Source organism: Xiphophorus hellerii, chromosome 4 (assembly GCF_003331165.1).
Source record: "Xiphophorus hellerii strain 12219 chromosome 4, Xiphophorus_hellerii-4.1, whole genome shotgun sequence".
NCBI classification, from domain to species: Eukaryota; Metazoa; Chordata; class Actinopteri; order Cyprinodontiformes; family Poeciliidae; genus Xiphophorus; species Xiphophorus hellerii.
Window position 1 is genome coordinate 14,785,531 of NC_045675.1, and position 70,399 is coordinate 14,855,929.

General features: G+C 38.1%; 6 protein-coding genes across 14 annotated transcripts; 4 read left to right on the forward strand and 2 right to left on the reverse strand.

Annotated features, from left to right (window-relative positions):
• Positions 1–4,295: 4,295 nt before the first annotated feature.
• Positions 4,296–39,194, forward strand: LOC116718935 (chromodomain Y-like protein 2). 2 transcript variants are annotated; one of them, XM_032561239.1, is made up of 7 exons: positions 4,296–4,544; positions 22,531–23,137; positions 28,834–29,051; positions 35,764–35,936; positions 36,016–36,226; positions 36,341–36,484; positions 36,578–39,194. In XM_032561239.1, exons 1-7 carry the CDS (start codon positions 4,521–4,523, stop codon positions 36,734–36,736), a joined length of 1,536 nt encoding a protein of 511 aa, XP_032417130.1. In that variant the 5' UTR covers positions 4,296–4,520; the 3' UTR covers positions 36,737–39,194. The 2 variants fall into 2 exon arrangements, with proteins under 2 accessions (XP_032417130.1, XP_032417131.1); XM_032561240.1 differs by lacking the exon at positions 4,296–4,544 and adding an exon at positions 4,652–4,897.
• Positions 39,195–42,891: 3,697 nt separating this feature from the next.
• Positions 42,892–45,437, reverse strand: cmc2 (C-x(9)-C motif containing 2). Of its 6 annotated transcripts, XM_032561781.1 has the most exons (6): positions 45,319–45,437; positions 45,162–45,237; positions 44,061–44,128; positions 43,791–43,861; positions 43,643–43,714; positions 42,892–43,548 (listed from the first exon to the last, which is right to left on the reverse strand). In XM_032561781.1, the coding sequence occupies exons 3-6, from the start codon at positions 44,095–44,097 to the stop codon at positions 43,468–43,470; spliced, it is 261 nt and encodes an 86-aa protein (XP_032417672.1). In that variant the 5' UTR covers positions 44,098–44,128; positions 45,162–45,237; positions 45,319–45,437; the 3' UTR covers positions 42,892–43,467. The 6 variants fall into 6 exon arrangements, with proteins under 6 accessions (XP_032417672.1, XP_032417673.1, XP_032417675.1 ...); XM_032561782.1 differs by lacking the exon at positions 45,162–45,237; XM_032561784.1 differs by lacking the exon at positions 44,061–44,128 and having other exon boundaries at positions 43,791–43,899.
• Positions 45,438–46,134: 697 nt separating this feature from the next.
• Positions 46,135–49,471, forward strand: cenpn (centromere protein N). Its single transcript, XM_032559871.1, has 10 exons — positions 46,135–46,427; positions 46,589–46,634; positions 47,291–47,350; positions 47,749–47,822; positions 47,908–48,081; positions 48,157–48,258; positions 48,425–48,479; positions 48,591–48,700; positions 48,796–48,919; positions 49,213–49,471. The coding sequence occupies exons 1-10, from the start codon at positions 46,257–46,259 to the stop codon at positions 49,305–49,307; spliced, it is 1,011 nt and encodes a 336-aa protein (XP_032415762.1). The 5' UTR covers positions 46,135–46,256; the 3' UTR covers positions 49,308–49,471.
• A 1,058-nt stretch (positions 49,472–50,529) lies between these two features.
• atmin (ATM interactor) lies at positions 50,530–59,662 on the forward strand. Of its 2 annotated transcripts, XM_032560250.1 has the most exons (4): positions 50,531–50,895; positions 54,144–54,269; positions 55,196–55,395; positions 55,488–59,662. In XM_032560250.1, the coding sequence occupies exons 1-4, from the start codon at positions 50,593–50,595 to the stop codon at positions 57,253–57,255; spliced, it is 2,397 nt and encodes a 798-aa protein (XP_032416141.1). In that variant the 5' UTR covers positions 50,531–50,592; the 3' UTR covers positions 57,256–59,662. The 2 variants fall into 2 exon arrangements, with proteins under 2 accessions (XP_032416142.1, XP_032416141.1); XM_032560251.1 differs by lacking the exon at positions 54,144–54,269 and having other exon boundaries at positions 50,530–50,895.
• On the reverse strand, positions 59,371–63,627 carry LOC116718376 (uncharacterized protein C16orf46 homolog). Of its 2 annotated transcripts, none has more exons than XM_032560253.1 (3): positions 63,512–63,627; positions 63,154–63,362; positions 59,371–61,714 (listed from the first exon to the last, which is right to left on the reverse strand). In XM_032560253.1, the coding sequence occupies exons 2-3, from the start codon at positions 63,259–63,261 to the stop codon at positions 60,947–60,949; spliced, it is 876 nt and encodes a 291-aa protein (XP_032416144.1). In that variant the 5' UTR covers positions 63,262–63,362; positions 63,512–63,627; the 3' UTR covers positions 59,371–60,946. The 2 variants fall into 2 exon arrangements, with proteins under 2 accessions (XP_032416144.1, XP_032416143.1); XM_032560252.1 differs by having other exon boundaries at positions 63,458–63,560.
• Positions 63,628–64,278: 651 nt separating this feature from the next.
• On the forward strand, positions 64,279–68,976 carry LOC116718377 (protein phosphatase 1 regulatory subunit 3E). The gene has a single exon (XM_032560254.1). It carries the CDS (start codon positions 64,398–64,400, stop codon positions 65,280–65,282), a length of 885 nt encoding a protein of 294 aa, XP_032416145.1. The 5' UTR covers positions 64,279–64,397; the 3' UTR covers positions 65,283–68,976.
• Positions 68,977–70,399: the final 1,423 nt, after the last annotated feature.

Genomic DNA, 70,399 nt, shown 5'->3' on the forward strand with positions numbered 1-70,399 from the left:
AAGTTGGTTTTAAAGCACCGAAATCATGTACAGTCTTGTTATTTGATACTTTGTATACATTTTAAGCAATATTACCTGAAACGACGGGAAGCAGCATGCTGTGGTTTGACGTTGCCTCGCTAGTGAGCGGAAGCTGCAACACTGTTCACAAGAAGGTTCCCTCCGTCTAGCAGACCCTATTGCCTTTACGCTATACTGCCCCCCTGTGTCGCACTCCACAACCGCATTCACCTAGTCTCAATCTGATAGTAATAAATACTTGCTAGAATTATTTTTACCTTGAAACTGAAATGCTCCTAATAAATTGTAAATAAACCATTCTCAATATAACATAAACAAATGTTGCTGCACAATTTGTGTGTGTCAAATTTTGAAAGAGGCACGGTATTATATGTTGTTCAGACACATAGTGCCGTTTTGTAGCACAGTCAAGTAACTGTTACTGTCAGTTGTTTTAATAATGCTGTACATATGAAACATAACTCCAGCATCACAACAATGCTTCTCCATAATGTCAATTCTTTTGAAACTTTGGGGCTTACAAAGAATATCTTAGCTTCCTGTCTGTCTTTTCACCGTCTTCCCTGCTTAGGCCACTGTTAGGCTCACTAAAAGTCATATTCATTACTCCTAACATTTTGTCACTTTAAGGGCTCACTTGAGGCTTAATGTGCTTAGTAATAAGTTCAATTTAACCAACACAATTTTCCCTTTACTTTTTCTTCCAGTCTTTCCATGGCTGCTCTTAGCTGACACAATTTAATAGTAAATTTCCACATTCAAAAACATTTGTAAGCATTTTGAGCCAGTATGTTTACACATCAGTACTTCAACATCACTATCACGCTACTTTGCACTGTACAGTGTCATTGGCGTTTTATGTAAATGCATGTACCGAGGCAGCTGAATGAATGTTTTACTACTGAATACAACTACTGACAATAAAACTCAGCGATTGTGAAAGGAATGACAATGTGCCAGCCTTTTGGGGGAAAGATGATAAAGTATGAGTCAGATTACACAGAAGATGTGCTGCTTAGAAAACTGAAAGGCTCCTTTTAAACTAGGCTGAACAATAAAACTCAAAACTCCTTGAAGTTCAAGAGATGTATAAATAAAACGCAGCCATATATTAGTAGTTGTTGCTCAAGATGCTCAAGATTTATGTAAACTATTTCAAGGAAGACTTATAGCAGGATGCATTTAGCATTAGTTTAATGAGGTATTGCATGGTACATTATGTCAAGGCTTTGCAACACAATGTTCAGTTGACAACAATGGATGATAGTTCTAGATCAGTGGTTCTTAACCTGGGTTCTATCAAACCCTAGGGGTTCGATGAGTCGGTCTCAGGGGTTCGGCAGAGCCTCTGCCGCGGAGGTGAAGACACACTTGTTTAAAGTCGTGATGACACGCCCCGCTTGGCCATCACTTGCTGCAGGGGATCATGTTACATTGCTTGGCCAATCGGTGCTGCGAGGAATTTAGTGCATGCAGCAGTCAACGGCTGTTGTAGTTGTATGTCGTGTGGTTTCTTTCTTAATATTTGAATCCATACTAAATATGTCGAGCAAAAAGAAAACAAGGAACAGACTTTGCTGTGAAGATGACATGAGAGTAGCACTTGCCAAGGTGAAGCCACGCATATCTGAACGGGTCTCCCAAAAACAACAGCAGAAGTCACACTGATTTGCAGGTATGTACTTTGGGCAATAATTTATTCTGGCCCCAAGAAAGTATTTTGTGGATTCAAAACGACAAAAAACAAATAAAAAAAAAATAATAATAAGTTATTAAAAAATATTAAATTCTTCAAATAAAATCCAATTTTATTTTTAATTAGTAAAATAGTAAAAAACTATTTTTGGGGGCTGAAATTCTTTTATGGGGCCAAAATATTTTGGGGGGGCCAGAATAAAGTAATACCATAGTTTGTTGTGAGTTCATGCACTGTGTTGGTTTTGTTCTTTGAGCAAGGTGATGTTCATGCACGGCTTATTTTGTGCACCAGTAAAAAAAACATATACCTATGTGTTGAATTTGGGGAAAAAAAATCATATTTTATTTATCACTAAAGAAGGGTTACGTGAATGCGCATATGAAACTGGTGGGTTCGGTACCTCAAAAAAGGTTAAAAACCACTGTTATAAATAAAATAGCTGAGCTGAGGTTTTTGGTTTACTATCTTATAAGAATTTCTCTGCTATGAAAGTCCAGAACCGCTGTCAACAGTTGGGATCTTTAAACATTTTTAAATGAAAAGAGCTTCAAATTTTTCATTTCAAATTGTCAGATGATATAATGAAATCCAAAATTAACGGTAAGTTTCTCTGCGATTAGCTTACCCAGTAGCATTGATTGACAGCGCTAAGACCTTCTGCCTGGCTCTGTTCTCTCAGGCCTTTTTTACGCCACCAAAAGGTGCCAAATGTTTTACTCCACACTTGCACTTAAACTGGTAGTCTTCATCGGAGAAGCTTCTCAATTTTTCTTCAGAATGTTTTACCAACTACTTTGGAGGTTGCTATTTTGACTTTGGTCTCATATGGAGAAATAGGTACATGTGTTTTGCTAATCTGGAGGCTTGTAAAGTAGGAGTATAATATTTTCTGTGAGCTTATTTGCACAAGTTTCTGTACCAGCATAGTGAAACAAGTTTGTTTGGTATTCATGCTCCTAGACACAGAACATTTTCTGAAACTTGCTGCTGCATTTTTTGTTAGATTTTTAACTATGTCAAACAAAATAGGTTCATGTTAGGATAGGGGTTGTGATTTAGTTTCTTTTCATAGTTTATTTATTGGTTAAGGCAGAGTGGAGAAGAAAGTGTGGAATATATAACAGCTCTAAAAGACAAGTCAAATTGAAAGGAATAATTAATTGCTTTGTGAAATGGCATATTTGATGCCTGCCTAAAAGTTATTATTTTCAAAAGGTACTTTTAATCAGACAAACAAACTTCATTGGAAGACACATTCTAACTCACTGAACATGACTGATAGGTACATTTGCTGGGTGATCCAGCACAGTGATTCCAAAAGTCAATAAACATGGTATTGGCACTTTCGGCAAGAAGCACAGGTGCAAAGTCCTTCTTAAAGATTAAATCATCATCTCCTCACCTCCACAAAGCTTGCCAGCAGAGGAAAACATGACATGCTCAAAAATCCCCTGGGAAGGTGTCTGCACTGACTTTAAACTTGATAAAACAAACTGAGCCAACATCATCAGATGACAACCCACATGTAGAGAATATCCCACAAACTCCTTAATGGGCTTGCTTAGCAACTCTCTGTAGCAATGTGATTGTACCCATTCATTGTACAGCTTTTGGAGCTACATGTTTTCCTTCCACTCAATTTTCCATTCCTGGAAGGAGCACACTGTGAACCCCCAGCTTCTTTTGCAGTTATTTATTACAGTTTACCCACCTGGTGGGTGTCACTAGCTGCCCGCTGGACTATCTTCAAGTCACCAGTCTAGCCCATATAGTTGGGTAGAACATAACATGGCCATAACATTCTTTGTGTTAAACATGCTTTTTATTGTCATATGTAATCTAATTTTAAGATTAATTAAGGCTGGGGTTTTATTGGGTGCAAAAGAGTTTCACAGATTGAAATCCACCTCCCTGTGATTTTCACTTGTTGAATTGAATTGCTGAAACAAAATAACTTTTTATTATAGATTCACCTGTATGAGCTGCTGAATTTTGTACAGATATGTTTTAAAATATGCATAAGCAAATAAAATAAAAATAATCTTTAGATATTTTATTTTATGTACGTTTTTCTCTTAATGTATTTCCTGTACAATCGGAACACATAAAAAGTAATCATAGTCCAGTTTTCTTATTTTAGAAGGTCAAACAATACTATCACTTATTTCAGTGATCTCACTCATATCACTGAAATAAAATTACCAACATATTTACATACATTTAAATAAAAAACTGAGATGAGAACAAATTTTTAATTAATGATGCGCATGTCACTGAGCCAACACGGGTGTTCTGGTTCCCATTTGGCCATCAATCACTGTACCCAGCATAGTTACTTTAAAAAAAAAAAAAAAAATTAATAATATCAGGTCAGAAAAGTAGGCAGGTAGAGTGAATAATAGGAAATTACCTTCCAGTTGCCGTGAGTAAATACAGAACATCTAACATATCCCCCGCTGAGTAGTTGGACTGCAACAGAGCTCGGATGAGCTTGGTGCATGCAGACCATCAGTGCTGTGCATTCTTTAGCGGGGGACTAATTTCCAGACCTCCACTTGGGTCTGGGTAAACAGCACCGCCCCGATGGTTGTTTGTTTTAAGTGTGGAACGATCCGTCGCACAGCGCCGGGCTCGATTGACACTGTCTGCTGATCTGCTACTGCGGATTGCTCAGAATAACAAGGCTGCTCGCTAATTCCCGTCTATCGGGGCTTTCGCCGAAACACCGAGAGAGTAGGGTCCAAAAAAAAATCCAACAGGGCAGGCAAGAACGCCGCGCCACCGTTGTCCGCACCCCAGAATGGCTTCAGGAGATCTTTACGAGGTAGGATAAAAGCACGTCCACGCAATATGCTCTGTAATATTGACGAATTATGGAATTAGGAAGTAAAGGGAAGGGCGTCACGTATGTAAAAAGCGGTGTCCTAAGCCCTTTAAGAGGCGAAACTAACCCTCTTCACGCTTTACCAACACGGGGTTGGCTTTATTAATGCTTCTACTTAAAGTCGCTCCTGATATACTTTAGCATGATTCCTATCGGCTGTGGTAAATAGGATGTAATAGAGGGGCTGAACTCCTCAGTGTGTCGCCGAGTTGAAAGTCGTGGTAAAGTGACAGCAGCAGCGCTGAGCGGACGGGCATGGTGAGCTGCCACAGACTGAGTGATGGGCTCTCAAGGTGCGCATTTAACATGCCAAAATATATTTCGCCATGGCAGTGTTTATTGGTCGGGCGAGTGTGTGGTGAGATCGAACAAAACAAGGCGGCAGTTTATATTTAGCGAGCGCTGAAAAGTGGTTGGAGTGTGCTGGCTGATGTCTGCATTTGTGAAATAGTGACTCGCAGCGTGGGGTGGAAAAGTTGCCCCCAAATTGGAAGGTCACGCTGACCCTTTGTGCGCAGCAGCATCACTCTGGAAACAATGCCAGAAAATACCCAAAGTCCTGGCACTTTAGCCTCGTTATCTTGTTATGGTGTCAGATGTTGCAACTCACAGAGATGAAGGTTTGATTACAGATGACGTCGTTTTAAGACAAACAAGCATGCCTTTTCCATCGTTTATTAGCCTGCATGTGATGTGGAGCACATTGCTTAGAGTTGCCTCAAAAAGTCCAGCAGACAGCTGGGGTTCTCCCGATTTTCATGTAGATAATCTCTTAACTCCATAGAAAATACTGCAGGATGAGTTAAGGACAATAAATGAAATCAAAAACACTAGGTTATAGTTTTCACCCTGCTATTTTTTAAACTGTGCATTTCAATGTGTGTTTCATGTATGAAACTGTAGAAAAATACCACTTTGATTGTTCTCAGTTCTGTATACTTTGTTATCCACTTTTAATGTAACGAAGATCAATTCAATTGTAGTTTATTTTGTGAATAAATCTTTGCCTCAGTGTTATGAGCAGTACTTTTAATAGAACTTTTATAGTTCTATCTACCAAAATTAGACAGCTTCCTGTGCAACAAACACTGGTTTTGATGGTTTTTGATAAGCAATGGGTACTATTTTCATTAGCTATGTGAAGTATGCTTTTTGTTTCTCTGTTTTTAAATGTATGATTTAACCAAATGCATGATTTAATCAATGGACTCAAAACTAACCAAGGAAAGGTTGGTGTGAGTTGTTTCTGTTCCAATATGGTAACAAATCAGATGTTGTTAAGAATGACAATATTCTGGAAGTGTACAGGTAGAAGACATATGCTTCGCTCAATAAACTAAAAGTATCTGGGTCACCAATAACATGTAATTTTTCTAAATTTTACTTTTAGAGCTTATTTAAAATGTATAATGTCTATTTACCATTACATCTAAAATAATTTGGAATATGATAAAAATCCATATTTTTCTCATTCATTTCAGAAAGCAAAATTGAATTTATATAAATTAAGGACACAGAGTGAAATATGGTATACCAAACCTTCATTTCTTGTAACATTTATAATTATGGCTTGCAGTTGATGAAAACTCAAAATTCAGTGGCTTAGACAATTTAAATATAATTGAAATGAATGCAAATATTGAAATGAGTGACACATATAACTTTCTCACAGTATTACATTTTTTTAAGTGTCCCTGTATATTTAACTATGTACAAATAATCTACATAAGTTTATTCCCTACCTGTCTGTCTGTTTATTAGGATTGTGTAATTTTATCGATTCTATAATATTTATTGATATTTTTTCCCTCAGAAAGTATCAATTTTTCATCCTCAAGTATCGATACATTAAATCGTACTTTGAGTTTTATATCAAATGCACATGATTTAAATGACAGCTATCACACATGACATTTTTTACCCAGTTGCACATGTACATTAACCTTTTACAATTAATTAAATAATGAAATGAAATTGAAAAATTACACTATCTAATATACGTATGTGAATAAGGCAAAAAAGGTTATTTTTCTGTATAGCCAAATACACAAAGCCACACAATTAACATTTAAACAAAGCAACTGTATAACAAAAACAACATTTATTACACCAGCATTACACCATCAGTTCAATTAATTCAATCCAAGTCTGTGGAACAGTCACAAGATGTCACCAAAATCACTCTGTCCGTCTAAAATCTTTCAGAAAATCTTAAAAATGTATTGTATCGTGCCGTATTGAATCGTATCCTTTGTGGAATATCGTGATATACTGTATATCATACAGTGTGCAAAATATCGCACATTGCATTGTATTGTGAAAGTAGTGTATCGCTGCAGCCCTACTATCTATCTAGTTTTATTCTGTCTCAGTTTACTGCTGACAACATAGAGGTATTTGAGGCCAGGTTTAAATGCTGTGCTCACAAACATTAGTTGCTTACTTTTCCTTTAAGCACTTCTAGGAGAAGCAGTTTTGGAAATTCCTTGAGGGTAACTTCCACTTGTGTATTAGGCTAAAGATATTTTGTTTCTTTGCACACAAGAATGTGCCTAAAAGCCTGCGGTGCTTGATATCTGGTAAAAAAAAATTTTGTTTAAGTTTTTTATGGCTAGTAAAAGACAATGTCCATCCAAAATGTTGGGATTTATTTTTTTTATTTGTCTGGGAGTTTGTAATAATAATTATAATAATAATCAAATAAATCAAAAACAGCTGCTGATTATTCCAGAGTTGGACGAGTTCTTTGATTCGGGACCATACTTCTGCAAGTTTTACATCTTTCCTTCATTGAAGGCACCCATCCATCCGTCATTGTTAGGCTCGTGTAGATCTGAAGAGATCTACACGTTAAGAGGCTGAAGATATAATTCTTTCTCAGGTTCATTGGAGCACAGACATATAAAATGTGTACTTACATTAACCTTTTTGCAGTACTCACACACACTTCTTTTTAAATGCCAGTTTTAGTACTTAGCCAACTAATCCCACACTTATATCTGGGTCAACAGCTGCACACCACCTCACACTTACTTCCTCTAATGCTGAATGTGTAAACTACTAGGTCAACTAGTTTCCCCTTGATGTTCTGAGATCAAATTAAAAAGTAGAGGTGACTGAGCATCCGGTGTGGCTGCCCCAAGATTGTTGACATAGCTCAAACTGCTCAAACCATAGAATTATTCAAATATTTTCTAGATTATTTGGGAGATTTTTTTTTTTTTACCTTTTCTTGAAAGTTGCATGAGATACTAAATAGTTTTTAGTAATCCTGTTTCTTTTACTGCATGTTGCATTCAGCATGTGTTTTATTGTTTGCTTGGGAACTAGTTTTGTGATATGTGATAATACATTTGACCTCAAACACCCACTTTTTTCAGACTGTAAACACAAAATGTATTATAATGTATTCCTTTTCCCCAGTATAGTAAAATTGTATGTTTTATTTCTCTGAAAAGCAATGGAATAAAATTGGAATTAGCAGATGAGACTTGGGGGGGAATTACAAATTTGGCATTAACCAATAAAAGCTTAATTATTGCATTTTTTCCATTTATATAAATAGAGGAGTAGGGCTGGGGGATATGGTCTAAAATCAATTTGATAAAATTAGCAGTTCATCTTGACAACGATAAATGGACTTTAACTCATTTTATCAACCTCCCCATCTCTTTCACTTCTTGCTACAAACTGGACAGATCACATGACTCCAACCTACAGACTGTACATGTAGTGCAGCGTCTTAAAAGGACATGAGCATAGCCTATGTTAGCTATGGTTCGCTTTGTACAACCCCTGAACCCCTGGCTATTGAGAAACGATTGCTTGCTGGAAGCATTGACGTGGTTGAAGTCCTATATTTTTAAAAATCGCTAACATTTGTCTGTGGCTTATGTCTGTGAAGCTTAGTGGAAATTGCCCGAGAGAAGTGATTATCCCACAGGTGTCAAACTCCAGTCCTCAAGGGCCGGTGTCCTGCAGTATTTAGATGTGCCACAGGTACAAAACACTGGAATAAAATGGCTTAATTACCTCCTCCTTGTGTAGATCAGTTCTCCAGAGCCTTGCTAATGACCTAATTATTCTATTCAGGTGTGGGGCAGCAGAGGCACATCTAAAAGCTGCAGGACAGCGGCCCTTGAGGACTGGAGTTTGACACCCTTAGCTTAATCAAACGAAATGGCTGTTAATGTTAATTCAATATTGTAAGTGTTGCCAACACTTACAATACAACACTTACAACTCTTTGAAAACTACAGGCAGACTATAATCCTACAACAGCACAGGAAATTAACACTATTTCTCACAACTTCTCTTTCTGTTTGCTGATTGGATACTGGAGGAATCCAATTCAATGGGAGGAAGCCCAGATAGAGCACTGAAGAGAGATTAGAATTGAGCGGAGATTGACAATGACCAGGCTAAGCCTACCTAAGCACCTTTACATAGCCAAAATGACAAATAAGACTTTTCTTTTTGTTCGTTACACCAAAAATACCGACATGGGCAAAATGATGGGAGTCATTGTCAGAATTTTGAGTTTATCACCAAGGCTTATAGCGGATAGTGTTCTTTGAACTAAGCCTTCTTTGTTGCACATTATGAAACGCTTTTCGGTCTTTTTTAATTTGAAAGGTCCTCATGTATAGCTATGACTCAGCAGCAGAAGCATGAATGACACTGCTGTCTTGTTGTATCTTTTTTCTGCTAATGAACAACTAATGAAAACGGCTTTAAAGTGTGAACAACAGACTTTATAATTTCACTGTTGATACTTTATTACTCAGGTATAAGTTTTGTAAATGGTTATGGTGAATTTATACTGTGACTTCAACGTGATATTTTTCATATTTTCGCTGTACAAAATGAATTCTGTCTTGCTACCTTTAAAGTGAGATTTTATTTCTGGTTTCATTTTTACCATCACAAGGATCATGTGATGATCACATTTCATACAGTGACAACTTTGTTGTCACTGTATGAAATTTGGAAAGAGTTCAATATTTGACTTGAGATGGTATATCCAAATTCCATACTGAGTCTCTCATGCTGAATTTTGTTTTCTATGTGGAGTACTCTACAAATGTCACTTGTGATTTTTTTAGCCCATTGTGAAGTGGCTAAAGAAAACAAAACTTCTTTCACAAAACATACGGAGAAAATATGAGATTTATTTTGCATTGTCCTTAAATAAAGCTATTGGACTACCAGTATGTCACGCCTTTTTGTAGATCAGAGTGCCATGGTGAGCATGCCGTTCTGCTTGCTGCAAACATGTTAAAATAATTTTTAGATCAGCACCATAAATCAAATTCCAGCAGTCATAGCAGTATTAAAGTATGTAGTACTTCAGCTGTAAATGACTGTTTGGGTGTATGGGTTCTCTGGTAGGATATTTCTATGACCACCACCATTATGCCTTGCATGCACATTTTTATATCCTCATGTCAATATTGACCAACAGATGTTATCCTAATATAAAGCCTTGTTAATATTTTATCTAGCACTCTGTACGGATACTATATTACATGTGATGAGTTGTGCACTGCAGTCCTAATAATCTTCCCAAGACCTGGTTGAGGTGGTGTACTTTATGGCTAGTTTCAGTGCAGTCTAAATCTGGCATGAAGGGGATTCTTTTAAATGAGATTTAACTTGAAAAGCTACAAAATTGACTTTTTGTTGCTTTATATCATGATGTAATGCCTCCACCAAAAACATAGAAGGAGTGTTGCTTTCACTCATTCATACATGTTTGAGAAATCCTTGAATCTCCTGTGGCAGCCATTCAGAGGTGCTTATAAACCCCTACTTATACAATGTACTGCCTATTTACCTGAGTCTCCACCTTGGAGCTCAGTCCTCAGATAAGTTTCCACCCCACAGAGCAGCCCTCCCCTGCAAGAACAGAAAAAAAAAATGTTCTCTCTCCCACAGTTGCATGAACAAATTGACAATCTCTTATTGCACCCAGCTCTAGGAGTTCTTGTAGCTTTTTTCACATATCTTTTGAACAGAACCTTTTTCTTGCATGGTGTCTGAAAACTAATGTATACAAATGTTGTAGTTGGGGGAACCTTTAAAACTTCAGTACTTGTGAGGTATGAAATGCCGTGGCAGAAAATAACTTTGCTCTCGTTCTTGCCGTCTCAAGCAACGGTACTAGTTTCTGCTTTTGAGGAGCATGTTGGGGATAAGACAGGTGGAGCAGCTACATAAGGTCTATAAGCACACTGCAGATTCATTTCCATACTTAGATATGTTCTTGTATTCAGAATAGAAATCAAAATTACAGAGAGATCAAGTAGGCATAACTTTCTGCCTCCTTGGTCTGAAGAAAATACACCATTAATCACAGCATTAGTCATCTCATTTGTTGAGTCCTGTGGCGCACAAAGCCAAAATCTTAAGCTAATAAACAAAAGAGCTTTGTGTCATCTCTTCTAATTCCCTTCTTTGGTGGGCTGCTCGCGTTCTCACCAAAACCAGGAAGACAGAGCACATAACACCAGTTTTAAAGTCTCTACACTGGCTCCCTATAGCTCAAAGAATAGACTTTAAAATACTGTTGTTAGTTTATAAATCACTGAACGGCTTAGCACCACAATACATTAAAGATCTGCTGTTATTGTACCAACCTTCCAGACCTCTCAGGTCTTCTGGTTCTGGTCTGCTCTGCATCCCCAGAACCAGAACCAAACGAGGAGAAACGGCATTCAGCATCTATGCACCACAAATTTGGAACAAACTTCCAGAAAACTGTAAAACAGCTGAAACACTGACTTCCTTTAAATCTAGACCAAAAACTCACCTGTTTAGGATTGTATTTGAAACGTAATCAATTACAAATTTATTGATGAAACTTGACTTAATGTCGTGTTTTGATTGTTGATTCTATGTTGCATTGTGTTTCTGTGTTTGATATGATGTAAAGCACTTTGAAATGCCTTGCTGCTGAAATGTGCTATACAAATACAATTTGATTGATTGAGTGGGTGGTAAATCAGTTTTTAACAAGAAAAAATAAAACTATATTTTGAATAATGGACCACAGCAAAGTATGTAGTAAGCACATAAAGTTTATTTATTAAGCTATTTTCACTGACAAAAGTCACAAAGTACTGTTCAACATAAATCACAATTAAATTCCACAAAGTTTAAAAACAAGCATAAGAAGCATATTAAAATCCTAACAAAGCTTTCCTTAATTCCATGTAATAACTTCTTAACTGATTCAAGCTATTGTATTTTGGTAAACAATATCAGGAATTTATGTAATAATTATAAACATATTTTATTTTAACGGCGATCCTGCTGAAGCACATATGTTACTGGTGTTGTTAATCCAAACCAGAGTGATGACTTCCAACTTACCCAGGTAGATATGACCAACATCCTGACATGCACTGGCTGGAAATTAAAGGCAGAAACCAAATCAAAATAAACCAGGGGAAGCTTTTAAAATTTGTCCTTTGTTCTCATTGTGTTTTGCATTTGGAGCTCTACCCGCTGTGCTTTGTGGAAGAAGATTCTTCAGTGAAATATTCTTCATCGTTGTATGACCAACTCCATCAAGAACTCTTTAGAATGGCTACTTTTAGCATTTTATTTTTTTTGCTGTTAAGGATTTCAAGTAGCTTTTCAGTCTGTTTGCTTATTGACCAAAATGAGTAACGCAACAGGTGACTCCCAAGATGTTTTCTGCTAATAGTTAGCACTATGTCTTTGCAGCAGGGGATACAGGTGTTTTTCTCAGTATGAAGAAGAAATGATCATTTGCACTAATGAGTTACAAGGGACCATTTTTCTAAAGATGCAAAATATGCAGAAAACCTCATATGCAGGAAGCCTCATAGTATAAGTACTAGTATATTGTGGAAACATTAGAATTGACTCAGAGTGTGTTTTCTTTCTCTCACTGTTTACACGTAAACAGTGACCAAGCTTAGTAACTGCAATTGTCTTTTACGTTTGCTTTTGCAAAAGGGGTCCATAGATATTTTTTTTTCTACAAATAAGCATTTCAAAGTGTGGTGTGCATTTGTGGTCAGCTCCCCTGACTCTGTGTTTAGTGGAAACAGATGCAGCTGCAGGATGTTCAGGTCTGTCTACCAGCTTTGCCAGCATTTGAAGAAATTTTACACACATTCTCAATCTTCCCTTCAGATCTGAGCACTTGCCACTTCCTTGTTGTAGAGAAGCATCCACACAGCATGATGCTGCCTCCATATTTTGCTCTGGTGATTATGTGTCTTGGGTGTTGTATTCCCACCACATAAAGTGTTTTATATATAGGCCTAAAAGATTAGTTTTTATTTCATCTGACCAATGTCCCCACTTCTACATATTTGCTGTGGCAAACCGCCAGCTTGAGTTTTTGTTTTATTGCAAGTTTTCTTGCTCCGTGCATGCAAATAGGTTTCATGTCAGCTACTCTCAACTCTCCTACCTGTGCATGGGAAGTGAATCTCTTCACAAAACTAACATTATACTAAGATTAAATTACACACAGGCAAATTGTATTTGCTAGCTGGGTGACATCTGAAAGTAATTAGTAACTCTGGATTATATTTAGAAATATAAAAGTAAAAGAGACTAAGTTCAAATACATGCCACACTTTCCCATTAAAAAAATTATTTTCTACTAACTAAAAGGTATCTGCTACTAACATGGTGGTAATCATGTATAATTAAAAAAATGAATTTATAAAGCTTATTGAAACGTGTAAGTCAGGAGTCAGGGGATGCATACAAAAAAATCTCTAAGGCCCTGAACATCTCTCGAGTTCAGTTGAATCAATCATCAAGAAATGGAAGAAATATAGCCCATGTGTAAAATCTGCCTAGATTACGCCATCTTCAGAGTTATACAAGAAGAAGACTACTGAGAGAGGAAACCAGGACACCTTCAGCTGAAGTAGTTACAGCTGAAGCTTCTAGGAGAGTCTGCACACAAAAACGGTTGCCTGGGTTCTTCACCAGGCAAATCTTTATGGCAGAGTGGCAGTCAGAAAGCCACTCAAGAAAACTCATATCAATGCTCCACTAGAGTTTGCCTAAAGGCACGTGGGCAACTACATGGTCAAGTGCAAGAAATATTATTGGTCTGATGGGACCAACATGGAGCTTTTTAACCATCAGATAAAACACTTAAGTTTGGTGGACACCAAACACATCACCACAAACACACCATTCCCACAGTGACGCATAGTTTTGGTACCTTCATGCTGTGAGGATGTTTCTCAACAGCAGACCCTACAGGCTTATAAGGACTTTAATTTAACATGTTTTCCAATATTTTTGTGAAAATATGCATACAGAAATATTAACAAACTTTTCCAAATTTTATTAGAAATCAGAACAAATTGGTTATAACTACCTAAAATAAAAGGCCAGTCGCACACCTAATATTTTTTCTTGGTTGTAAATTAAATAATATTTTGAGATCAGGCTTTGAGTCATGGAATATTTCACTACTGAATGAAATTCAAACAACTCACAGTTGGGTAATGGCAAGCATGAATCACCAGTCTCTGTAGTGCTTGGACACCTTGTCGCTGATGAAACATTAAAATGTGTTGGAGTTTGATTGAATTGTTTCTCATTTGTATTAAACAGATTACTGGCAAGTTCAAACTTAATTTTCTCAGATTCCTTGTCAGCAAATCAATTTGTGCATTCAGTACAAAGTAGGCTGAGGTTTTAAATAAACAAAAGCACATCTGCCTCTGTATTTTCAGATTCTCTTTGTTTCTAGCTTTTCACTAGGTAGTTTAAATGTTCATTCAGGTTTCAGCTTGAAACGCTTCAAAGGGCAAACACTGGGATTGCAAGGCTTGACATAATGCTGTCCAAATGGATTTTAGGATTTGTAGTTTAACTGAGAGGCCATTATGGAAAGTATGATACAATAAACTAGTCAAAACTGTAGTTGCAAACTGTTATAAACTCTTAACTTGTCGTAAAATAATCAGCAATATTCCTCTTTGACAATATACTCATCTGGCTGTCTTATATTGCCTTTGATTATTAGGCTAGGAAGGTCAACCTGTTGCTGGTCATGCTTAACTTTAATTAGCTGTGCTGAAGAAAAAATACATTGTTTGGCTTTCAATTTTGTTTTAGCACAACTCGTGTGTTTTCTTGTTTAATTGTTGATTAGATACACACTTATTCCTGTTTTCAACTTGCTTAGTACGCTTAATATTTTTTCACAGTAATTGATTTTAATTACTGTAGATATTAAAGTACGTCAAGTACTAGGTAATTGGATAGACAGAACAGTAGAGCTGAATACGTTTTCCTCACGTAAGTCTAATGCAACACTGAAGTTGGCTATCATGGCATTTGCTTGATGTTTATGTTGTTTACAACAGTTTTGCATGTAGGGAGAAGCTGCTTCCTTTTCTCACAAGTTTTAGTGCTTGTTCAGTAGGATAAACTAATGCTTGTGGTCAGAAATGTGTTCAGCTGCACATGTAACCACACCTAAAAATTATGTCAGCTGTGTATGTTATGACTTTTTGTAACCTCTTGATTTGCGGTGAAATTTGTGCAGGTGAGATTTGATAACATCAATAATTCCAGCCATACTTTGCAAATATATTTTATTTGAACTCTTTCAAGATTGTGTAAACTATGGTTATTCCAAAGTGTGGCACATTTTGTTTATGAACATTAGGCTTCTGTGTGACATTGGAACTTTTTCTACTGAAGTTTTTAGTTCTTCCATATTTTGTTAATAAAACTTTTTACTGCTTTTATTGTGCACAAAGCATCTGAAAGCATAAAGTATTACTACATGCAAGTTACATTTGAATAAAAGAATAGACTGAAAACGGTCACCACAGGAATGGAAATTGTACTTTTGGTTTTTTTCATGCAAGTTGGTGTAGGAAATAATGCAGAGATATTAGAAAATCAATTCGTCTAAACATCACAAATTTGTAGTGCAAATACTAAGCATTTATTCAAGAGAATGAGATCTGTAATCCAAAACCTTCCCCAAGTGCTAAAGACTAAGCCTCACAAAAGAGAAACATAAGAGAAGCCAGTGTTTGGCATATCAGTCAGAAATCAAATTGCAGAGTATGCTGAGATGATGTCCAGAGACAGTATGACACATTTTAGCAGGTTTAACATGAAGACACATACAGGGAATTCTATAATCTGGAACAGTGTTCAGGAAAAGATGTGCCCAACATTTATATATAGGCAAGGTTTGGGTACCAATCTCAAGGTATACTATGGTTTAAAAAAATCTACAGTTTTCACAGTATCAGTGTTTTCAGTAATACCATTCAAAACCAAATAGACCACACATGACACTAACAGGTTTGGTCCTAAGGTCTGTGGTGTACAGCCACACAGCAGGAGCAACACACTACACACAAATCAATTTCACTCACCAACACTTGGATGTCGTCAGAAAACTCGCAAAACCTTGAGGCCAAACATGAGTTCATAGTAAACAAATATGGTGGACTAAGCAAATGTGATAGTTCATGGACTATATTTAACAGAGAAAAAACAATAAAAGATGTCTCCAATGTCCACTGGACACTCCGGTGGCACCATGGCAGTTATTTTATCTCCGCTCCACCACATAAAGGACTCCACAATAAATACACACCAGTCAATGAGAACGTTACACATAACTTCCATGCACGACACCTCCACATCACCATCTGTCTAAATTAGAAAAGATCTTATTTTTGCCAGACACCGGAATATATCCGTAGTCGATCTTCAAAAATCACACCTCTCCAACAGGAGAATGCACAAGTACAGCATCTGTATTTTCAAAATAATTCACCAAGACAAACTACATTTGCTCAAAATACTATCCACATTAACGAAAATATGGGTACATTTATGCTATTATTTATGCATGTTTCATTATTAGCTATGCATACACACAAAAGTATATAATTTTAAAACCTATTAAGTCAAGTTCTCTTGCTCAATTCACTGTAGGAGTGTCAGAGTACATGACGTTAGAGAGCAGTGAAGGGAAAAATTGTCACTTTGAAAGTTGAGAACTCCAGTATTTTATGACAACACTCAGCCTTTTTATCACTGGCTTTATCTTACAATCTCTCATTTCCCACACATGCTTCTTGGAGCACTTCTGAGGTTCGCAGAAGGGCGGAGTCTCACATAGTGTAAATTACAGCAGATCCCTTCATGATCACCTTACCAGCTAAGTTTGCAGCAGAACAGAGACGCATGCAGTGTAAATCCAGGCTTAGAATATGTTTAAACCTTCAAACTTATACATTCATAGTAAAGGACCAGATTATGATTTTTCAATACCTAATCTTTTTGGTTCTGTTGGTACATTTACCCAATCATACACTAATCTGCACACATGAACGTTAGCATCCCTTTCTGAATACAATGAAACCTCCAAATATAAATCACATTTGGTTGAATAAACAATTACTATCTTGAAAAATTGTATCTGGGAACAAGTTAACTCATTAAAAATATTAAGTCAAAGCATACCCAGCATCTAGTCCCTACATAATAAGCAATATATGATGAAATATTAATGAAACACAAAGAATAAACACAATGAGCACTGTGCCTGTGGGACATCCACCTGTTTGACATGAATACAGTTGAGGTGTTTTTTTCTTCTTTTTTTGAAAGGAAGAAGGCTATTTGAATAAAAAATCAGGGAATATATCAAGATTCCATCTTAAATTTTGCACTGGAACCATAAACAAGCATTTAAAAAGAAACGGCTTTCTAGAAACGTCCAGCTGCCTGCATAGATGCTGGACAAAATGACTTGGCTCACCAGCGCTGTTTTAATTCATTTCAAAGATACTCAATCAAGTTTAAGTCAGGGCTCTGTGCAAGCCACTCAATTTCCCAAATCTGTTCATCCATATCTCTGTGGAACTTGATTTGTGCACTGGTGTACAGTTACGTAAGAGCAATACAATAATATACACACACATGAACTTTAATGAAGATGTTGTACATATTTTGCTCTCTGTGATACTTTTTGTTTTAATCATAATACAGCTTGTATGACACACCTTGAAAAACAGAGGCAGGAGACATATTACTTCATATATACTCTAAGGTGGCATGCTAATCGGTCAGCAGATGTGCACTTTTGCTGAACTTTACCAAACTAGAACCTTTTGTAGTCTGTTAACGTGTTAGCTAACAGATGATAAGCAGTCCTCTATTTGTTAGATCAAAAAATAGTTCATTCATGAATCCATTATCTAAACCTGCTTATTCTGGGTTGTGAACTGAGTGGGGGCCTTTTCATGAAGGTATCTAGGAGGTTGGAGGGCATGTGAGCTTCTTAGGGTTCAAAGAGTTTTATTCTCCAGATAAGTGACAAAACAAAGGCAGTGACAGATGAAACAAAGACCCATGCAAGCTCAATGGTACATTTAGAACCACTAACTATCCTAGAAAATGTTTTTAACTGTGGGATGAAGCTGGAGTACCTTAAAAAAGCCACACATGTACAAGATGAGCACACAGGAATTTAAATCTGTAATTTTCTTGCTTGTTGGGTGACAGTGCTAACCACAAGAGCTCTAGCAGTTCTTGGTGTGGTTTCTCGTGCTGTTATGATTTGCTTGTGCATCAGATCTAAGCTAAAGGATTTCTTAAAGCTTCGAAGAATATCTCAGAAATAACTCCAATTTACACAGTGAATTTGAAAGGATGCCATATAAAGATGTGTGAAATCTCTAGTGATTCCTTGTTCAAAGCAATATCTTAGAAAGAAAATAAATGGTTTAAAATATATAGCACCTCTTTAAACGGTAATTGCTTATCACTCTAAATATCACATCTATTAGATTATGGGGATCTTGGCCGTAACTGCAGAGAAAGGATAGGCTTTGATCATGACAGAAATTAGCTCAGAATATTTCTCCCAAGAGAAGGATGAAAAGATTATTTGGCCTGAGAAAGAAAAATTAATTATTGGACAACCACACAGAATTTGTTGAATCAAGTCTAAATTAATGAATATAAAAATCTGATATGGTGACAAAAAAGGGATAATAACCAGCCTGGTAAACACTGACAATTAATTAGATAATTGCTAAGAATATAGGCATTTTTTTAACATCATTAAAAAATCTCTCATTCGCCGATGTTTTAAGGTATACACATTGAAGGTTAGCCTACTTTTAATTGCATACTAAAACTGACCTTTGGTAATATTTTTTTATTAAATATATAAGTAACCTTCTAGTTGTGAACTAAGTTTTCAGCATCATTTACCTTACGATTCTCAGAAAAAGCTACTTCTAGGGACTATCAGAGCAGCATGAACCCATTGGAGGGGGTAGAGAGAAAGTCAGTCAAGCTATGATGAGCTGTCACAGCAGCGTATCCATCTATCTCAGATGTCTGGTGAAACATCAAGTGAAAAAATAGGTGGCTGTAGTGATTCTCCATTCGTTTTCTTCATGATTCTGCAAAAAAAAATAAAAAATCAGTAAATACTGACCTAGTTACTGCTGTAACTATAGTTCCCTCAGGATGAGTGTGATGGGTTTGGACAGACATCACTTTTTTTTATGTTTTAACTATTACACCCTCTTCAGATTACATGGGGCTATATGATATTGATTTCCACCTGGAAAGTTTGGTGGAAACTTGGTGGAAAGTTTCCACCAAACTTGGGGCATGAGATAAATTGCTTCAAACAAAGCATTTTAAATATTCCATGAATGTAGAATCAATCATAAAGTGATCATACTCTTACAGTAACATAGCGTAATTAACATGTCATCTCTGAATGTTGCGTCTTTTAGGATTTTGCTAAGCAGATGTTGATCTTATCAGTTCTGAGCAGGGGAATCAGCAAGCTGCACACTTTACAGCAGAACAGCTGATCTAAATGTCTGCAAATGGAGTAGAAGAGATGGTGTTCAATATGTGTCACCTTCACTCATTCACATGCTCTACAAAATCCAGTCAGCTCTGACTCTGTATATTTTCTTCTGCCTTTGTATTTGGGTTTTTCTTAAACATTTTCCTGTTTGTTTTTTCAGAAGACTGCTGGTAGCTTTTTTCTGAGTTGTCTTGCTGCAACATAGTGAAAGGCTGCAAAGATTTGATTAGCTAGGTCTCTTGAATAACTTTTTGCTCTGGTGGCACTAAAGTGCCCAACACATTTTTAAGGTGCACCAGCACACAGGCTAGGTGCACCCAAATTTTCAACTGTTTTACATTTAACATTGAAGTTTTACAGGTTCCCTCTTCCTTTCCAATCAGGAAAGGGGGGACATTTTTTATTTATTTAACAGCGTAGGAAACATAAAGTGTCCTTACCATGCCCAATAAATATCCTTATACACGAGGTAAAAATAATGCGACAAAAACACGTGGAACACGTGGAGCCATTTAGGTAATTGTTTTTAGCGGGTCATACCCAGTTGTGGGAGAACCAATGGAAAACGTATAAAACACAAGCAGATGAGAAAATGGGTAAATAGAAATTCCAGCTGAAGAGGATGTAGCAGTAGAGCTTCTTCGGCTGCAACTTAGACTGTCATAAAGTGTACTGCTGCAGTGATCATTGCATCCAGCAGGCCCATAATGAGAGAAAATCAGGGGATCTTCGCTTATCCTTCTCTGGCCCGGTGGGCCGATGCACATTTATGGGTCGGCCCGAAGCTGTCATAATTTAACCAAAAAGTATGTTGAAAATAATTTTTTAATTGATATTCTTGAAAAACATCCAATAAAATCTCTTAGCCCTCATTTGTATGCTTTTCTCACTCATGCCATGGTTCTTTCTGGATTCTTTCTGCTACTTTTCATTTCAAAGTGCTGATGTTTGTGTTTCATAGTTCTCTGAGGTCTTTTCTGGTGAAATTCTACTGTAAAACGCTCTTACTTGTGGTCTGACATTAGAGAAATGATAGCGCCTCACAGCTTTTCTGGGCTCCAGTGTGCTCACTTATCTTTCCTTTTCAGAGGGCTAGCTCTTATCTTGGACTTGGCAGATATTACAAAATGTACCTCAAAATTTTGTCACTGCCCGGTGAAACTCACAATAGAGTACAGCAGAAGGTTTGTCTGTGTCTGAAGGGTTTTAGTAGATTTGTAATTTTAAGATGGTATTACTGATATTTAAGCTGTTTGTAAGCAAAAAAAAGGAGCAAAGATCAGATCCTAGAACATACCTTGTGTAATGTAACGTGATTAAATGGGGGGGCTACTTCCTCCCTTCCTGGTGGGTTTGGTGGGGATAAAATATGTTAACAACATAGCAACTTTGATAAAAAAAAAACAGTTTTTAAGTCTACTTGTTTCAGATTTTATATACTTGTACCATCTTTTGCAGGGAATGATGTTATAATGGGTCAGTAAAATCAGAGGGTGACTTTACATTCTTACATTCAGAGTTTTTTCTTCTAAGGATGGAAAGGTGCAACAGATGATGCTCAGAGCGGTTTTTATTATTCTTTGTATTGCTTTCCGCTTCAAAGCCGAGCTGCCAGCTTAGCATAGCTAAACAGATGTCATCACAATCTTCAGTGGTGGATTGGTAAAAGCTCAGCAGGTTTAACTGTTTCTTTGCTGCACCCTGATGTGCCACCTACAGTAAATCACTGCCATTGCTTTGGTTCCCCCAGATTGTCTCTGTGATGAATGTCCCCAGGAACCTGTAAGATGACGCTCTCTCCTCACAGTTTCTGTTCATATGGAGTCAGACAACATCCTGTCTTTGTCTCCTAAAGTCAACCAATATCTATTTGGCTTTGCTAGTGTTGAGCAGCAGGTATGGAGTGCTGCTGTGCCACTTCCTGAACCTCCTTCATGTGTGCTGAGTCATCCCGTCCAGTAATAAGTCGCACCACTCTAGTGAATTTAACTCTCTCGGATGTGTCAAGCATCAAGGTGAGGAAGCAAAGTGGGCTTGTTTTACCAGCTCGTGGGTAGCTGGTGAGGAAGTCTTTAATCCAAGCTTAGATGAGGATAAAGGGTTATTACATGTCAGAGATACTGTATGTGTTTAACAGTCAATTCATAAAAAGTATCCTGATGTAGTTCTTTTTGTGTTTTTAATTAACCATTCAGTTCATCAGTGTGCCTGGTTTCCCTGCATACAGGATGGGGTAGACCAAATTTAGGGAGACCTTATGACAAAGTGAGTGTAGCAGAATCAGTAGTTCAGAATCAGATCTGACTCTCTACATTTATCAGCACCTGTCACCATACTCAATAACTCCTTTCATTAGACCATAAAATTTACATGTTTATACCAGGATATTCCTTATACAGAGGAACAGACTTGCTGTGATCAGCCGCTAGGGTTGTTGTGGTGCAGAATTTTCATGTTATTTATATGTGTTGTCTGTGTATTTATTGTCTATTTGGGTAATTGCTACACATTAGCTAGCATCAAGGATTACCACCACCATTTGGCCTTTCCTGTTTGTCAGCCTAATCAGCAAAGTTCCTCAGAATAACGCTTTTGCCTTTGCCTTTGCCTTTTCGACTAAAGAGGATTGACTAGCTATGCTACCAGAGTTTTTAAACTTCTAGAAGCAGCTCACCGTTGATTCTAATGATAGTTCTGTCCCCGTCTGCGAGGTACTGAAGGGGCAGATTGCCTGTCTCTGCAGTGCTCCCCAAGCTATTTTCATCTTGGCGAGATTAAAACAGTTTAGTTTGAATATACTCATTTGTGTCATAATCCATACAAAGAATTCCTTTTTTGCATCAATCATATTGAAATATTAAATACTTTGATAACCCTTTGCTGCTCTCCAAAGAAGTTGCTGTTGTTTCTAGCCTAATATTAGCACCATGTAGTGGGAAATTTAGTTTTTATGCATACACAAGCCATCTTGAATGGTTGATAAAATATTTTAGCCAACCTTTTTTTGCATCCAACCCTAATGTGCTTTATCTGTGTTCCCCTCAGGTGGAGCGGATTGTGGACAAGAGGCGAAACAAGAAGGGCAAGTGGGAGTACCTGATCAGATGGAAAGGTTATGGGCGTAAGGAGGACACCTGGGAACCGGAGCATCACCTGATGCACTGCGAGGAATTCATCGACCAGTTCAACAGCTCAAGATGGCATTCACACAAACGACCTAAGATCCCAAAAAACCACGGGGAGCCCCTCACAGCCAGCCAACATTCAGCTACAGAAAACTCCCGGGCGCGGTCTGAAGCCCGTAAGAAGAAAAGGACTAGTGGTCCAGCTGTGGGGATGAGAGTTGGACCCGTTTTAGGAATTGGAAGTGGAGGGTCGGGACTCGCTCATAAACAGAAGAAAGTAGGTGCTGGTGCTGGGAAACCTCCTTTAGGGGAGAGAATGAGCAAAGCCATGACATACAAGGCTCATCCATCAAGTGGGCCTCACTGTGTTGCCCTATTGAGGGTTCCTCATAATGGACTTCAGAACGGAGAGATGGAGCCTCTTGTGTATAGTACAGCACCAAGGTCACATAGACTGCCGTCAGATAGAGGGGAAACAGAACTAGGACAAAGAGATACCACTGGATCACAGTTCACTACTGAACTAGGTAAGATGTTAACTGAGCAAATCGTATGGTAAGCCCAGATAAGATTATAGTACATTAAAAAAAAAGTTGATTTGTGACAGGTTTCACAATAGAGTCCACAACACAAACACAGCACTGCCCTGCTGGTGGTAAGTGCAAAAAAAAAGATCTATTTGCCTGTAAAGCAGAGACGTCATCGTCAGTGGCTAGTGTCCTGTTTTGTTATAGATGTTTCTCTTGTTCAAGGCGCCTGGATGAAGTTAATGTTCATTTCCAGGTCTCTATGGAGCTTGACAACATGCTGAGTCATGTAAAATAGATGTGGTGGAGCAGGAAACATTTAAGATATGCAGAAAAGCCCGCTCTTGAAGAATGCAGTTGGAAAGCATTTATATAAAGTTATCGCTCTATTGTAGATCCTTAAATGTTCAAATTAGTTTCAACCGCTTATTGTTTTATATATGGGAATTAATGCTAAAAATGGGTTCAGTAAATGTTAGCTGAGTAAAAAACTGTCCTAAGTCACTTTTAGTAAAATTGTATTTTTGAAATATGTAATTCTTTTTTCACACAGTTTTACATAGTCTAACATAAAAAATCAATTAAAATGATTTGTTTTTTCCTGAACTTAACCTTTTCCAGGAAAATAAAATAGTTAAGCTCTGTACTTAAATATCTAATCCAAATCAGCTCTGTACACCCCCCACAATGACAAATTCCACCTAGAAAAGATTGTGGCAAAAATATTGACCATCCATTATTGCTCCTGTTGGTTTTTCACTTTATGTCACAGTTCATCATGTGTGCATCCCCTTGTCATTAATGATGTACAAAACACAGATGGGTGTAATATTTTGACAGATATCTCACTCCACCAATTACATTCAAAGATATTGCAAAACCCCCACGGTAATCCTGGTGGAGCTGCAGAAATTCACAGCTTAGGTGGGAGAACCTGTCAACAGGACATCTATGCTGTTCACAAATCTGGCCTTTAAGGAATAGTGGCAAGAAGAAAGCCAGTGTTAAAAGAAAACATACAATTTCCAACTTGGAGTTTGTCACAAACTATGTGGTGAACACAACTGGAAGAAGGTGCTCTTGTAAAAGGACACCAAAATTTGGACATTAGAAAAGTAACACTCCATATCAGCCTAAATACACCATCCCAACAGTAAAACAACAGCATCAAACATAAGTTTGATACTGTGGGGAGAGGGAAAGTTGGTAAGAGTTTAAGAATGTGGACAGAGTTAAATACAAATAAGTCCAGAAAGAAACCCATTGCAGGCTCCAGGAGAGTTGAAACTGTATAACATACCTTTCTACTATAAGCTTTGTGATTTGAATGAAGCTTTACTGCTGTTATGGAGTTTTTTTTATCCCTTTAACTGAATTGCTGAGTATTTTTTCACAAAAAGTATCGAGCACAGACTGCTTTTTCTGAACTGGTCCAGAAGCATGGTAAAACATTGCCAACTAATTTAAACTGGGGATATGCAACATTATTTCTTGGGTTTCTTGAATTTATGTCATTTTTATTATTTTGTTTCTAACTGTCGGGTCATAAACAAATATTTTAACCCTTGGAAGAATTTTTCAGGGAAATTTTCATGCCTTCAAGTCTCAAGAAAAGGCTTTTCAGAACTGTTTTTAGTTTTGTTGTTTAAAAGTTGACCAAGTCAATACTTTTCACAAATCCAATATGAAGAAAACTTTAACATTTATAAGTATCCAAGTTATTAATCTCATCCCATTTGTTTGAATCCAACTACATGGCATGACTGTCCAAATAGGCTCAAATGCTCTCAGAAGCCTGATCAATAAAGAAGCTGAAAATAAGACAAAATAAGAAGTAGGTTATCATTTAAAAATCCTTTAAGCATCACATATTTTCCTCCAATTATTGCAATTTAAAATTGACATTTCTAAAATGCTTTTTTTTCTCTATGACAGAGTTTTCCTATTCCATGATAATCAATGTACTCTATGATAGAGCTTAGTGCTGAATACTTTAGCAGCCTCACATTTATAATGTAGAGAGCTGTGGTTTTACACACTGGGGCTTGTTAAAGCTCCCAATGAGAGGTGATAACACCTTTTGAATTTCACTCTTGGGTCACAGTCCAGGGTCTGATCCATGGTAGTTAATCATTACTGCTGTTCTGAACAAGTCTTTTTTGATTTAGCAAAAATCTGTATCAACAGGGATTCCTCTCTTTTTTTATTATTTGTATTGATGTGTAAAGAAGAGTCTGGACAATTTGTTATCGTTCCATTTCTTGGTGCTGCATTGGTTTGTAGCTGCTGTAACTTTGAAAACAAAGAAATAAAGTAAAAACCTAGATATTGGATTTTTGGGTAAAAATTACTAAAGTAGTTAATTTCCCAATTACTGAGATTTCCCCTCCAGGCCCATCGCTAACCAAAATGTATATAGGAAAAGACAGCAGTTCAGGCATTTACCATCTTGCTTATTTTCCCGTTTAATCATGGAATCATAGCATTATATATAACTGTCAGCTAAATAAACTTTCTCTTCAAGGAGGACTCCTTTAAGATCAAATAGTTTCCATATGTTACTCACGCTTAGCAGGTGCACCAGAATGTGAACTTAAACATGCTTTACAAGGATAAATATTTTATCTGTCAGGTGTTTATCCATGTAACATTCTCTATATGCTAACAATAAGGTCACATTATTGTGTTGTCTTATAGCAATCAGTCACTCTGACAGCCACTATACATCCTAATCTCCTAATCCTCAGAAGAATACTTCACTCATCTCATTCAACAACCTCAGCTCCACTCATTAATCCACTGCAGTATGTAAATATATATGTAAACAGTATATATTTGGTTGCCAGTACTTGACACAAATGTTCCAAATCTTTAAAATCACAACAAATATATTATCAGAAATGAGAACAGACATTAACATATCTATTTCTCTATGGATATTTAAATGGAAGCTGGGCAAGTGAGGTGTTAAAAAGAGCATGTTCATGGAGAATGTTCATTATTTTCCTTATTATTTTTATAGGGACTATTCTCACCCAGTCTTTGTCCACAATCTCATAAGTTCTCAGCACAAAACCTTGCAGCTTCAAAATAAATTCTTGTGGCCAATAAAGTCTCACTGGTTTTGGTTCAAAAATTAAATTCACAAAAGTATATTATTCACTTTTAAGAGACTCTTCTGGAGGCACGCTACTTTTGCCACAAACTATTGAGGGACCAGATCACCACCAACTGAACACAACCATTTCCTTAACAGTACTGTCAGTTTTAAGAATGTTCTTTAAGCACTTCAGAGGTGAAATCAAATCATTGTTTCTTAAAAAAACGGTCTGTCAAAAAACATGCTTTTTAAAGTCATCCTTCTGAATATTGGATGAATTGGCAGTACAGTGAAAAGGCCTCACCGCATGGGTTGTTGTGAATGAAGTGGTGTTTTTTTCTGAGTGACTTGTGCTCTTGTGTACTCCCACATCATGTCAAGATGTTCTTGGATAAGACATGAATTCCTTGCTAAACTTGTTGTTCTTTGTCTTGTTTTTTTTTTTTTTCCACCTGACTGACGTCATAAGCTGAGGTTGTGCTTTGACGGAAATCCTCTGCTCAGTGTGACTGTGCTACAAATCAAGGTTGCAGCTCTTAAATATTAATGAAATCAGGCTGGAATTCACTGAAGTCTACCGTGAAACTTCAGAGAATGAATTGAGAAAAAGCCTTCAGATGATGCAGATGTGCTATTAAGCTCATTCAGAAGTGACTCAGTTTCCTCCAGTTTCTTACATAATATTAGGCTGAAGCTGAGTCCCCCAGATGTTGTATATTTGAGACACAATGAGATCTGTTATGAAAAAAAGAAAATTAAAGAGTATCATAATAGAGCTGAAGGGATAAGAAATAACGTGTGAAATTGGATGATTCCGTTCAATACTTAAATTAAAATATAGGACACCATGCAACACCTGTGTGTTTGTCTAACATATTTGGACTTATGAACATTTAATATCTATTTCAACAACAATAAAAAAATCTCATTTAAATAAGCAAATAAAAATTGAAAATGTTAATGAAATATAAAAAAGAAATTCAATAAATTACAGCAGCTCCACATGTATTCCCACTTAGAGTAATTGAAATTACACACAATTTTATCACATCAGGTGCACATGATTAAATGGTCTGTATTAAATATTTTGAAGGAAGTTTACTTTGTCTAGACATTTTGTTGATGGTATGCTCCTGACTGTTTAAGTGAGAGTGAAAAGCATGGTGGGACACAATGAGATGTCTCAAAGAAAAGCACTTCTAGAATAGTGTTCTTTGGATAGTTTAGTCTGAATTATTTGCACAACAGAACTGAGGGCTTTTTTGTGTAAACAAAGTACAGCATAGTAGGAAAATAATCTCAAACCAGGTGAGAAGCATAGAGCTTCATATATCATGGTGTGAGCTGTTGGGCTGCTGCAGAACCTGGCCAGTACAATAAACATAGAATCCACCATGAAGTGTATCTCAGGGTGTTTGATGAAAATGTGAGACCATCTGTAAATATACAAATGCAATGGAGATGACAATAGCCCAAAATGTACCAGTATTTTGGTAGCATACATGTATTTTTTTTTTCAATTTAGCTAAACTAATTGTAAGCTTATACAGTTTAGAAAAATAAACACACTTTGTTCCAATGAGTTGCTTGTATATATTCCCAGCCACCAAGGGTTGGATGGGAATATAGAAAGGGAAAGATCTGTGTGGAGTTGAACCCCAGATCTTGATCTAATGGAGATGCCATGGGGAGACTTGAACCAGGCTGTAAACTCAAAAGATCTTTTAAAAATCTCACAGCCTCTGTCAGGTGTGAGACAGAGGCTCACACCTCTCTTTTCTAAGACTAATGGTACAGACTGGTAGATCCCTATAAGAAGCATCTCATTAAGGTAATTTCAACCAACTATATTACACACTACGGAGTGTTATCCTTTTTCCCGGTTAGAAAACACACTTTGTGGTTGATACCTCTCTTTGTAGCAATCCCTCTTCCTAAAGAAGCATGAAGCAACAGTGGACAGTTTATTGCATTGTGTCATTACTTTGGCGCAATACATCACTGTGAGTGTGCAGGTAGTGACAGTTTCTATGTTAAAGACATAAGTTTAAAGCAGGAGTAGCTCCTTTTGTGGCTTCATCTAGGAGAGACACAGCTAAATATATAGAGGCTGATCCAGAAGTAAAATACATGTCATGAAAAGACAGTTATTCACAGCAATTCTCCTTCACTTTCTTTGTCTAAGAGACAAACACAACAAGTAAAGTTCAGTAGAAAAAACAATGGTCATAATTTTTGTCCTTAAGACTGTCTGCAGGTTATCTGCAGGTTCAGATAATAATCACTGACTTCCAGTTTAAGTGAAAATGAAAGTCAGTGATTCTTTTTTTTTTCTGAACACAGAGCTCATTTCTGCTCCAGCTTAGATGTGCAAGCGATTTTTTTTCTTCTGTTTTAACAAGAATTATTCTGTAAACTGCAGTTATTTTACCATTTTTTTCCCCATCAATTTGAATGTGTTTGACAAAAATCACATGAAAAGAGCTGACATCACACTGAGCTGCAAAAAGAGCAAATGGAGTTTAATCATAAGTTGTCAAATACGAACTCCCTTAGAAAGAAATAAAAATGATCTTTTCTGTCATCCCTCATTCAGGCTCCTCTCTCACCAATGGGAAGATGCATCTGCACAGCTCAGTAAAGAGGAAGTTGGCGGAGGAGAAAGGCTACGTGTTTGACAAGCGGCTCAGGTATAACGTGCGACAGAACGAGAGCAACTGTCGATTCAGAGACATTGTGGTCAGGAAGGAGGAGGGCTTTACGCATGTCCTGCTCTCCAGCCAAACCACAGACAACAATGCTCTAACACCAGAGGTGAGAGGAAAACCTGCCAACAATTTCTTCCTTTTCATTTGTCTTGTCCCTCTTGGGGGTATTGTTCAGTGCTGTATTGGTAAATAAAGTTCAAGGCAACTTTTAAATGCCTCACATTTAGTATTGGGTTGCATTTAGGAATACTCGCTGTTCTGTGATGTAAGCTTATTTCTACAGCACCATCCCTACATAAGGTCATTCAAGGATATTGAAACAGAGAATTGCAGTAAAAATAAGAAATGTGTAGTAAAGCTAATCAGTTCCATATATTACAAGACGGATTTCTATCTGTTGAATTTTTTTCCACATTTCGCCAGATTGCATCCATAAACATCAGTGTGTTTCATTGAAAATGTACTGGGTAGGCCTACACAAACTAGTGTATTTCTGTGAAACAGCAGAAGACTACCGCTTTTCCAGGTAAAAACCTAAAAAGTGTGGTGCAGTTGAATTCATCCCTCTTTGCTCCGATAGCCCTCCCTAAATAAAACCTAGTCCAATCAATCACATCCTTGAACAGACACCACCTGTGTGTAGTTAGTATGAATTCAGTTGTTCTCTCCAGACCTCAGATCTTTGCCAGAGAATATTCATGAACAAAAACATAGAGAATACCAAAGAACACACCAGACAAGTCAGGAATAAAGTTGGAAAGACATTTAAACTGTGAAAATCCTTAAGACGTGACCACCTACATGAAATGAGGCGAGAGCAATAATCAAGAAGATCACAGTGACTTTCAAGTAGATGCAGAGATCCACAGCTGAGGTGGGAGCATCTGTAAATCTAAAGGATTCAAGTTATTTTTGCAAGGCACCATAACCACTCCAACTGAGCTTTTTATGTGCCAGATCGAGGAGCAGCAGTTTAGTTTGACATCTGCCCAGTGTGATGGTGTCAGCTGCATAAAGCTGCCATTAGCGTACTTCTGGAAAAAAAATGTCTTCTGCCTCCTGCCAAAGCCAGCTTTGAAAAGTTTACTATGAGGGCTACAGGCCATTTAATCCAGAGTTCAGCCATCTGTTTTCACAGAGGCAAGATGATACTTGAACAAGTGAAAAGATTATGCTGGTGATTCAAAGAGGAAAGAAGCTTGTAATAGCCTTTTGAGAGAAGTGCAGACCCTAAAGAAGATTTCCAGTGTTTCAACTGATCTTTCTGTAGCACCATCAATGCTGCACAACATTCAAGTATTTCCAAGAGGACCACTCTGATTACAAAGATATATATTTTGCAGGAGCATCATTAAAAGCAACAAATATTTTTTGGCAAAGACTGAATGCATTGCACCCACTGGTAGCGGGGTCTCCCTATTTTTAGAAGCATTTCTGATTAGGTCTGGTGTACCAGCTGTGTTCTCTCTACAGGCATAAAAGATGCAAAATCTGCACCAAGCTGCGTTTGCTGGTATTTCCATAGTCTCCTCGATCACCTGCTGACGCTATGTCAGTTAAACTCCCCTCATAAAATCAACATGGAGCGACAATTGGAACAGTACAACCTGCCTCCAGAGGTTTCTCCCTGCCTTTATCTGGTGTCAAATAAAGAAATTACTCTCAGCGCAACTTCCGTGTTCAGAAGTTGTGCTGAGAATAAATTCTCTCAATGAAACAGCATTCATTTCTACAAACTGAATTGTCAGTGGCGGTGAAGGTAAAAAAAAAAAAAAAAAATGAATGAGGGGCAATTCAGGTTGTCAGGTAATGGCTTTCTTCACAGCTGCTTCATGCGTTGTAAACTGGCTGCCTGCAGGATTCCACCAATATGAGCTTGGATGCTTATTTCCACAATCAGTCAGCAACAAACTGCTACATTTTCTGTGGATTGATTTAGTTACTTGTTTTCTAGCTACATGCCAGCAACTCTTAAGTTGTTGTGGGTTTTTGATTTTGGGAAATGTTTACGGCAAAAGTTTACACATACAAGTTTGTCTATTTTGAGCCTTTATCTCTTTCTTTTCATTTTCAGCATTGCTTTAATATGTGTTTCTAGAGCTCAGGGTTGGGCAGAGATGATGAGCTGGATCGCAGTCATCCACCTCAGCCTGATAACTCTGAGCAAACAGGTTTTTCTGCTGCTCACATGTTACTCTGAGCCTTCACACAGGACTGTTCTCGCTTTGATGCAGCGTTGTGGGCAAGGCAGCCTGTACCTCACAGGCACTCAAGTGGCCTAAGTGAGGCTGTGTTTATGTGTGTGTGTACTTTCATGTGTAACAGTAAGCCCATAAGATGTGGGCTTATCAAACAGCTCTGATACGTCCTTTTGTGCCTCTCGTTCTTTGAAGCTGCAGAGACAAGGCAATCCCTGGATGTGCTTGCTGAATGGGTTCACTTTAGAAAATCTGGAAATTTATCCCGGTACATTTTTCCAAGGAGGAAAATCTTTCTGAGGCCTTAAGTAGAGTACTTTTTCCTGTTACAGAAGCTAATACGTCATAGCATTCCTATTTTTTGTGCTGCTGTAGAAATCATTGGTTTTAAAATAATTTCTGGTAAGGTTTTAAGGTGGTTTGACTATTACTTGCAGGATAGATACAGTATGTTCCTGTGTTTGTTGGCAAGTCTGTCATCCTCAATCAAAATTATCTTTGGAGTACATCAGGGATCCACTCTTAAAATCCTCCTGTTTTCTTTGAACATGTTGTCATGGCGGATGTCATCTGTAAACATAGCATTAATTTTCCCTCTTATGCATCTGCACATCTATTTATTCCCTTCTAAACTCAATTTTACATACAAGCTACAAGATATCAAATGCTGGATGCTGAATTTACCAATCGCTCCTATTGACCTGACACATCTGACCTTCTTAGCTGTAAAGTTGGACCTATCCTTTTAATTTTTTTTTCAATATTCACTTTATCTTAAGTAAGCATGTCAGTTTAGTTTTTTTTTAAATTATTATTTTAATGCAGCTTTTGAGTCTCAGGAAGGTCAGTTCAAGTTAATCAAAAATATACTGTATCTTGAGATAGTGATTCATGCAAAATTAGACTGTTGTGACTCATCATATCTTTATCTGAGCCAAGAAAGCTTACAATCACTACAGATAGTTCAAAAGGCAGCAGTCAGACTTCTTTCCAAAACTTAAAAAAGAGACCACATTACTAGAAGACCATCAGTAACTACTCTGGGCCTCCTTTGAAGTGTATCTAAAATCTCCAAACCTGTTTCCCACCTGGCTGAAAGGTCAGCTCCTCTGCCAAAACTCTCCAGGCCACACCACACATTCAGCTGAGATTGAGGTTTTTCGGTCAGGGAATTGATTTTCTTGAGTCTCCGACATGCAAACTCATGTTTATCTTCAAAATGTCTTTTAAAAACATAGTTTATATGCAGGTATCCCATGCCTCATATAAGCTATGTTTTACATGTGTTCTAAGAATTTTTGTTTTTCCGAGATTTTATTTTGATTGCAAGTTTAATTTGAGTATTTAATGATGTTTTATTAGTTGGTGGTATTTTTTATCATATTTCTGCTTTTACTTGCTTGTCCTCTTAATTATTTTAAATCTTGTGTAGCACTTTGCGACTTCTGTTTGGAAAGGTGCAAAATGAGTACTTTATTAGTAGTAATTGTAGTAGTAGTTAGTTTCAAGTAGTGTTTTTTTGTAAACTAATATTTTGAGACATCTTTTTAAGATAACCTCAAAGCAATAGATCTGGTAATCTCTTCTACACCGTATGCACCACTTTTACAATATATTTTGTAAGCCAGTTCACCTGTGTCTATTCAATAAAACATACCCTGTCCGTGGCCACACACACAGAGAAAAACTCTCTCTCTGCTGCAGCACCATTAGGGGTAAATGCTTGGTTAGAGTCTTTTATGAAAGTCCTTCAGGCAGTGGAAGTATTTTCAATCTTTGATATTTCATCTATTCACTTTGAAAAGCTCTTCAGTTGCTTTGGCAGTGGTTGCTGGCAATTTGGCTGTGGGCTGCATTCCCCATTGCCATCTTAAATGCTCACCAAGGAGGTGGGGGGAGATTCTGAAACCTAATAGATACTTCCTGGTTATTATTATTACTTGGTTTTGTAAGTGTAGCAATCTTTTCTGAGCTTTTTTTGTTGTTGTTGTTTTGCCCTTCCTAATGTCAGGTCAGAGTCATAAGCATCCACTTATAGTCAGTTATTTCGAAAGTAAAAGAGAGAAAATAAAAGACTTTCCCTTACTGACGGTGATGAAATGCAAAGTCTAAAGCAGCAGAGACTAGATGATTGTTTGGGATATACATACTGTATCCCTCAGTTTTCACTTCCAGGAAAATGTTGTTCATAGTTTCTGAATTGGTGCCATATTTGTTTGTTTCCAAACACCCTCAAGATGTCTCCTGGCTGCACTTGAATGTCACTTCGACAGCCCTCTTCCGTCTTTCACACAGAGCTGATCCAGCATCTGTTCGTCTTCGCTCCATGTTTGTGAGCTGGGTTTTAATTTGTCTCGCTAAAATGCCGTCATTTGTTATGGAACAGAGAAAAGCAGCTGTTTTTCGATCACTCCAGCAGGCATTACATCGATTCAGATTAATTTCCTGTAAACTTGTGTTATTGCTGAACATAAAGCCTCTCCTGTAACCTGAGTTGTTTTACAAACCATCAGTCTACATTTATCAGACTCTCGATGTGTCAATCAAGAGGGACAGGTCTTTACAATGTCTGTAAAAAGGCTTACATCCCTGCAACATAGGGAAAATATAAGCTCAGACTAAGGTCACGATCAATTGGACAGGACAGATTATACGCTTGATGAGACATGGAGTATTAAGTTCAATTTGAGGTTGGATATTTAATATAGGTCAAGGGTGATAATCTGATTAAAACGCATTATCAGAATGACGATTGACTGTAGATGGTAAAGTGGGTGGGGCGGCAGTTTCTAGGGAACCAGAAACTGCCGCCCCACCCAGAGCCCACTCTGGTCTTCATTGCATGAGACAAAGACCAAAACATGCAAGTTGATACAAGTACCTCTATTCTCATTTTAAATCATTTCTGGTGCTTCATTTTAGCGTTTTTGAACTGCAAATTTGAGGTATAAAAATCAGTAGTTTTTTTTTTTAAACAATGTGAATATGTGTTCATGTTAAGTAGGGAGGTAGTTTGCTTAAGCTACAGTACAAAACGAATGAGTTGTGATGTTGATATGGTAAAGTCGGCAGCTGTTAGCAGCGAGGCTGTCAAACAAATGAGATGCTGAACAACTTGGCATGTAAATATTTTACTCAGACTCTATCCTGGGAGAATATTCAGAGTGAAAAGTAAAGTCTTTTTCAGTCTGAGATTTTTTTTTAAGAAACAAATGCAAAAAAATCACTCAACTGTTGAGATGAAGAGAAGTATGGTTCAACTGTAAATGAAAGGTATACTTGAAGATCCCAGCAGAAACTGCATTCAGATTCTAATATGCTGGCCTGAACTCTTATCACATCCCAGATCACATAAACGTCTACACAGTGTCTTACAAAATTATTCAGACCCCTTGAACTTTGTCAACTTACGACCACAAACAAATACATGTTAACACAGCACCTTTTGAAGTTTACATTTAAAAAAATAAAGAGTTGTGCTTAGTCTCCACCTTTCTTTCAGTTACAGTTTTCAGCATTTTGGTTTATGTCTCTTAAGCTTTGCACATCCAGAGATATTATTTCCAGTTCCTCTTTGCAGAGTAGCTCAAACTTAGTCAGATTGGATGAAGATCATTGATACACATCAATTTTAAAGTCACTACAGATTTGCAATTGGATTTGACTAAGCCATTCACCTAATACATCAATGTTTTGTGGATTTTTATGTAAAGGCGTCAGAGTAACTGGGGCTGAAATCAAATGCACACTTTTCAGTACAAAAATTTAAACCATGTAAAATAATCATTTCACTTCCAAATGATGTGCCACATCATTTTGGTTTATCAGATTAAATGCTTATGAATTGCACTCGAGTTTGTTGTTGGGTGACATAATGGAAAAAGTTCTGTTTGTGTCAATGCTTTTGAAAGGCACTTTCAAGTTGCCCACTGATTTAAGTCAAGCAATGCATTACTTTATCTTTATGTTGCTACAGAGAGCTGACTTGTCATGAAGACTAAGATGAAGTAATGTAAACTGGTGAGAAATATTTTCCTACTTGCAGCAGAGCTGTGGAACATCAGCAGGTCGACTGTCGTAGCTTTTATTGGACCTGAGGCAAATCCTTAGCTTCGGTGTCTGCTCTCTGGCTGCATGTAGATGGACCATTTCCAGGACTAGACAACTTTGTCCTGACAGGCTTTTGGGAGTCCTTTGTCAAAAGGACAAAGGACTTTTGTCCTTTTGACACAATTTTGTGTTCCAATTTAAGATTATCTTTTCTTTTTTCCATTTCTTATATTTTCTAAGAGGAGCAAATCTTGTAAGATCTTCTGACTCACATCTGATTTGAAGTTATTATTTATGACTGAGGAATAATTAATTCACTTCATGTTCACACCAAACATTTCCTGCCCTTTAAATTGAATTCTAATACACTTTTGTCCTCATTTAAATAAGCCAAAACACGATGGGTCAGCCTGCTATCAGCTTGTGAAGTCTGCCGATATTGTAAACATTTCTCACTTATCTGTTTGCTTACACCTCTACAAAAGTTGCTGCCGCTTCATGTTGCTCACTACTTGAACAAATCATACTCCTGCCTGACAAAATTTGACATCTTTCCATCTGTTTCTACAGATCATGAAGGAAGTGTGTCGAGCTTTGGGGAATGCTGCTGCTGATGACAGTAAGCTGTTACTCCTCAGCTCTGTGGGGACAGTTTTCTGCAGTGGCCTGGAGCCCTCCTACCTCATAGGGCGTTTGTCCACCGACCGCAGAAAAGAGAGCAGCCGAATCGCCGAAGCTGTACGGTAAGACAGAACCTCAATCTTTCAGGATATGCACTAGTTGTGGGCAGAATCTACACTCATCTCTCTGATACCCCTTCAGGGACTTTGTGTTGGCGTTTATCCACTTCAAGAAGCCGATTGTTGTGGCAATAAACGGGCCCGCTTTGGGTTTGGGGGCATCCATCCTGCCTTTGTGTGACGTAGTGTGGGCTAGTGAGAGAGCGTGGTTCCAAACACCATGTGCAGCCCTCCACCTCACCCCCTCTGGATGCTCCTCTTACACCTTTCCTCAGATTCTAGGTGTAGCTTTGGTGGGTCTTTGTTTCTATTCGGTCTATTTTTATCTAAACAAACCACATGAATAACTCATTTTGATAAATGTAAGCATTACATGACGCACTGAAAAAAACATCCTCTAACTGCAGGCCAATGAGATGCTTTTCTGTGGAAGGAAACTCACAGCACAAGAAGCATGTAGTCGAGGTCTGGTATCACAGGTTTTCTGGCCAACCACATTTAACCAAGAGGTGATGCTACGCGTTAAGGAAATGGCATCATGCAATGCTTTGGTAAGGCTATAACTAAAAAAACTTGTAAGACTAACCTATTTGTGATACATAACCCTAATTAACATTCTATTGCTTTTCTTTTTGTTCCCAAAGGTTTTAGAAGAGTCTAAATGCTTGGTGAGAAGCATCCTCATCTCAGTGCTAGAAGAAGTGAATGAGAAAGAGTGCCAGATGCTGAAGCAGCTGTGGTGTTCAACCAAAGGACTGGAGGCGCTCTTCAGCTACGTGCACAATAAGAACAGTGAAAAGTAACCATGCGGAGTCTGAAGGACGAATCCGGTTGATGTGGGTCTGAGGCTGCCTCAGCAGGGATGATCGAGAAGAGGATGCTGGGATTTTCCAACTCTACTGAAGGTCTTTGATTCACTCCGTCAGAGAAGAGTTTCTGGACTTTTGTCTACTTGTCTCTAAAAACAAAATAAATCCCATCATCATCATCATCATCTTTTATACTAGGGCTTCTTTTTGGACCCTCTGTGTAATAACGTCCACGTTCTTTATGTAGCAGTTTGGGCCGGGTGTACATCACTTAGAAGCAGAGGGACTGTCGCAGAGTAATCTCACTGCAGATGATAAATAAATCATATATGTTATTAATATATTCATATATTTATTTCAGATGTATAACTTAGCTGCTTTCTGTATTTGAGCTGCATTTTTGGGGTTTTTATTTTGCTCACTTATGTCTTGAGTTGAAGGGTAAACCAAAGTCTGGTTAAGCAGTCTGTTTGGTTTTTGACATGCACTTGGACATTCACTCCCATGTATGAAATCTAAAAAAAACCCTATCGCTGCTAGTAAATCAGTCCGAGGGATTGTTCAAGAGTAGAGGTCAAGAAGTACCACAATTTAATAAAAATCATTAAAAGATGACTAGATGAACTAAATGTGGACGTGTATAAGTACCAGCAAATAGACCACAATGATTGATACCTCTCAGAAATGTCGAGTTAAAGTTATTTTCATTCAATCAGGCAAATGGAAGCATGCATTTATTTATTTTTCTAACAAAAAATGGCACAGTCCAGTTTTACTTAGACCATTGTCAAACAACAAAATATTATTTGGTATTGCAGCAATTAAATTCTTTTTTTTTTTAACTGCTGACCAGCTTTTTTTTTATGTTTTCACTGGTATTTTAACAAATTTTTCTTGTGATGAGCTGCAAGTCTGAAGTTGGAAAGCCTCCATCCCGTCTGTGCCCTTCTCCTTAGCGCCCTCCACAGACTTTCTCAAAGATTACTTCCAATCAGAAGAAACTTGGTAAAATTAAAACATTACTTGAAATTTAATTCTGCCTCAGGTATAAATGAGTTTAGTTGTGCAAAGTAATCTTTAGTCAACATGTCCTCTTTCTTCTTTTCAGATTGTATAATCATGAGATATACTAATTATAATTGTTTGAAATGACATTTACCAAATTTTTGTGAATCTGAAAAAGTAACGATAAATAACACTAATTTGTCCAATTCCCTTATAGCTGCACTTACCGCATCACACTCCAATAAATTATTTGTGGTGTTGGAATTATCAGTTAATCTAAATAGTGCGGGTTATTGGGGACATTTAATAACTAAAGTATTTTTTTAGGATGAATAAAAGTAAAATAATAATTTTTAAAAAAGCTTTGTCTTAGGATGTCAGTAAAAATGTCAAAATTCAACATTTGTCACTTGAGCCAGCCTGGTCCTGATCTGCATGTAACAATGGAGGATTTCATTGAATCTGATATTTTGCTAAATGTATTATATTAAGGGATCTATTTTGCTTCACCAAAGTGTATATGTATGTAGGTCTGTGTAAGTCGTTTAGTAAGAGATGTCAATAATTTTACAGTGAAGAGGTATTTGCATGTAATATATTGTATTGTACGTACTTCAGGGTATGTTTTTGTAGCATTGTAATTATTTTTGTATTTATTTTAGATAATAATTAAGGTGGTGAAGTGTCATGTGGCTTCCCTTTGCTTTCAGTAGCACTGCGGCACTTTTCATCCGTCTTAGCCTAACTTATATGCCCCAGAGGTTACCCTTGGATAAATTCAGAGTAAAAACTGATTTTAAAAAGTTTTTGTGTTGATTACTTTTATTGTAATTGATCAGATGAAAGTCAATTTCTCATCTTTTGTGTTTTGCTGAGACCTATGGATGAGAACAGCTTGAGAAAATGAGGTTTGTTGGATTTTAAACATAAAACTGTATTTAATGACATAAAACTGGTTTGATTTTTTGGTTATTCATTGAAGGGAATTATGCAAGATTTCATAAAGATGTTTGTTTTTTTACCAAATGGCAAAAGCTAAATTTAAATTTTTAATTAAAGCGAGGAACATCACAGAACAAGGAAATTTTCCCAGAATTTGTTTTAACAAGTAATTCCTGGGAGTTTGTAATCACTATGTATGACTGTAAATATAAGATGACAGAATATGATAAGTTGATTGCTCTGAGATTAAGTAAGCAGGACCCTCATGCTGTGACTACTGTGTCAGTGAATGCAAATCACTACATTCTGGTGACTCTAAAATGAGGTTTTATCTATTTATTTCTTTATTTATTTTGTTTTATAAATGTATCCAAACTTGTCCATTTAGACACATTTTTAACAGGGCTTCAGATCTAAATGTTCATGTTTAAACTGCTTGATAATTGAAGACAATCGTTTGTTACTTTTGCCCCATTGCTGATCATAAATGACCATATTCCCACCAAGTGTCTGAGTTGTTTTTGTTTCCTTTTTTTAATAATGTGTGCTTGGGTGTGTTTCATTCATAGTTCATTTCTTTGTCTAAAAGCACACTTTGCAGGCTATTTCATAAATGTTGGTGCTAAAATGCAGAATCAGTATATTTACAGCTCCAGGCAGCAGTTTTTGTTGCATGATGTTTTGCATTTTTATTGGTACATTACTGCCATCTTCTGCTGTGGATAGTGAGTTAAACAAAATTCAACCCATTCTTCTTTCTTTTGTTCACAGGTTTCTTTTAGCTTTTCTACTATTTATTGTAGTTTGTTGGAATGCTTCACATGAACCTGTGTGTCATTTTGTGACAGCTTTTAGTATTTTAGTTCCACGGGTCAACCTGGAGGTACAATCTTTCCAGGAGAGCAGTGCCAGCCCCGAGGCCCTTTCTCCCTGAGGGACCAATCAGAAGCACCACTTTGGCTGATGTCGTGAAGGTTTCCAAACCAGATGCCTAAAATACCTACCCCGCCTTTTATGAAGTCTTGTCCTTGCAGTCAATCTCCATATTTCATGAGTAGATGAAATATGGAGATATGATTGTTTTTGGCCATATCTCTCTTGTACCTGTACAAGCCTGTACAGCACGGTGTCCAAAATGTGGTCTGTGGGTCATTTAGTGAAACAAATGCGTCCCTTGCAGCACAATTCGTTCATGTACGTTTAAAACAAAAATCTTTAATGCTTAGATTTTCACTAATAAAATCTCAAAATTGGAAGTTTTGGGTAATTTACAAAATGTTTCTCTCTTATTGCCAGGGTCATTTTTAATCTTCTAACAAATATGACTACAAATGTATTTTTACTCAAAAAGCAGATTTGGATCATTAATGAAACTTGGCTAAGTACTTTAAGCATTTTCAAATAAATGTTTAGTTTTTTTTTTGTCAAATAAATCTGACACGTGCTTTAGATGGAAAAGTCAAGAGAAAAAAAGAATGGACACAACATATCTATTGCACATGTTCCTCCAATGTATCATTCTCTCTATTTTACAATCATTTATTCACAAAACTGCAAAACATTTTAACTCCCCTCCAAAAGTCAACCTGCTCTTTACTCACTGCAGATCATACCCGACTTGAATAATCCAGAGATCTGAAGCTATGAGCTCAAAGGCTTTTCCAAGAGGCTTTGTTCAAGGTAAGAGGACCGAACAAGGATAATTGGACTATACTTATGATGGATCCTATAAAGGGAACCAGTTACTTAACCTTGCAGGTAGGTCTTGAATAAAATCCTGTAGGTTCTTCCTAGGCATAGTCCAAGCAAGCCGTGTGGGAATCCCTCCCTTAGTGGGGAGTGAATGTTTTTAGCTTGATGTCATTTGGTCTGTTGTCTCATCCCTAACTGCCAAATTGAAAGTGGTGTAACCTTTAATTTGTTTGGATTTAGAAAATTCTATTGTTCTCATCTCAGTCACACATTTTTAACATAATATGGGGTTTGATTTTCTGTGAAATGACAAATAAATACACTACATAATATTATTCATACTTATTTTATCAAGTTTAGTCAATATCAGACCTGACATTTATCAGTGCCACCCTTAACACAAAGTGTTTTTAAAATCCCAACCTGCCTTAACATGTATCCTCTGATCTCTGTAAAATGAAACTTGATTTCCTTCAGGCCTCTTATTCCTTCGTTTTAGTGTTTTCGTCTTCATCATAGGATGTTTCCCAGTTGTGGGAGGAAGAGGTGATAATGTTAAAACCATTACCTGTAAAAATGTTTTTTTATTTCTTAAATCTTGCTGCCTCAAACGTAATCAGCTAAATATATTTCACAGACTCAACAAAATGTAAACAGTAGTGTAAAAAGATTGGGAATATATTTTATAAAAGGGTTGCCATGTGTTTTAAAATGCCTACAAAATGTTTGTTAATTACATGGATGCAAAAACCTAATGTGTCAATGATCTAAAGAGCTGCAAGAATCAAGTAAGTTTTGCTAAAAGCATCTCAATTGAAATTTTCAGACATTTTTATACCAGGCTGTAAAGGGTTAATCTTACTCATATGGGAGAACACAGCACAACACTGTTTCTCCACTAAAATATATTACACAGCTGGAACCATGTAATATAAATATATATATATCAATGGCCCTCTCCTTGGGCTGCCACCTTATCGTGATGGAGGGGTTTGAGTGCCCCAATGATCCTAGGGGCTATGCTGTCTGGGGCTTCATGCCCCTGGTAGGGTCACCCAAGGCAGACAGGTCCTAGGTGAGGGACCAGACAAAGCGCAGCCCGAAGACCCCAATGAGGAGAAAAAACATTGGACTTGGCGTTCCCTCTCCCGGACGCTGGTCACCGGGGCCCCACTCTGGAGCCAGGCCTGGAGGGGGGGCACGATGGCGAGCGCCTGGTGGCCGGGTTTTTACCCATGGAGCCCGGCCAGGCTCAGCCCGAAGAGGAAACATGGGTCCCCCCTCCCATGGGCCCACCACCCGTGAGAGGGGCCAAAGGGGTCGGGTGCATTGTGTGATGGGTGGCGGCAGAGGGAGGGGACCCTGGCGGTCCGATCCTCGGTTACAGAAGCTGGCTCTTGGGACGTGGAATGTCACCTCTCTGGTGGGGAAGGAGCCGGAGCTAGTGTGTGAGGTCGAGAGGTTCCGGCTAGAAATAGTCGGTCTCACCTCGACGCATGGCTCTAGTTCTGGAACCAGCCTCCTTGAGAGGGGCTGGACATACTTCCACTCTGGAGTTGCCCAAGGTGAGAGGCGTCGGGCAGGAGTGGGCATACTTGTTGCTCCCCATCTTGGCGCCTGTACGTTTTGGTGGATTTGGTGGCCTTAGGATCTCATCTCTGCTTTTTGCAGACGATGTGGTCCTACTGGCTTCATCAGGTCATGATCTGCAGCTCTCGCTGGAGCGGTTCGCAGCCGAGTGTGAAGCGGCCGGGATGGGGATCAGTGCCTCCAAATCCGAGGCCATGGTCTTGAGCCGGAAAAGGGTAGAGTGCCTTCTCCGGGTCAGGGGGGGGGGGTGTCCTGCCCCAAGTGGAGGAGTTCAAGTATCTCGGGATCTTGTTCACGAATGGGGGAAGAAGGGAGCGGGAGATCGACAGGCGGATTGGTGCAGCGTCTGCCGTCAAGCGGGCGCTGTACCGGTCCATCGTGGTGAAGAGAGAGCTGAGCCAAAAAGCGAAGCTCTCGATTTACCGGTCAATCTACGTTCCCACCCTCATCTATGGTCATGAGCTTTGGGTCATGACCGAAAGAACGAGATCGTGGATACAAGCGGCCGAAATGGGTTTTCTCCGTAGGGTGACTGGGCTCTCACTAAGAGATAGGGTGAGAAGCTCAGTCATCCGGGAGGGACTCAGAGTAGAGCCGCTGCTCCTTCACATCGAGAGGAGCCAGTTGAGGTGGCTCGGGCATCTAGTCAGGATGCCTCCTGGACGCCTCCCTGGTGAGGTGTTCCGGGCACGTCCCACCGGGAGGAGGCCCAGGGGAAGACCCAGGACACGCTGGAGGGATTATGTCTCTCGGCTGGCCTGGGAACGCCTTGGGATTCCCCCGGAAGAGCTAGAAGAAGTGGCCGGGGAGAGGGAAGTCTGGGCCTCCCTTCTGAAGCTGCTACCCCCGCGACCCGACCCCGGATAAGCGGAAGAAGATGGATGGATGGATGGATATATCAATGGCTGGGACAAATGTGGTATTTACTGAATTATTTAATGCAAATTTGAGTTTTGAGATGGAGAATTTGACTTTTTATTTAAAACCAAAAAATCTGGAAACAACATAAATTCCCATTCAACAAACTTTCACAACAATAAACATCTTTGTCAGCGGGTGCAGAGAGATTCCTGAGCGGTGTAGTCTACAAGTACAACGACTGAAACCATCACGTTAAAATAAAGTAAAAAGAAAAAATAGGAATTCTAAGATCAATTAAACATTAAAGAAGAGAGAGAAAGACAATATTTATCTGAAATGCTAGACTTTTATTCTCCAACTGACCTGCATGTTTTAGCATCTGCTCTTAGAGCAGATTCCAATATTTACTCTGTAATTACAGAGGTAGAAGCTTTGCACCAACCAAACCAATGGCATAATGACATAGTTTTGCAGCAGATGATGATGCGAGGAGCTGTAAATGATATTATAAATCACACTTCAAATTTAGAAAGAAACATAACCACCTGTGTTCCTCTGCGTTGACAGAAAACCAGTCATGGGAGCCTTGCATACTGTCTCCTGTTCACTTTTATGTCCCAATATTTGTGGATGTATTAAAACTGCTTGGGTCCTTCCTTTATCCTCTTCCTCATTTCTTCTGCGTGCTTCTTGCTGCGCTCTCGTTTTTCCAATCGCTATGAGATGAAAGGAAACATAGACACATGAGAAAATTATTAGCAAAATAAATTATATACCGGTTCATAATTAACTAAAAACAAACTGACACACCTCTTTCTTCAGACAGTGACGCATGGCACGGTCCACGTCATTACATGTGCCAAAGAATTTCATGACATTGTGCTGACGGAGACAGGAAGAGATTACATGGTTTAGTTCAGAAAAGGGTGGTGAGAAAACAAGGCAGAGAGCGGCTTACCTCTTTGTGGCACTGTCTCAGGAGGCTTATGAGTTCATTGCACTCGTCTGTGTGCAGGTGAGGTGAAAGGTCAGGGTGCATTCTGAGTTAAGGAACCACTGCAACAACGCTGAAAACAACAAACAAAGGTGGCGCTAAGAATAAAACCACACATCTGAAAAGCACCACAAAACCTTCCTAGTTAATACTCTGGAGAAGCATGGATGGTTCTCCTCACTGTTTCCAGAATTACATTAACCACAGTACTGCTAGACGTCTTCTAAAGGATACTAATGCCTCCCCATCCCTCTCCTTCTTGATTTGTCATTGTGACGACCGACTTCCCTGTGGACACTTACCTGAAGAAACATAAGACATGAACATACAACACTGCATACAGCAAGTCATCAAACAAAAGTGAAATGGGAGACATCACCTCATCCTAGTCAAAATAAACACACACATTAAGCGTGAGTTTCCTCCGTTTCACATTTAGCATGCTCGGATGTGACCCTGCTGATAACCAGACCTTCTAGTAACCCTCAACGTTATTTATTGCAACTCTCTTGTCAGTTCAGCTGCTACCCACATCATATTCCATCACCAACAAGTAACAGTGCCGTGATCAGGCAACTCGTACAAAGAAATCAGTATTTGCTGAGCTCCCAGTGAAATAAGGCTCAGCAGCAAAGTGCACCCACACCTCCAAATTGAGCATGGTTGCTGCAAAAATGAATAAAGTTGAAGAGAGGGGTTTGGGGGGACTTTGCAATGAATAATAAGAAGGCAGCAGCAAATTTCTTATCATCATATTAAAATTACTTTTTTTCTAAAATTACAATTAGCCAGACAGAATAAGATGATCATGGAAGTGTTCGGAGACTGCTGAGTGGGTTTATTTTGGTGTGAAAGAGGACTGAATATGAAGCTGAATGTCCATCACACATGCATGAGAAAAATGACAGTCACTATGAAGAGGCAGTTTAGGTGTGTTGATGGGTGTCAAGATTAATCAAAATAGAAATATCTGACAAACATATTTTACGATAAAGTGACATTAAATGGTGGATATCGTAGATCTAATTACAAATATTACTAAAAATGTTTGACTTTAATTGTTGCTTATACAAACACATTATTAGTTGTATATTTGTCCAGAGGAATAGATGGTTTTGATCTTTTCACTTCTATTCTGACTAGCAACGCAGTTATTAGGCCATTTGAGATTATAATATATCCTAGAACATACCGATGAAACATTTTGTCCATCTACATTCATCGTAGAGATTTATAGTATTAAGGAACCGGAAGAAAAGCCAAGGGTCTCTAGAATGCTGTAAATCTTCTAAGCTATTTGAAGACACTGAGCCCTGTCGGCTGAATAAAACTTACCAGACGTAAAGCTGTATCATCTGAGAACTTTCCCAGCACACCTCGATCTATTGTCGGGTTAACTAACAGGCCTTAGCTAAAGCAACACACATATTTACATTCACTAAACAACAGATTAACACTCCAAAAACAACAACTCTGCAACACGATGTAATACCTGGTCACGTTTAAGTGTCTATTCTCAACGTTAGAGCAAAAACAAGTACAATCTCCTTGAAAAACGTGGAGCTGTAGGACATTGGAGATTCTCACAACGACTCCATAACTTATGGCACAAACACTGTGGGACAGAGCGAACAACGAATCATCGTCCGAGTTTATTTAATTTTGACCAATCGTGTGCGTTTTATGAAGAAAAGGCGGGACTTGTTGTTTCAAAGGTTTGGAGGAAATGCAAGAGAACTATCTACTACTTGTATCCGAGTTTGCATTTCTTACGTTACATGTTTAGATAAAAAGCAATATTTAATTTTGCTGTGGCATTTGAGATTGTTTATTTTTATTTTTCAAACTTTATTAGAAAGTCAAACATTACAAAATGAGGTAAACAAAGGAGAAATGAACGTAGTCAACAATGAACACTAGGCAAAGGCCAAGCCTTTTAATCATATCATATTAAACAAGAAGCGTAAATTTATTGTTTATAGAAGTTTTTACATTATGGAAATGTTGCGTGGTCTCATTTCATTCATAAATCAACAAAAAATATTTGTATTGAATTACAAAATATTAATTTATCAATATGATTTTAGACAATTAAATATGTAAATTAATCAAAATAGGTCTGCCTATTTGCAATAAAAAAATATATTGTTTTTTGGGGTGTTTTTTTCAAAAAAAGGCTTTTCATTCATACTGAATAGTATCATCGGAAACGGGGCTGTTAAAAGCAATACTCCTCCAACTCACCAGAGGGCGCTACAGCACACATAGAACGCGTGTTGTTAGTTTCTGATTGGTCGATTCATCTTGTCTGTGGCAGAGGCGGTTTGTTCGGAACGTCTCAGTAGCTCACAGTTGCTAACACGTCTGTTAAACAGTACAAATACAGTTTTATAGTACGCAGATTGGGTTTTATTTGTTGCCTAAGGAAATATGGATAATTCGGCGAAACACTTACTGCAGCGACTGGTGCGACGGATCCCTGCTTCGATGCTAAAATCCACGCTGGACAAGTGGGAGCGTCTGACCGCAGAAAAGCGAAAATCTTTAGATTTCACTCAGTCAAAATGGATCATAACCCAAGAACTAGTCGCCCTTTGTGAGGTATATTGAAGCTAATTTCTCTTGAGTAAGATGTATGTATATTCCTTTCTGTTTTAAACGCACTGTGGTGCGATTAAGCAACAGCAATTGTATGTAAATGTGATATTGGTTCAAATGAACAATAGATGTTATTGTTGTTAATTGTTTATTTTTCTTAACAGAAAAGTGAACTGACTGTAAAACACATCACAGAACTTGAGATGATATGTAAGTACAGTTCTTAAACTGTGGTTTTAACTTTGCGATACTTTTTCATGTATTATCTTGCAGAAACCTTTGTAAAAAAAAATGCATGCAGATTTTATCAATAAAAGAAAAATAAGACATATTTTTTTCTTTTCAGACACATCTGCTTCTTCTCCCTTTATGAAAATAATATTTAGATGGTGCGCAGTGTTCAAAGGGAATTATTATTTATTCTTAAAGCCATTCATACAAGCCTATTGTAAAATTGTACCGATGTTTGAAGGAAGATGGAGAGACTATGTGTCTTTTTAAAGGTGGTTTTCCTGGATACAAACTTACTTGGTTCACCTGAATGGGGAAAAAAAACTCACTTTAGTTATAATGGGAGACTTTTTGCCCATTAAAGCTAATTTTAGATTAGACAAATGATGAGCTGTTCAAGATCGGGAAGAGGTTTTTATTTGACAAAAGAAAGTGAAGCAAAACGAAGCCCAAAAATACTGTCATCATAGTCAGCACTTCAGTACCGTTGTGTAGCAACATTATTTACATAAAGTCAAAGAAACATAACGTTTGGCAGTCTGAACACAATCTTATAACTGCAACCATTGCTGTTAGTTATTTAATTAATGGATTACAGTAAAACCTGATATTTAACTTTGGTTTCATTGTTTTAGATATCACTGAGAATCCAAACCAGGGAATGTGGCACACCTTCCAGCTTGTGGAACCTGAGGGTAGGTCAGAACAAGACTATCCACCTTATAACTTTAAAATATTAAAACCTGATAGTTTGTTTTAATTTATATAAAAAGTAGAACTGACATTTCAATTATTAATCTGCTAAAATCTAGGTCGTAATGTGCACCAGTATAAATATAATTTCAATTTCACATATTTCATATTTTTGCTTTTAAAAAAAAGTTTTATGTTTATTCATAGTAAAGAAATATCATTTTGGGTTTATTTTGTAAAATACAGCTCATCTCTTTAATTTAATGATGAGTAGACATTATAGTGTGACCATAAGCTCGGAATTTTACTGCTGAAATAATTGTTCATATTTTTACATCCTTTAAATCAGATTTAACCGCTTTCTGTTTGTTTGTTTTTTGTTGTTTTTTTTTGTTCCCAGATGATGCTCACTCTGTGGAGCTAATGCAGTTTAAAGAACAATTCAAATCCCATCTCAGAGAGCTCCAAAGAAATGTGAGCCTATAAATGCTTTTACAGTTGCATTTGTCTTTAACGTACTGTTTGAAATACCAATGATGTCTTTTGATTTTGATCAAAGGTGTCGGTCAAAATTAAGAAGCACACAGACCAAGCTGTTTGGATCCGAGTTGCCTGGGGAGACGGCTTATCTTCGCCCAACCACCTGAAAGCAACATATGTTGTTCTTTATCTCCAGACCCCTTATGTTTTTGTTAATGCTTTGTCTTCAAAGCATAAACCTCTGCTCTTGCAGGTGAGGTGAAAAACAAAAAAAATTTTGTGTGTATTTTAAGTACTTTCCATCTTCTAAAAGTTATTTTTGCTGCAGGCTTTGACTTTGTCCACCAGACATCAACAAATTAAGGCTGCTAACCTGAGTGGACAGAAACTGACCGCTCTCAGGGACCTGCTGATGAGGCAGTACCAACAAGTAAGCCAGCCTCCTCTGATGAGGTAGCAAAACACTACAGTGGTTTAAGTTTAATATTATTTTTGTGCCAGTTTCTTATTTTTAAGGGTTAAAAGAGTTGTTTTTACCACAAATTTACCACAAATTGTTAGAGAATTATCTGATTTAACTTTTTCTCTTTCTTTAGGTGTTTCCAACAAAGTACCCCAGCCCTCTCGCAGAGAGTGATCAAAGCATTTCAAGTATGTTGAGTGGAATTATCTGATCTTCTCCAGGCAATTTATTTATGTTGGATATCTTGCTTTCTTTAACATTGCAATTTTGTTATTACGTGCTTGGTTGTGTACATTTAGAGCTGCGCGTTGAAAAGGTGCAAGCTGAGGCATCAGCAAACAGACATCGAATGGCGGGAGAAACCTTCGGCGATGGGATGTTACCTGCACTGCAGTCTGCAGTCTTTAAGGTAAAATGCACAATAATTGAATATAGGTCGCGGTTCAACACAGAAATGTAACATTACTCATTCTTGTTTTTATTTGATTTTTTGTTTTCTTTTAGCTGGAAACAAAATTCAAAGACCCCACTAATGAAGCCATGACACAACGGGATGAGCCATTCACATGTAGTGTTAAATTTTCAAGTTCCAACCTCCTTGAATCACTCAGACATTGTGCATCCTCAGGTATGAGAAGTGTATTAGTCACAGTCATAAAAACAATTATACATTTAATATATTTTTTGAAATCTTTCCTCAGCACATGCAGTTCTCTAAATGTTCACAAGAGGGCGCGCACTTATTGTAGAAACCATCATGCGTGTTTGAGTCTAACTGAATGAGCCACATCTTGTATTGATGAACTTAACATATTTTTAGAAATAGGAAAACTTTATTTTTATTTTAAAAGAAAATAAGTTGAGTTTTGCAGTTTTCTACTGTCAGCCTAACTCTCCCTTATGTTTTCTTCGACTTTGCAGGAATTGCCTCAACCCCTGTCACACCCATGCTGTCATCTATTCCTCTAAAAGGAAGGAATTATTTTGTCATTACGGACAATGTTCCGACTGCTTAATCATAACTGTGCCAGACACAGTCCTGATTTTCAATTGGCCCCTACTGGAATGAGTCACAACTTTTCCCACACTTTCAGGTAAATTATTGTCCATAGACATTTTAGTTTAAACCAGACCATTTTAATAAGCCTCTCTTAAAAAAAAAAAAAAAAAAATATATATATATATATATATATATATATATATATATATATGTTTTTCTCTTTTTTATGCACCTTATGCCATGTAAATCTGGATTTTTAAAGCTAGTGGCTTTTTTTTACTTTATGTTGTCATGGGTAAGGATTGTACAAATAGTAATTGTTGAGTTACTCTTAGTTAAGTTCTTGAAGATTGTCTTTTTAGTACCTCCTGCTTAATACATACATGTTGTATAATAAAAGTTTTCCTTTTTTAATCAAAACATTAGTTGTGCAATTATGTATACATATATCTATTAAAGTGTTTCTTTTTTGCATAATTTATCATATCTGAAATGAAATAAGCTCTCTCTAACCTTAAAACCATAAAAATTGGAAAAAGTCATATTTTTTTTTATGCATATTCTAATATCCAGAAGAAATAACATAACATTCCAGTTTTTTCTGTTATGTAATGAAATTTAGATGGGATTTTGGATTTGCGTTTTTTTTTTAAGTGTAATAAAAACATATGGTTTTAAAACAAAACATTGTTTCCTATGTCCTATATTACTACAATATTAACATATAGAGCAGATTTGGTTCCAGTAATAAACTATGTATTGATGTTCCTTTGTAGTGTTACACCATGCATCAAAAATCTATAATTTTTTTGTGACTCCATCACCAATTGCTTCCTCAGACAAGATGAAATAGGCCAACAGTGACAGTTGTACATGAGAAAACTGGGTTGCTCATATAAACTTATGAAATAAATAAGCATCTGCTTTATTTAAAGCATTTTTCAAAAATTTTGATTATGCAAAAAAAGGTACAAAGTATTAATGAAAAATTGAAGTAACTACATAGGAACTCGTGTTTTTCAAAAATAAATTAAAAGATCTGAAAATTTCTAAGAATTGCCCACTCTTTTAACTCTTAAATATTTATTTAGGTAACATTTATGCTTTTAATAGGGGTCTAACTGAAAAAAGTCAGTCCTACTTTACAAAACGGAAGTTTGGAAGTTGTCTTCAACGTGACGAAGCTCCGCTTTGTTAACGTCACCGTAGTAAGTGGTGATTGGCTGAGACGCCTTTCAGTCAAAGCTGAGGGAACGTTTGCCCCATGCTAAAGTCCCTTTCAGTCAAAGCGGAGGGACGTCATGCCCCTGTTCATTCAATGCTCCTGCTGGGGGGGCTCTATGCGAAACGGAATGGACTGTCAACAGAGAAACATGGCCGTTTCTGCAACGGCCAAGGCAAATAGCAGGCATAACTCGACGGCAGGCGGTGTGAAATGCTGCGAGGAGCCCATGCCGCAGTGTCGGGAAATAATAAAACCTACCATCATCGAGCTGACCAAAGAAGTTAGGACGAACATCCTGTGCACCGTGGAAGGATGTGGCAAGATTCTCCCCAACACACCTGCATTGAACATGCATCTCGTAAAGTCGCACCGGATAAAGGTGAGTAAAGTAGTACAGGTAAACATCCCAATATAGCTTAAATGTGGAAATAACTGCAATGCTAATTATGCTAACTCGTGATGGAGAACGCCCAAAAGCTGGAAAAACGCAAGTCATCCAACTTCGATTTAGCTAATTTACAGATCGGTAGTGACGAGATGACAAGAACTATTCGAGATTTTTCCAGTTTTATACGAGTACTGCTTATGTAGTGACAGTTTACCACTGGCTGGTTAGCTACATTTAAACTAGCTGTATGTGCCATCATGTTATGGTTTATGTAGTTTTTTTTTCTTTTCTTATTGCAGCCACTTTATTTAAGAGAAAAATAAAAATCACACACAAAAACCACCTGCCATTTTTTGTTTAATATACCTTATCTTACCCTAGTAAAATGCACGTGTATGGTTTGCTGGTTGCACAAAGCAACAGAAACGCCAGCATTTTGTCATTATTATACTGTTATTTGTTTGCTTTTAACGCTGGAATAGGTAACTTTTATAAACATGACTTACATATTTGTTAAATATTTCACTATTTTATGACGGTATGGTACAAGACAAATAATTTGAGAAAACAATTGAGCTCCTCCACCTCCTTCCAGTGGTCCTACTGCCATCTGCAGGAATGCTTTTTTATGTCAGAAATAACCAATCACAGCCAGGAGGAAGGTCTTACCCTGTTAATAGCCTTCAGCGCCTACACAAGTGTAATTGCATTAGCAAAGTATAACAGTATACATATATAATGATATAAAACTTCCCTATTTCAGGTGTAGTAACAGATTACAAAAATTCAAACAACTAATTATTTACTTGATCATACTTGCTCAGCTAGTTCCTGTTTGCATAATCTATTTGTAGTTAGTAGTCTGTTGTACTTAATGTTGATGCATTTCAATTTTAAGAGGGGAAAAAGTTACTTTCAGTTACTGACCAGTTACAGATCATCCTTTGTCATGGGACAACTAGTTAATTCCAGTCTATGGTTAATCATTCATTGCATCTCTAAATGTATTGAAATATGTATTGATTATGATAAAATAATATGTAGCGTAATCACTAGTATCAGTCACCAGACCAGCAAAGCGAAACGTCCCTAAAACAACCAGCAGTTAAGCATCATGGTCATCACAGATGAGTTTTAGATTTAAAATATTTTCTTTTAACCAGGAACTTTGTATCTAACTGGAAAGCTTAATAAGACATGGTATGAAAACCATTATAATAATAATATATATAAAAATCAATGTTTATAATAATTTTAACAACAATTAATTCCTTTCTCAATAATCAATCAATAAAACATTTACTGCCATTGGCAATCAAGAAATTCTGGTCAAGAAACTTTTTATGTTTCCATTGGTATTTTCAACCAATCTCAGATGTTATGAACTCCAAGGTTTTAGGTTGGAAGAGCTCTTTGCCTTCACCCTAACATTTTGCTCGCTCTGCTGATTCTCTTCAGGACAAGGGTCACTTTAAAGTGTTAGTGTTACGTCCAGTCTGAACAAATGTTTAACAAAATGTAAATAATACTTTAAATCTCAAAATGTCGGCTGTATGAATACTTTGGAGCTCTGTGTCACCAGAGAGCACAACGATCCTAGTTAAACAACAGAACAGAAATGTGCATGATCTGCCTTTTATATTAAAATCAGTGAGGACTTAGACGGCCTGTTTAATGTGAATATTTGGCACTCTGCAAGGTTTACGTTGGTTTGATAAAGTGTATGTAGAGACAGTTTAAGCTCTTGGCTTAAAGTCAGACAAACGTCCGCACTGGATCGGACCTTTCTGTGGGTGGCTGTAATTCACTGTCTGCCCTCCATGAATGAAGTTCCTTTCTGGCAAAGGCTCCCCTTTGTCCAGTGACAGACTAAGCTCTTTGTTTAAAATAGGTGAATGTGAGAATTTGAATTAGCACTTAGTAGTGAATGTAGGCAGGCTGGAGAAGTTTTTAAAGAACCAGTAAACCCACTGGATTTACCATGAAAACGCTGTGTTAGCTATATAAATATGACGGATGGCAAACATTGTGGGTGTAGGCAAGTTTGGAAAAACATTAGATCAACTTTACTGACCTATTGTTTTGTTCCCGATAACCACAATCTATGTAGTTAGTTTTAATTTTGTTAGTGCATCTACATTGGATTTTCAGATGAAAGAAAGGAGCAAACTCTGACATTTAATTTGAGTGAAAACTTGGAGACAGATCAATACGCTCCTTTGTGAAGCTGCTATTAGTGGTGATAATGATAGTCCAGTGGTGATAAAGTTCTTGGATACTGCTGCTTCTCACTTTGCACTTCTTTTTCTGAATTATGCATGACTTGAGGCTGCCAAACTGAGGCCTGGTGTTGGTATTTTCATAGAGGTAGATGGAATGCTTTGCTTTGACCAGACTATTATTGCCACTCATAATCGTATTTTACAGTTTCTCAGAGGAGAGAAATGATCCCTGCAATCACTACGTAGCAGTTGTAGCTGTGCTAGCTCTTTTAGCTGCATGCTCATAACAAATATTTTGACATTAAGTAGGCTTCATCACTTAACCATAAGATGACGATTCCAAGGCAACCAGCAGGAAGACCAACAGTTTTTCATGTGGATGTTTTGCCCTCTCACTTCTAGCTGATAAAGCAGAGGCCCTTTAATAACCACCCTCAGCTTGTCTTCTCCCTCTAGCGTTTCACCAGATGGAGACGACCTTGGCTGCTGAAAGATGACCGTATTTGTTGTGGCAGTGGTGCTGCCTTTTTATGGTGTGTCAAATTCATTTAGTGAAGCTCCCTGGGGATATTAATCTGTTTTACTCAATAACAACTGAAGTTCTTGAAATGCATTAAAAAGAAGTCACGATGGCAACAAATCTTGAAAAAATACTAAATGCTTTATGTGTGGCACTTCAAATATTTTTGCTTTCATATCTGTTACAGCTAATGATATAGTTTTTCAAGTCATACCATGAGTTGTCTATTAAAAAAAAAGTAAGTTCAAGCCAAAGTAAACATCAACTACACACAATTTTACCTACATTTTGAACTAAGTGTATTTAGTTTAATTTTAACTTCTTGTTAACTTTGCGGTTTTGAAGTGCCATAAATCACTGCTGCATTTGTCGAATCAGAATCAAATGTCCCCGTTGAAGACATTGTACATCTTTAATGTGTAAAAAAAAATTGCAACTATTTTAAATGTCTTTGCTTTTGTTGTCTTTTGACTTTTTGCTGTGACTAACCTCTTCAGGATGGAATTGTCAACCCCACAGTCAGAAAGGAGATGAAGGGCTCACAAAAACTTTACTGCTGTCCCATCGAGGGCTGTCCCAGGGGCCCCAACAGACCTTTCTCACAGTTCTCCCTGGTTAAGCAAGTAAGAACTCTCACCCTAAAAATCCAATGATTTAATAGCCTCTTTGTACCTTTCTAAAAGACTACATTAACACATTGGTGTTGTGAAACTCACTATAAAAAGTTTCCTCCACTTTACACTAGACCTTAAGAAAAAACAAAAAAAATAGCATGGTGCTTTTGTTCTTTCAGATGGTCGGATTGTTTAGATCAGCTAAGTTTCAAACAATTAAATATTTGAGTTGTTTGATTTTTACCACAAACAATTTATTTAAGATGTCTTCTCAGGTTCGCTGAAAACTTGAAGATACTTCTTCAAGTAACTTGAAGAGGTTTTGCAGTGACTATTTTAGTAACAAGACTTCCTTATATAAATTTAATGTTCTATATTTACTTAGGCCTCTAATAATCTATGTGGTTATCAACTGTAGTTTGCCACTATCATGTCATACCACAGTGCCATCAGACCATCTGTCTAATATTTAGTAGGTCTCTATTAATTTGCCAACACATTATTCTTGTTTGAGGCACATCTTGTGAGTTTCAGGGTGGGCTTTCTGTGGATCAGGCATGTGGAGTTGCACCCTGCAGGCGGTCGTTCGCTTTGGGATTTGGGGATTTAGGTAGTCAGGCCAGTTGCTTGGACTCTTTGGCATTTGCACTGAGTCCATATTATACGGATAGTTATATTCTAAAAGGAAAAAAAGACATGCCTGGTACAGCATGTTGCCTTGTTGTGGTTAGCTGTTGCCATGAAGGATTGTGCTTTTCAGCAGCATGTAGGTGGGTGGTATCCTCATGAATGACAGAAGCAATAATTCCCCCAACAGAGCATTGTTTAGTCATGTAATAAGCATTGTTCTTCCTTTTTCCTGTTGGTTTTTGTCCTTCTGTTAATAAACCTTTTTTTATTTTACTTTTATTTTACTTTAATATGTGTCATTGTAGCATTACATGAAGATGCATGCAGAGAAAAAACACAAGTGCTCCAAATGCAACAACGGCTACAGCACAGAATGGGACCTGAAGAGGCACATCGAAGACTGTGGGAAGACCTATGAGTGTACATGCGGCTGCCCCTATGCTAGCAGAGCTGCTTTGTTGTCTCATATCTACCGTACTGGTCATGAAATTCCTACAGAACACAGGCATGTAAAAAAAGAGAGCAAATGGGATATTATTATACTTGTGGTTTATTGATTGATTGCTCTTTACCTAACTTGTTTTTCTTTGTTTACAGAGTTCCCCCTGTAAAAAAGCGGAAGATGGAGAAACTTCTGAGTGTTTCTGAAAAAGTGAAGGTTCATGATTCAACTGTTCAAATGACGCCCGCTGCTAAAGAAGCGACGGAGACGGCTCTCCCCTCTGATTCAGCTGTGTATATCCTAGAGCCAACGAACCAGAGCTCTAACCCCCACAAGGGTCTTCAGAAGTTGCTCCTCCCAAAACCCAAGATGGCTTTAGTCAGCGTTCCAGTTATGCAGCTGGCCCATCTGCCTGTCCTTCTTCCGTCCACAGAAGGTGGCCCTCTGAGGTCTGTAGTGCTTGCAGTAGACAACCAAGGCTCTGTGAGCACTCTTCAGCTCCTGCCACAAACTCCAGGAGCGGTCCTGCCCCAACTCGATGTAAAAAGTTTAGCTTTCAAGGATTATATGCCCTCTTCACGTTCTAGCCAAGGTCCTATCAGCACAGGGGTTCAGGTCAATCTGGATCCTGCGAGTACAGACGATTCAGCCGGCTGTGTGGCAGGACAGCGCGGAAGAAGCACCTCTACCAACATACAGACAGACAGGTCCTACTTGTCAAAAATGCCTCCAGTGGCTGGAGAAGGAATTGGACTGTGTTCTGTGAGCGAGTCCTCAGTTTCGTCCTGCTCCCAAACAGACATCAGTGTGAGTGCCCAAGTCCTCCTGCCAGTAAGTGTTGAAACTCAAACATTTGTTTCCAGAGCCAAATCCACATCATCTGTTGGAGCTCAGACTGACAGTCAGTGCCTGAGTCAAATTACTTCGCCCTGCTCATCTGTGCTGCCTTATAAAACTAAGCAGACACAGACATATTTTGCAATGCCACAACTGGAAGAGAAGGCTCAGGATCAGGCCGCAATGTGCTCCGATCTGTTTGAGAACGACTCTCTCAGCGTTTCTACCCAAACATGTGCAGACATAAATGAGGCCCTCAACGCTGCTGGAAGCAATCTATACGAGGACTCAAAGTCAGTGGGTGGTTTGTGTTTCGGAGTGCAGACACATGATCTTGGTGGAAGCAACATGGCGGATAATCAGACCCAAACAATAACCCTTTTAAATGACCTGGAGAACATTTTGTCTGATCACCAGGTCATCACAGAGGCCTCTGCTGGCTGTGGGTCCGGCCCAGGCTCTGTTCAGGAGCAGCACAATGGAATAGACTTTGACTTTGAGGAGTTTCTTAATGCTGTGCACATTCAGACCCAGACAGAGGAGAGCGAACTGGGTGTCCTGGGTGGCGATACACCTCTTGGATCTCTAGACATTCAGACTCAGACTGATTTCCTCCTCATGGATGAACTGGACCAAAGTGAAGGACAGAGCCGGTCTCAAGCCAGCGACCTGGAGCTATTTGACACTCAAACTCAGACTGACCTCAATTTCCTACTAAATACTGGAAGTGGCATGCCCCTGAGCAACATCCTGCGACATTCAAGCTTTTCTATAAGCACAGAGTCCTCAGATACTGAAACACAAACCGATCTCCCCTCATTTGCTGGAGGTCCTTCCTCACAGACCCACACAGGTCAAGGTGAGCATGGAAGGATGCTGAACAGCACAGAAACCCAGACCATGACCAGTCAGGCAGAGGGCCTGGGGCACCTTTTCCTGACCAGTAATGAAACACAGACTGTAATGGATGACTTCCTGTCAGCAGACCTGGCATGGAACATGGAGTCACATTTCAGCTCCGTGGAAACCCAAACATGCGAGGAGCTTTGTGCTCTCTTTCAGCACTCTGACAAACCAAACAGCTGAAAAGCCTCACAGGGAAGTTTTCCCCAAGCCGCTTGCAGAACAGGGTTATGATATACCGCTTTCTTCTAGGGGAATGAGTCTGTGTTGCTCTAGTAGCCGTTCGACCATTCCAGAGGGGGCGTCACTTCCGGAGCATTTCCAGGTCTACATCCTGACATGGGGCTCCTGCACAGTCTGGAAAAATTACAGGATTTTATTTGACCATTTTGCTGGTCTGGAGAAGTATGAAAAGAAGAACGCAGAGGATGGGAAATGTTTGATTTTTTTCTTTTTTCCCTGCCTTTATTTTCTCATTTTTAATTTTCAAAAGGACATAAATCCAATTATGTTTCATGAACGCTGTGGCTTTTGCATTTGTTTTTTTTAAAATGACTTTCTTTATCTCTGATTTACCACACCAGAGCTTTATGTACAATTCTAGCCATCCAGCATTCAGAAATCAAAAAAGAAAACTTCCAATTAATGTTTTAATACAACAAAAAGAAATGCCACACAGAATCCAGTTTCAACACTGTTTCAGGATGTGTGGAACCTATACATAAGGTTTCTATTCAAGATCTTTAAGGTTGATGATTTTGTGTTCAAATGTCCAGAATGCTATAAAAAGTAGAATAAACTCTGGAAATTTGAGTCTGGAAAAGTATGAAATTTCAAAATGAAAAATATGTAGAAACCCTGCTGATAGCTTTGGTGCACTTTATTAGATCAGTGGGCATGATTTATTAGCTCCTGTGACAGTTTACATATTTATTTGCACACAGAGTAACATGTTGTATGTGTTTTGTCTGAAATGCCATTTAACCCGTATATTTTCACCGCAAGTGATTTGTGACGTCAAGTCTTTTACAGTTTCGTTTTTAAATTACCAGGTGTTAAAGCTTCTTGAACTCCTTGCATCTCAGCAGTATAGGATGCAACAATATACATTGTTTACATTTAAAAAGCGCATGAAACCTTTACAAGGTTGGCCGCACAACACGGCTGTCTTATCTGCACTTGTGCATTTGACGGCTGCCCTCCTTGAAGTTACTGTCGGCCTAATGAAGGCTGTACGCTCTGCTTTACATGCTCTTAACATTTGAAGTTTATGAACGACATGACCAATGTCTTAAGTTAATTTTCCTCTTAAACACTAAGCTCGCCTTGACATAACTGATCTTTGCTCCAAGCAGCTAAAATAAATTTAAAATATACAAGTATGCATTCATCTGTGGCACAAGTTTAAAAAAGTAATTGTTGAACAGTAGTGAGTTTTTGCACACTTTTTTTTAAAAATTTAAATGTGATTGTGATGTTTAATGTTGTGGGAAAACTAAAACTTTATTTTTTTGTTGCTTGTAGGTAATTGCTCCAAGTCATTTAATGGGCTTGGCTGTCATTGTCTTTGACTTATTCATTAGCTGGGTGTAAGTTTATACAGTAGCAGCACTGTGTGCTGAAGCTATCCTGTATTGTTACTGTGCAGTAAACGGTGAGTTAGACCTAGGATTAGCACTGTTACTGTATGTTTACCACCCGATAGACTGAAAGTAATATCCTTGAGATAACTTTTTAATTCTGTCTTGTTCAAAAGTGGCAAAATTTAATTTCTTTTTCTTTTTAAATACTATTGAACTTTTTACCTCACAGCAGAATAGATTATGTTTTAAAAGAGAACATGCTTTTTGTTTTGTCTGTGCCTTAATTCAGGTATTAACTTTGGTTTTGTTTCATAATAATTTGCTGCTTTTAGAGAAAACACGGATTACGAGCATATTTACAGCATCCATTTGTCCCTACATTGCATGTGTAATCAATTCAGGAGGAATGCTATCAACATGGTTGCATGATGTACCAGAATATTTCTGGTTGGATTTGGTCATTTTGTCGTGTGAAATGATTGCTTTTCAGCACATTATTTCAATAATAAGATAAGTTTCCATCTTATTATTTAATGGGTAAGTAGTTTTGTTGTTACACTTTAAAAACAATTGGAAACAGACGAATGTATAGAAAATAGCACAGTGTCTAAGTGTACCATACTCATTTAAATTTTTTTGCACAACATCCTAAATGATGATGGATATTTCCCTGTCTCAAGTTGTTTGTCTTTTTTTTGTCACATTGTAAATTTGACTATTTATTGTTTTGAGATCTTGACTTCTAGTTTGTGGTTTTTGAATTCAGAAAAACACAGCATTGCTGTTTCCAGCTTTAGTGGAACAGACAAATGCCTTGCTTTAGAAAGAAAATGTTTAATCTTTGTTGGTCTTAATTGTCAGCAACAGTATTTTCTCCCTGTAAAAGGAGTGCATGCACAATTTATGTTTAGAGGAATTCAGCTTCAGTTGCCTCAATGCGTAGTTATTGGTTGCCTTGATTATTTGTTGAAGCTACTCTCCAGTTGTCAATAAATATTGGAAAAATATTGTGCTATCTTTTTTTTCCAAAAGTTTTAAAAAAAGCCATAAAAAGCTTTGCGAGAGCTGCATGTTAAAGTAGTTGACTGATGCACAATGGAAACCATACAAACAAATGATTTAACAGGGTTGTCAAGTGCAAAAATTTTAATTGCTGAAATTCCAATCTGGTTTAGAATTTAATATGCACTCAATATTGTGCATATTCAATTCTAGACTGTTGAGTATTGCAGCTCTAGATGAAACTCAACCTTTAAAAATCTGATTTATTATGTCAGTAACTCAATTCAAAAAGTCAAACTTGAGTTGTATTTCACACACTGATATTTTTTTTTTCAGTGTTACTGGTCATTTTCTTTATTTGGCTTGTATCTAACAAATCCCAGAAAATTTGAATATTACATGATTCATTAATCATGTAGAAATGCTTTGCACACATTGATGGCTTGAAGACTACTGACTTGACAGTTGACCAGATGTTTATTTATTGCTCTGTATTAACTCCTCTTTTAAGATAAATGTTATTTATTTGCATTTTATTTGGAAATCAAACCCTGAGAGTCATGCTTTCCAATATGTGGGCACTTGTGCTTAAAACATCCTTCTTTATTGATTTTGTGTAATACTCAATTTCTTTCTAGAAAACTAAGTTTTGGGTAGTGGATATGTTTGAATTTTACTATTTGAATTGAATTGTTGAAATAAAACTACAAATGGCAATAGCCTGAGTTATTGAAATAAACCTTTGCCAAGTCAGATTAAAATAATTGTTAAATTGCAAGGGGCACAATCGAAAGCTAATTTTCTGTACTATTGTGATCAAACTATTTTCAATATAATTTAACCAAATGTTCATCCTGATTTGTACTACCTGGCATTAAGAGGATCAATATGGCTTTAAAGTTTGGATGATTTTAATATAATATGTAATAAAGCCACAGTGATATGCTATCATTAACCTTAATTCCCTCTGCAGCTCATCTTCAACTCTCAACACAATTTAAAATAGCATCATATTACACTGCACTGGGACAGCAGATATTGTGCTCCGCTCATCAGACACATTCGTGGTTTCAGATTGCATTTAACGCCTAAATAGGTATGAAGTATAATTGCTGTACACATAAAATTCATGATAACCAACAGAAACAGTCTGTGAAGCCATCAGAAGCATTGAAAAAGGACCGTCAGTGTATAACAAAACGCTTAAACTTTCCATGCATTTATTTGATTGAATTGAGAGATGAGACATTTGTTTCAAACGCCTCATGTAACACACAAAGTTCTGATTCTTAGATGAGCAGACTCTTGGCGGGCACCAGGGGTGGAATCAAGCCTCTTGGCATGTTGTTCCCCAGAGAGTACGCTGTGGGATGCAATGTGTCCATTTTGGGACATATGGATGATTTCTTCCTGCTCGGAACAGAAACACAACCCTTAGGGAACAAATTGGGGCTTTGCTGGCATTGCTGATTGCTGTCGGTAGCTGCTAGGGAGGAAATGGGACGCTCTAACTTAGCCGTAGCATCCAGTCCTGTCCGAGTTGCTTTGATCCCCTTCTTAAGCCTGTAAAGGCTTTTTACATCTGCCGTCTTCCTGCCTTTGTTGTCCTTCTGGAGTGAATTGATAGGAGGTAAAAATTTGAAGGTTTTGATGGGGACCATTGTAACATCATGCCTAACACTGGGCTTCTGACCTTTCAAGGCTCTACACACTAAAGGAGAAGATTGTGAGGTTTGGCGAAGCACTGGACTTGTCTCTCGTGCCACCCATTTCTTCTCTGAGGAACCTGATAGGGATTTCTGAGTGGCACTGTGGCAAGGTGATGTTGCTTGATCTTGAGGTCCCAGTTGATGGCTCAGCGATGCAGCGTCCTTTACGTTAGGCTGGCCTGGATTTGGCTTGCAGTGCTGCTCCATCAGGCTGGCTGTGCTGCCTACTCTAGAGGGCATTCGGTTGAAACCCGAAGTGGTCAGGCTTTCAGCCTCCTTGTGCTTTGCCATGTCCTTCTGACTCATCATTACGCAGCACAAAGGAGAGACTCTGTCCCAACCGTGGACCTGTTGTAAAACCAGATTTGAAATAAAACTTAGCAATAGTTTTATGTATAGACATAAAACCTATAAAATAAATTCTTAAACTCTTGAGGCTAACAAAGAGAAATGATGTAGAAAACTTTTCAAAGCACACGTGTTGCCAAATGAAGGTGTTAGTAGTGTAAATACATTTTGGTCATTTTAATAATTTCCTGTAACCCTTTGACACCCTCCTATTTAAATAACTTATAGTTAAAATATAAATATTCATATCTGTCAAAGATGCATAAATGTATTTCTATCTTTGATCTAATAATGGAAGCAATGGATAATTACTTTTTTTTACATATTTATCTAAAATGTTTTGATGAAGAGATTATAATTGAATATGTATGATAAAAAATATAATTAATCTTCTTTCTGATTTGTGCAATTAATGAAATACATTTTTACAGAAATGTATATTTATAGGGCCTGAGGCTTCATTGTATATATTTACTGTATATATGAGTGCTAAAAACATTTGAGTCCAATTGCAGTTGATAACAATTAGGGATTCACTAATTGTTTGCCAGGTGAAGTGAAAATGTCAACCAGGTTTAGTTAAAAACTGTATTATTTATTTTTTGGAGACACACAAGTCAGGCTTTCACTTAGATTTTTTTATTTAGATTTCTCTGGCAGATTTAGATTATGACAGATTCTCCAGGATTACAGCAGATAAACGAGAAAAATAAGATCTTGGCTAGAGGTAATAATCTGACAAATTTAAAAAAGAAAATGAAAGAATTACAAAATTGCATCTTCAGCGTTTGGGCACAACCACTGGCAGAAAATCCCCTTTCAGCTCTCTGGCTTTCATTAGTGTTTAGGAAGTGTTGAAGTGGTTTGAAAAGAAAGTACACCAAGCAGTAAGTACACAAAAAAGACCACAGACCTCTTGAGAAGACTTGTAAAGGACTAGTTAGTGTTGTAAAATTATTACAACTCTTTGGAACTTAATCCAGGAGAAAGGTTGGTAAAAGGCTTGAAGCACACAGTTTGAGTTTCAAAGAACCTAATAACTAAGAAATCTGCTGAAGCTCAGCAACTGAAAACTGGCTATTTTGGGGTTTGAGTGATTCAACCCCAACCCGATGTGAGAGACGTCACGCTTAAGTGTGGAAAGTGAATAAAACAGAAAAAGGCACTAAATCTTTTAACATAGATTTAGATTGGTTTGGATAACCTTTTTCTCAGAAACTGTAATATGAAAGTCAAGATATATTTTTTTTTTACTCAGGTTATCATTATGTCATAGTTTGAAGCATTTAGATGTGACAAGCAGAAGGAAAGGGGACATGCGTTTTCACAGTCCTGTATGGAAATATGGTCTTTAAAAAGAAAAACTCTGATAGACTTATAACTACAGAACTAAAATTAAGACAATAAGACAGACGGGAAAAAGCATAAACATTACTTACAGCATGTTCCCAACCGGGGTAACAATGCCACTCGTGTGGCTCCAGATCTCTCATGAAGCTCTGCTCACTAATATCTAGAAGGGCATCAATATGTGTCCTCTCTGGCATCTCCAAAAGCTTTGACTCCAAGTCCTCTATGTTTATTGCCTTGTCATATGTCTTGTCATATTTTTGTTGCTCCTTCACGGCATTGTGAACTTGTGGTGCATCTTAGGAGTTGATATAAGATATGTGAAATGTATAATCAAGTGCTGTTTCGGTTAACACAAGGTACAATTCCAAAGCTTTTACTAACCAGACTCACCAAAAACACTCACACAGACTCCTTTTAACATTTTGAATGCGTCAGTCCACTAACCTCTCACAATAGCATGCCGTTACTGGTTGTGTTTACTCCTGAACTGCAGCGGAGGAAGTTGTGAATGCCTTCAGAGAGCAGCGGTGTCGTCGTCATGGTAATGGGAAAGCGTGACGTTGAGACCGTGGAAGGGCAGGACACGACGCAGCACTAACCTCAGCAACTAGAATATGTAATTAATACGCCGACAGCGTGTGAGTGTGAATGTAAGGCGGCAGACTAATCAAACATTTCATTTAAATACAATACCAATTGTATGAGTTTGGATTTACGCATGCGTCGGAAACTGTCGATTAGAACAGAAAGCTCCTTAGATGTGAATAATAATATTTTTGAACTGCATGTGTGTGTTTGGGCGGAGCTGCATTTTATAACGTCGAAGTGAAAACGGGGAAGTTAACAGGTTTTATTGCTTCAGAAGGAGGAAACCATTTTGGTCAGTTGATACGTGAACTTCTGCACGTAGGCTGTTATTTACGTCAGTACGCTCAATTCATCCAAGGTAGCTCTGAAAGGAATGCTAGTTTACTTCTTTAAAATGCAAGCGACTGTTACTGACGATTTTTACTCGCTCTTGCTCTCTCTCTTGCTCTCTCTCTCTCTCTTTCTGTTTTCCACTGAGCAGAACGTGAGCTCGAGTTGCCATCGCTGCAGCTGCAGTCCAGCTCTCAGCTGCGGAACAACAATCCCTCGGTTAATTGGTCCAGAGCTGCGGAGTGTCAGCGTCTGACGCAACAGGAGCACCTATCCGCGAGGGGGACACTGATACCTGAGCACTTTATGTCTTGACTCGCCGGGTGTACTTCATCACGACCAACTCGGTTCTGCAGTGCAGGTCACCGTGGCGCTGAAGCAAAGCCCCAGTGTGTGCGTCCCATCCGTGGCCATGCTGCCTCCGAAGAACTGCCTCCCGAGGAACTACAGCTGCATCGCGGGGCTCTTCGGAAGCCTGACCGCGGCCAACCCGAGACTGGAGGATGGAGAAGAGTGTGATGTGATGAATGGCTCGTGTGAACCCATGGAGAACCCGGTGGTGGACGAGAGGCCACGGGGCAGGGAGATTTTTCTCAAGACCCCGCAGAGCCCGAATCTCCGCCGTAGGTGCAAATCGCTCCCTACGCCTATGGAGAGAGCAAAGTTGGAGATCGCACGCAGTAGAAGTCCGACCAGTCAGAAAAAGGTGCGCTTCGCTGACTCCCTGGGTTTGGAGCTCATAACTGTGAAGCACTTCGACGATGCGGACGACCCGGAGGTGCCGGAGCGCATTTTGGCGAAGTTGCCCAAGGCGACGCTCCATCACCTGGACACAAAGTTTCCCCGGGCTCCTTCGCAGTCCGTGTTCATGGAGCTGCAGTTCACAAACCCAGGCACGCTACCCGACTTCGAGCAGAAAGTCAGAGAGGTGAAGGTGCTGCTGGAGACGGTGCAAACGGACGACTTCACCCTCTCCGGCTTTGTGCGCGTCTTGAATCTGGCCTTTGAGAAGAGCGTCTCTTTGCGCTATTCCCTAAACAACTGGATAACCTTCATGGACAGCTTGGCCACCTATGTCCCAGACTCGAACGACGGTGTCACTGACAAGTTCAGCTTTAAGATTGTCATGCCCGCCTACTTAGATAACGGTAGCACCTTGCAGTTCGCCATTAAATACTGTGTCGGCGGGCAGGAATTCTGGGACAATAACAACGGGAACAACTACAAGGTGCGTCGCCATCGGCTAAAGATGTCGCCACCTCGTGAGTGGGAAAATGGTTGGATCCACTTTATCTGAGTGATGGGCTCTGATTTTACGCACTCGATTAGTGCGCTATCTGCGCGTAATGATCTCCGGATAGTCCTTAATGTACGACTGTAGCCTGTTAAATGTTTGGATTCATTTCTTCTGTCATAATCAGCCACTAAACATGCTGTGACAGAAAATATTGACCCATGCTATTTCCAAACAGCTGCCCTGTTGTGATAATATTACATTGACTAGATGAGCCTGACAGGGTCCCAGCAGGAGGGGCGGGGATGCGGTCTGATATATAATTTTTTATTTTTTTTTGCCTTCATGTCAGGGCTCGGTGAAGCTTGGTGCCCTTTGGGGGGGGAGACATGCGCAAATGATGTAATATGCCACGGAAAACGCCAGCTTCAGGCTTTACTACTCACGCCAGGAGAAGTTGTAACATTTTGCATTTTTGTTTAGCGTGCTTTTGGATTTAACGGTAAACAGAGAGCCTTACTGCATAGCTATCTGGGTCCGGAGTCCCACAGTGATCTCCTGCAGTCTTTGGAGGAAAACACGCACACCTCTGCTGAAACAGAGGACAAAATCTAAATTAAATAATTTAACATAGATTATATAAACATCAGAGATATTAATATGAAAAAGATATTTTATGTACTAAATAATAATTTCCTATGAGATTCTATCAAAAATGCCTTATTCTATTTGAAAAATATATGTTATTTTTGTGCAATATTATCACCTTTTGGACAAAACGAACTATTAAATAGTTATCAAGTGATGTTTCCAGCCAGCATTTGTGTTTGGTCGCCATGTGAATCTTGCTGTGGCTGGTTTGGAAACTAAAGACTTTAAAGTTTTATTTGTGATTCTTGGCTGTTTAGCTCAAAGTACCAAGATAAGAATACCAATCCTACTGTTTTTCTTTTTTTTTTAGATGACCTAGATATTGTTGTCAGATTTAATCACAATTCTTATTATACTCCTTTTTTTCCCCCCAGATAGTAAATGGTACAGTTATTGCACAAACCTAGTTTTAAGTGGACCCTAGTGTATAACTGGCTTCTTGTCTGGAACCTACATGAGTGAACTACTGACAAACCTGTTGTGCAAAGCCAGATGAGAACCATGAAGGTATTAGCTGGATTTCAAATTAATATTAAGAAAGCTATTTCAAATTTAGAAATACATCTAGGACCCATATGGATGCATTAAAGTTGTAGACAATCCCATTTGGGACCCATTATTCAGCACAGGTCCTTCTTGAATGTGCTCCACATGTGAATGCTGGCTGGGTAAGGGCGACGTAGTTGGGTTGTAATTTGCCTTCGTGTTATTTTAATCTGTAGCATTAATCCGATTTTATTTTCAGAAAACAAAACAGTGCAATTCTTTTAAGCCTGTATGACTAGGGTTGTGTTTATACACAATGGGAACCACTTCTTCTTACACGCTGTCTTGAAAATCTTTCTTTCCACCGACTGCACTGCTCCAACATGGTTGTTCTTCCAATCAGGAAAACATATGCAGAGGCTGTATGAGCAGTTAAGTTTACCTCACTTTATTTATGTACTTCCTCCTCTTCAGGTCAATGGTGGTGATAGAACAGATAGTAATTATTTTTGCATTCAAACAAAAGCGTATTATTGTATATTCACAGATGGAAATATTTTAGGTTCTCGATTGCACTGTTAGCGTTGTTTCCACAAAGCAGTTTTGTCTGTAGACAAAGTAGCTACTACAGATGACTGCGTTAAACAGCTTCTGCTGTTGTAAAGGTTCTCAATCACTTTGCAAGGGTGGGTGGGGGTAGTTGTCCTTTTGCACTTCACAGGAATGACCAAACAATGTCAGCCATTATTTATTTCTGCAGCCCGTCTCACTGCTTGTTTTTCATGCTGTAGTCACGGATTCATCTGATTTATGCCATGGTCTTTTCAACATAAATTGGTCCTACAGATATATATTTTTATTGAATTCTTTTTAACTTGGTCCCCTGTGCAATGTACGCACTCAGTGCTTATGGTGAACTAAAGCTTGTAAATAAACTTGAATGCAGATACCCACTTTGCTCTTTCCTCTGCTGTAATAATGCTTGAAACAACAGGAAGCAGAGGAGGAGGAACACTCGGCGTGCTTATAATTCCAGTCCTCTGAGTGTAGTCTGAACATCACCTTGGCCTTTATTTACATCCCCAGGGCCTCAGAGGAAAGTTTTCCACTGGAAGAGCCCGGAATGTGGATGAAGGCTATTCCTGTAACCACTTAGCTTGGGGTTTGGAGCTGTTCCCATTATGAATCCATCGGTGGTGTTGGTCCTCAACTTTGACACACGTCAGCACCCAAAGACTGAGGCTAATAATTGGCTCTGATGAGGTGTGAGGGAGACTCAGTGACATTTGCTACCACACATCTTTATTATGTACATAGTTGCAAATTACTGTGGATATAAAAGGTCTAGTCATGCCAGATTCTGTTATACGTGTTGAAAACAACACGTTGTCCGTCTATGTGTACACTTTGGTCAAGCGGTGTAATAGAACACAGCATTGATTTTCAAAGATGAGATAAATAGATAGAAACACCAAAAAAATATCCCAGCCAACAAAAAGTGAGTTTCTTACATCAAAGACTTCACCGCCGCCTAATCGGATTTTCTATGTTAGAAAAATCTGATGAGGTTTCTTAACTTGAATGACTTTTCACATTCTCCCTTCTCGTGGTACTAAATTGTAATAAACGTGTACAAATCAGTTTTAGCTTCGATGTTATTGTTATTGGTGCATCCCAATCAGAAAGTCAACAAAAGGGCCTGAGGTTTCATTAGACACTCACCTGTATGTAAACATCGTAATTTGCATCAAAACACAGAAATATGTTACTGTGTATGTAATTGTGTCCGTGTTTCATGCTGAATGTCTTCCTATTGGTGTTCTGTGTATTTTTGAAGCATTTCCAATCTTTATTGGTGCAAATGGTTCAGTCATTCAATGCTGCAAAATTATAGGAAGTTCTCTGAGTCAATTAACACACACGTCTAATTGTAGAGATGGAACATATTATTATGTTTAGTCTTGCAGTAATTGTGGATGTTGTTTGGATTTGCTTGATTTTTACCCTGATATTAGCCAGAATTTGAGTCACACATCTGAAAAAAAAGCATGTACACTTTGTTCCGATGCAAACTGCTCACTATGTGAGTGATTCGTATCACGATTGATGGGGGATGCAAGTGAGGAAAGATTGTAGACTTTATGAACTCTGGACAGCGGCTAGGGACATGTAAAGTCTGAATAGGAAATATAAGATGCACTTTGGTGCTTGATAGCTTTTTGCATGAATGGCTCATGATTGTAGCTAATACTGAGCAGTCAAAGCAGGTCTAATGCAGTTAGAGGAGGAAAAGGGATGTGTATTTGTCTCTGAAAGTTTCTCCATGGAAATCTTTTCCAGCTTTTAGCACATTGTGCTGCTCTTGTGTCTCAGTCTGTCTAATGTATTATAACTTAATGACACTGGTATTTTTTAAAAAATTGATCTTCTTTTATTTGCATCTTTTCAGAACTATTTGTTTTAACATCTACACTGTGAGTTTCGTGTCCTTTATTCTGTGAAAGTTCTTCATATTTGCACGTTAAGCAGAAACGTACTGTCATGTTTACGTTTAGCTTGTAATGTAATTCCATACTTTGTTAAATTAATACTTAATAAAAGCTTTTGTGATGGAAAACAATCTTTCTGTTTCTTGAGCTCACAGCCACCCAAATAGACGTGTAAAAATATTTCTTGGTTTTTCTAAGTGACTGCATCCCCAAGTAGTTCCAGTAGTAGGTCAGTCAGACATCTCATTTCTATAGACCTGCCATTGGCCACCATTCTTGAAGCAGATCTCTGCAGCGGGTTTCAGCACGACGCCATTATGAGCCTGCCTAAGGACATGTCCTTGAATTGATTTCGGGTCTGACACCGCTCCTCTGTTTACAGAAGGGGTGCTTGAAACAGGAGAAAGTGCAGGAGAAGGTGCCATAAATTGGGAGAGACATTTCATAAAAAAGAAAAAAAAAAACAAATGTATCTTGTGTGATAAAGACTAATAGAGAAGTTCTTTAACCTACAGAGAATTAAGGAAGGTGCTTTTGCTTTTCCTTTAATTATTTTAACATTTATAAAGGTTATGTTGACAGAAGATAACGCCTCTGTTTATGAAATGCAGAAGTACACAGTCAACATTTATTTCTCGCTACCTGTTCATGTGCACACACATGCATCAGCAGCATTTCCTATCATATATTTAAATTCTTCGTATGCAGACCTTTTTTCTTTACAGTCACACAGAGCTTAACACTCTAAGGTAAAGACAGGATTCACTGTCTTTACTTTAGAGGACACATGACATGTGGATGGTTGGGGTTCAAAGCGCTGACCCTGCAGTTACTGCTGATCCATTGAAAACACGGCCATATTGGATCTAACGTGAAGCATCCACACATTTTATTCCGACATACATCTTTTTCTTGATCTGTTTTTGCAGTAACATATTTAAAAATCCTATGTTTTTGCAAACTAGGCCAGTTACTTAAAATATGTTAATTATTCAAATTGGAATACAAGTGTCTCTCAACATTATTGAAAAAATAATGACTTTTGAAATTTCGGTCAGAGACTGCAACCCACATATTGTTTCATTACACACAGGTTGGCATATTTCAAGTGTTTATTTGTTTTAGTTGTGATCATTATGGATTACGGCTAATAAAATTCTAAATTAAAGCTTCTCAGGAAATTAAAGATTGCTAACTTCACAGTTGACACACTGCCACAAGAGGCCATTGCTAAAGAAAATGATTGTTTACATGGTGCAGGATCCAAGTACACTGATGGAAAGAAAAATGTTTTGTAGAAAAAAAAGTACACATACTAAACACTTGAGAAGATAATATAGCAAACCCCATTCAAGAGTTTTAGGAAGACTTATAAGGGCTGTCTTAATACATAAACTGTGCCATAGGCTTATTGCCTCTATCATGTTTTCCTGATGCAGTAATAATGTACAACGAGCCACTAAATATTGAGAGCATATACTGTGCTGTACATGGACAGTATTTTCAGTAGGCCCACATTTCTAAAGGGAAAGGAAAAATCCTTTTAGAGGCAGC

Excerpts from the sequence above, each read along its gene's own strand:
- LOC116718935 (XM_032561239.1), top strand. The coding sequence starts at position 4,521 with ATGGCTTCAGGAGATCTTTACGAG. Across the intron at positions 29,052-35,763 it reads ACAATGCTCTAACACCAGAG|ATCATGAAGGAAGTGTGTCG; the intron begins GTGAGAGGAAAA and ends CTGTTTCTACAG. Across the intron at positions 35,937-36,015 it reads CGAATCGCCGAAGCTGTACG|GGACTTTGTGTTGGCGTTTA; the intron begins GTAAGACAGAAC and ends ATACCCCTTCAG.
- cmc2 (XM_032561782.1), bottom strand. The coding sequence starts at position 44,097 with ATGACAAATCAAGAAGGAGAGGGATGGGGAGGCATTA. Across the intron at positions 43,862-44,060 it reads AGAGGGATGGGGAGGCATTA|ACCTTTCACCTCACCTGCAC; the intron begins GTATCCTTTAGA and ends GAATGCACCCTG. Across the intron at positions 43,715-43,790 it reads TGAGACAGTGCCACAAAGAG|CACAATGTCATGAAATTCTT; the intron begins GTAAGCCGCTCT and ends TGTCTCCGTCAG.
- cenpn (XM_032559871.1), top strand. The coding sequence starts at position 46,257 with ATGGATAATTCGGCGAAACACTTACTGCAGCGACTGGTGCGACGGATC. Across the intron at positions 48,259-48,424 it reads TGATGAGGCAGTACCAACAA|GTGTTTCCAACAAAGTACCC; the intron begins GTAAGCCAGCCT and ends CTCTTTCTTTAG. Across the intron at positions 48,701-48,795 it reads TGCAGTCTGCAGTCTTTAAG|CTGGAAACAAAATTCAAAGA; the intron begins GTAAAATGCACA and ends GTTTTCTTTTAG.
- atmin (XM_032560250.1), top strand. The coding sequence starts at position 50,593 with ATGCCCCTGTTCATTCAATGCTCCTGCTGGGGGGGCTCTATGCGAAAC. Across the intron at positions 54,270-55,195 it reads AGTTCTCCCTGGTTAAGCAA|CATTACATGAAGATGCATGC; the intron begins GTAAGAACTCTC and ends GTGTCATTGTAG. Across the intron at positions 55,396-55,487 it reads GAAATTCCTACAGAACACAG|AGTTCCCCCTGTAAAAAAGC; the intron begins GCATGTAAAAAA and ends CTTTGTTTACAG.
- LOC116718376 (XM_032560252.1), bottom strand. The coding sequence starts at position 63,488 with ATGTTAAAAGGAGTCTGTGTGAGTGTTTTTG. Across the intron at positions 63,363-63,457 it reads AGTCTGTGTGAGTGTTTTTG|ATGCACCACAAGTTCACAAT; the intron begins GTGAGTCTGGTT and ends TCAACTCCTAAG. Across the intron at positions 61,715-63,153 it reads ACCCCGGTTGGGAACATGCT|GTCCACGGTTGGGACAGAGT; the intron begins GTAAGTAATGTT and ends GTTTTACAACAG.
- LOC116718377 (XM_032560254.1), top strand. The coding sequence starts at position 64,398 with ATGCTGCCTCCGAAGAACTGCCTCCCGAGGAACTACAGCTGCATCGCG.